This window comes from Dasypus novemcinctus, chromosome 14 (genome assembly GCF_030445035.2).
Source record: "Dasypus novemcinctus isolate mDasNov1 chromosome 14, mDasNov1.1.hap2, whole genome shotgun sequence".
Taxonomy (NCBI): Eukaryota; Metazoa; Chordata; class Mammalia; order Cingulata; family Dasypodidae; genus Dasypus; species Dasypus novemcinctus.
The window spans coordinates 51,341,573-51,413,661 of NC_080686.1; the positions used below are offsets into that span (position 1 = coordinate 51,341,573).

General features: G+C 36.8%; 1 non-coding gene across 1 annotated transcript; it reads right to left on the reverse strand.

Annotated features, from left to right (window-relative positions):
• Positions 1–20,164: 20,164 nt before the first annotated feature.
• LOC111759501 (U1 spliceosomal RNA) lies at positions 20,165–20,328 on the reverse strand. The gene has a single exon (XR_002793468.1). It is a non-coding gene; the product is annotated as a U1 spliceosomal RNA (small nuclear RNA).
• Between the last annotated feature and the right edge of the window lie 51,761 nt (positions 20,329–72,089).

The following is a 72,089-nucleotide window of genomic DNA, read 5'->3' on the forward strand; positions in this document are numbered from 1 at the left end:
TATTTGCTGCGTGTTCCTCTCTGTCCGCCTCTGTTGTTGTCAGCGGCACAGGAATCTGTGTTTCTTTTTGTTGTGTCATCTTGCTGTGTCAGCTCTCTGTGTGTGCGGCACCATTCCTGGGCAGGCTGAACTTTCTTTCGCGCTAGGCAGCTCTCCTTATGGGGTGCACTCCTTGCGCGTGGGGGTCCCCTACGCAGGGAAACCCCTGCATGGCAGGGCACTCCTTGCACGCACCAACACTGCACATGGGCCAGCTCCACACGGGTCAAGGAGGCCTGGGGTTTGAACTGCAGGCCTCCCATGTGGTAGACAGATGCCCTAACCACTGGGCCAAGTGTGCTTCCTGGTGATGCATTCTTAAACCTTACACCAGTAAGGGTTGATACCCATGATATATAAAGAGATCATAGAACTCAACAATAAAGAGCAAGCGATCTAATTTAAAAATTGGCAAAAGACTTAAATAGACATTTCTCTAAAGAGAAAAAAAAATGGCCAAAAAAAGAAAAAAATGTTCAATATCACTATCCGTTAGGGAAATGTAAATCAATATGACTGAGATATCATCTTACTGCAGAATGGCCATTATTAAAAAAGCAGAAAGCTGCTGAAGAGAATTTGGAGAAATAGGAACACTCCTTCACTGTTGGTGGGATTATAAAATGGTGCAGCCTCTGTGGAAGACAGATTGGCAGTTCCTCAAGAAGCTATAGAACTGCCATATAATCCAGCAATTCCTTTACTACAAATATATCCAGAAGGCCTGAAAACTGTAAAATGAACAGACATCTGCACATTGATGTTCATAGCAGTGTTATTCACAACTGCCAAAAGGTGGAAACAACCCAAGTGTCCATCAACCAATGAATGGATAAAGAAAATGTGGTATATACATACACCAGGAATACTATGCTGCAGTAAGAAGGAATGAAATTGGGACACAAATGATAACATGGATGAATCTTGAAGACATTATGCTAAGTGAAATAAGCCAGACACAAAAGGACAATATCACATGGTCTCACTAATATGAACTAAAATGAAGAATAAACACATGGAGTTAAAATCTAGAGTATACATTATTAGGAGAAAAGAGGAGGGCTATGAAGGAGTACTGATGTTCATTGTAGGTAGAAGTTTTAATTAATTTGACTGTAAATGTGTGGAAATGGATAGAGTTGATGGTAACACATCATAGTAAGTAGCAGCTGGTTTATAAATGGGACTGTGGCTGGAAAGGGTAGTCTAGGGACGTAAATGGCAAATGAAAGAAAGCTAGAGAATAATCTAAAGACTGAATAACACAGTGAACCCAGAGGTGGTTGAAAACTGTTTGATAGTATAAATGCAAGAATGTCCCTCTGTGAATTAGAACAGATGTAAGTCACTATTTCAGTGTGGTGGGAATATGGAGAAGTGTGGGAAAAAGTACAGTTAATGTAACCTATGGACTATAGTTAACAGCCATACTGTAATATTCTTGCATCAATGCCAAAGATGTAATGTGTTAATAATAGGGGAGTATGAAAAATATGCAAAATGTATACTATTTTTATAGTTAATGGTAATAGTCTGAACATATTATCTCATAATCTGTAACAAATGTTCCACATTGGTGTGGTGTGTTGGTGAAGGGGTGTTGTATGGGAATTCTACACATGTGCATGATTGTTTTATAAGTTCACAAATCTTGTAATAAAATATATATTTTTTAAAAAGGAAAAAAAAAGAAAGGAGAACAACCAGCAAGGTGGCCACAGAGTAAGGAGCTCCTAGTGTTATCTCCTGCTACAGTGCAGCTAGTAAACACCCAGAGATATCTGATGCTAGCTGAAGCAACTGTTTGGGGCTCCAGGAGACCAGAAGAGCATACTGTCACATCCCTGAATTAATGGAAGGAGAAGACTGTTCATCTGTAGAGAAGACTCATAAGTAAAGTGCTCCATGCCAAGAAGGCTGGTGCCTATCCTCCACTGGAGGCACAAACAGCCTCAGGAGCTGTTCCTTGGCTGGATATGAAAGCTCCACTTCCCAAAAATGGGGGAGGAAGAGATGGTTGGCCACCAACTTTAGCTACTGATCAGTAATTCAGCAGACTAAGGTATAATCCTAAGAACAGCTAAAGTTTGAACCTGTCCAAGTAAGACAGAGTCTGGCAGCTGCCATCTTAACTCTATGCCTGGACAAGGGGAAGCATGGTGGACTGAAAATCACAGTGCTGGTAAGGACCAGCTTCTTTCCATCCAGATCAGATTGCAGCTCTAGCTTAGACCCCAGCCCCACCTCTGGCAGGGAGGAAGCTGGGGGGACCTACCACTGCCCTTCTGGGAAATTACTGGCCAAACCAGAGTCTGGAGATTATCCTACTGTGGTAGCACACACTGGCCCAGGAGTTATTCTGTGGTTGGAATTGGAAACTCTGATTCCCAAAAACAGGGGAGGAGAGACTGTTGGTCACTGATTTCAGCTACTGATGAGTAGACTCAGCTGGCTTAGGTATAACCCTAGGAATAACTAGTATGTGAATCTGTCCAAGCTGGAAAGAGGCCGGTGGCCGTTGTTTTGACTCCACCCCCACCATGAAGGGAAGCTCAGCTGACCAAAAATCACAGTGATGGTAGAAACAGGTTTCTTTCACCTGGATCAGCCTGCAGCCCTAGTCTAGGCTTCAGCCCCACCTCTGGCAGGAAGGAGGCCGGTGGACCCTGCACCAGCCTATCCAGGTAAATGCAGGTGCCTTTGGCTGGCACCTGAATAATTGGACAGACTGAATAATTGGAAGTCTATCAAGGCAAGTGTGATCATCTTGGACCTGCACAGCATAGATTGCTTCCCACACCTGTAGCTCCATCCCTGCCCCAGGCAGAGGAGAAAGAGGCATGAAACTTTATCAGTCTCTCTGGGCAACTACAATCTAGGCCGGTATGATTTGGATTATTCCACACAGCTGTGATTCTTTCCCTACCCCTGGCAAAGAAGAAAGTTGGGAGAAGTTTCGTCAATCCCTGGGGCAATGAGGGCAGCTTGAGCCTCCACAGCCTTATAGCACCAATTACATCTTTGGCTCCTCCTACACAACCAGCAAGGGAAAAAGGGAAGGAAGCCCTAAACTAAAGAGAAAAACTGCATCCAGAATAAATACTGTAGTAAACCAGATGCCAAGACACTAATAAAAAATTACAATCCACACCAAGAAACAGGAAGATATGCCCAATTAAAGGAACAAGGTAAGCCTCCAGATGACAAAAAGGAGTTGGGACAATTAGTCATAGATATTCAAACAAATCATTTTAATAAATTCAATGAGATGGCTAAAGAGATTAAGAGGATTAAGAAGATAGTGAATGAGCACAAAGAAGAATTTGAATGCATACATAGGAAAATAACAGATCTTATGGCAATGAAAGTCTCAATAAATTAAATAAAAAATACATTGGAATCATATAATAGCAGATTTGAGGAGGCAGAAGAAAGGATTGGTGAGCATGAAGAAATGGCCTCTGAAAGTGAACATAAAGAACAGATGAAGAAAAGACTGCAAAAAATTGAACAAGTTCTCAAGGAACTAATTGACAGCAAAAGACATGCAAACATATGTGTCATGGGTGTCCCAGAAGGAGAAGAGAAGAGAAAAGGGACAGAAGGAGTATTTGAAGAAATAGTGGTAGAAAATTTCCCAACCATATTGAAGGACATAGATATCCATGTCCAAGAAGCACAGCATACTCCCATCTGAAAAAAATCCAAAGAGACCAACTCTAAGACACATACTGTCAGAATGCCAAATACCAAAGCAAAGAGAGAATTCTGAGAACAGCAAGAGAAAAGCAACTCACAGCATATAAGGGATACTCAATAAGATCAAATGCTGATTTCTCACCAGAAAACATGGAGGCAAGAAGACAGTGGTATGCTATATTTAAGATACTACAAGAAGAAAACCTCCAGCCAAGAATCTTATATCCAGCAAGATTGTCTTTCAAAAATGAGGGCAAGTTTAGAATATTCACAGATCAACAGAAACTGAGAATTTCTAAGCAAGAGACCAGATTTTCAGGAAATTCTAAAGGGTGTGCTAGAGCCTGAAAAGGTAAGACAGGAGAAAGAGGCCTGGAAGAGAGTCTAGAAATGAAGATTGCATCAATAAAAGTAACTAAAAGTGTAAAAGAGTGATGAAAATATAATATGACAGATAAAACTCAAGTAGGAATTTAAATAATGAATGAAGTAAAGCACTTGTATCCAGTGTGTTAACTCATTTGCTAATTAACTCAATGTTAAAAGAAATTTTTAAAAGGCCTAAATAACTGGATGAATATTCCATGCTCCTTGAATGGAAGACTAAATATCATTAAGATGTCAATTCTACTCAAATTGATATCCAGATTCAATGCAATCCCAGTAAAAAATTTCACCAGCAATTTTTTTAATTGAAAACACAATTATCAAATTTATTTGGAAGGGTAAGTGATCCTGAATAGCCAGAAATATCTTAAAAAGGTAAAGCAAGTCCTCATCTCCAGACTTTAAATATTACCTAGTTATAGTGGTAAAAACAGCATGGTACTGGCATAAAGACAGACACAGAGAGGAGTGGAACCAAATTGATGGGTCAGAAACAGACTCTCACATGTATGGTCAAGTGATTTTTTACTAGTCTTTCAAACCCATACTGGTAGGGCAGAACAGTCCATTCAACAAATGGTGGTGAAAGAACTAGATATCCATAGCCAAAAGAAGAAAAGAGGACCCTTATCACACACCTAATCCAATAATTAACTCAAAATGGATCAAAAACCTAAAAATAAAAACAAGACCCAAAAAGCTTCTAGAAGAACTTGTAGGAAAACATCTTCAAGATCTGGTGGTAGGTGGTGGATTCCTAAAGGAGATAAGAAGAGGACTGAGATGGACTACTGATGTTTAATACATGCAGAAGTTTTAATTAGTTTTACTGTAAAAATGTGGAAATGTGTAGAGTGGATGGTAACACATAGTGAGTAACAGCGAGTTTATTAACGGGGATATGACTAAAATTGGTAGTCTTAGGTATGTTAATGTCACTTGACGGAATGCTAGAGAATAATCTAGAAACTGAATAGCACAGTAAATCTAGAGATGGATGAGAATTGTGGTTAATGGTACAGATGCAAGAGTGTCCTTTGTGAGCTAGAGTAAATGTACATCACTATGGGTGTTGGGAATGTGCAAAAGCATAGGAAAAATACAACTGGAGTGACCTATGGACTGTGGTTAGCAGTAATAATATAATATTCTTGCATCTATGCCAAAGATGTACTGTGTTGATAATGGGGTAGTATGGAGAATGTGTGCCAAATGTACACTATGGATGTGGTAACAATCAGATGATATTATTTTATCTGTTACAAATGTTACACCACATTGTGGTGTGTTGATAGAGGGATGTTGTTTGGGAATTCTGCACATGTGCAAGACTTTTTTATAAGTTTACAATTTCTGTCATAAAAAATGTATTTAAAAATAATAATAGTGTGAATTGAGGGGAAAATACACTAAATGTAAGATAAGGACTATAATTAGTAGTAAGATTTTGACAATATTCTTTCATAATTTGTAACTAAAGTCTCACAACTATGCTAGGTATTGGTGAAGGGTTGATGTATGGGACCCCTGTATGATGTCATGCATGTTTGTTTTGTAAGCTCACAACTATATACTTATTGTTTATGTATGTTCATATATAAATGATATAAAGATAATAATAATATGGTGGGTTGGGGAAAATACTTTGATTAGTAGTAATATTTTGTCAATGCTCTTTAATCAGTACTTAAAAATGTTTAACAACAATTCAAGGTATTGGTGGTAAGGTGTGGTATGAGAGTCCTGTATGATGTTATGTATGTTTGTTTTCTAAGTTCACAACTATTACGATACACATATTGTCTATGTATGTTTATGTATAAGTGATATACTTCAATAAATTTTAAAAAATAAAAAATTTAAAAATATAAAATAAAAACAAAGGAAGGAGCCATGGATGGAGAGAACTTGCATAAGATAGTACCCAGATATAAATTAGAACCCAAGAGATATCAGAGTAGAATAGACAAGAAGTCCCAAGAAAACTGAGATGTCAATTTGATGAAGAGATACAACCTGGCAATCTCCTCTGGCTGTCATCCTGGGGTTTGTCACACTTTTCTGTATTTACCTAATGCAAGCATTGCTCCAAGTAGTAATTCCTTCTCCACAATTTGTATTCTTCACTAGAATCAACCCCATAGTCATCCTTCCTTGCATAATCATTAAGTAATCATCTCTTGACTGAACAAAATGGAGGAGTTTGACTGAACAAAATGGAAGAGAAATTTGTTGACATTAATCATAGTGGATGAAAATGGTTTATGAGCTATACAGAAAGGCATTGATAGCAAAGTTCAGAAAAGAGTGTTTAAGCATGTTTACAGTTGTACTTTCATGAGAGAAGAGCCTTTCTAAAGAATGCTTTAAGTAGATGGTATCCTGACAAATAACTGGGAACAAAGAAGTATGTGCAAAGAGAACCTGTCACTTCTCTTCATTCATTCAGAGTGTGCTAAATGCTTCCTTGGAAACATAGTACTATACTATAGACCAGCCATGTAAAAAAGATTGGGTAAACCGGATATTTAAAATATAAGTAACTGGGAGCAGATGTGACTCAACCAGTTGAGTGCCCATCTCTTACATGGGAGGTCCTGGGTTCAGTTTCCAGTGCCTCCTACAGAAGACAAACAAACAACAAACAGACAATGAGCAGACATCAAGCAAAAATGAGCAGACAGTAAGCAAAAACAATGAGCCAACAATGAGCAAAAGTAACAAGTGGACAACAAGCAAAAAACAAAACAAATAATGAATAAGACAATGAGCAAACAATGAACAAAAACAAGACAAACAAAAAAAAAATGAGTAGGGAGTGGATATGGCTTGAGCAATTGAACCACTGCCTCCCATACAGAAGTCCTGGGTCAGTTCCCAGTGCTTTCTAAAGAAAAAATAAGGAGACAACAAGCAAAAACAACGGCAGACAATGAGAAAACAACAAGCAAACAAACGAGAGAGTCTTGGGGGTGGTAACTAATTTTGACAAATATCTGCCTCCTAGAACTTGAGAAGTTTTATCTGAAATGGAGATTGTATATAAATGTTTTTGGTGCTTTTGAGATCCCTATTTTCACCCTATGTGAGTAAGTGCCTTTTGAAATAGTCTCTCTATGAAATCTGACTTATCTTTTAAGGGATTTTTAGATTCTGAAGCTCAGAACTGCCAAGCTTTACTGTTTTTATTTATTTATTTAAGAATTACATTTGCTAACATTGAATAAATTACCTGAAAAATTTAGAACAACTTCTTCTTTTGCCAAAGAAAGGAATAAAAATGATAAGCTACCAAGAAATTCAGTAATATTATGTTTAAGGTGGATGTATTTTCAGTTAGGTAAAATACAAAGAACTTATTTTTCTTATTTTAGGTAATAATAAAACGCATTTTTTATATTTGATGTGTGCCTATTTTTTCTGTTCCATAGACTCTGATGATAAACACTCTGAGGATTTTTAAATCAATTGCTAAATGCTCATCATTTATATCTCTAATGATTATAATTATCTGTTTAATCAATAATCTTGGCTTGTACACAAAGTCTCCAGAAATTTTCAGATAACAATATTTTTATATAACATTAATTTTCATAAATCAAATCTTATAAAATCTAAGCTAATAACTATATGAAGAGTTGACAAAATATTGGTAGGAAGAAGATGAAGGAGATGAAAAGCTGTGTCTAAAAGGTCTTTCTGAAACAATATTTTTAGATCTGTCTGATATACTGTCCTTTTGTTCTCTGCCATAAAGATCTATTTTATTGCATGATTTCTGACATTATGTGCTTCCACTGAAGTATGTACATTTCACACTTAGATATAAATCAAATTGTTAGGGTTAATCTTGTGACTAAATTCAGCTCTTTTCTCATCTTTTTTTAAAGTAAATTCAAGAGAGTAAAACTATCAAAATCACAGTCTTGGAATAAACTGTAAGGTCACTTGCTACTACTTGCTCCATTTACAGTTGAGAAAATAAAAACCAAGTGTATTCCAATGACCTGTCCTTAGTATCATAGGATTTAAATGTCAGAATGTGGAATGGACCCAAGAACTCCCAGAAAGTCATCCCTCCCTAATCGTTTCCCCTTGCAGTTCGTGTTAGACTAATCTGACTCCCATTGATATGAATGAACTTGTGACACAAGTCCTAGCCACTGAGATTATTTCAGGAATGGGTTCATGTTCCTATACAGACCAAAGAAGATAAACCCCAAGACTATTTACAAATCTATTTAAAAAGAAGCTCTCTCTTTTCATTGAGTAAGATAGACTGGTAGAAAGTTTAAGCATGAAGCTGTTAGCCATGTGAATTGTGATCTAACAACATCTATTGAGCCCATTACAATGTGAAGTGAGATCTAAGTCTGGGTTTTTTAGTTTCAAAAGTCAGTCAATACTTTCATATTCCCCCCCTCCCTCCCTCCCTTTCTCTCTCTCCCTCTCCTTCTCCCTTTTATTTGAATTGTGTCACAGGCAATTGAAATGATCCAAACAAATAAAAAGTTTCCTTTCTAGGTACCTAATTTGATAACAGGAAATGACTATGGCTTGGAATATGGAATATATTTTGGCCCTCAAAATATTGCCTAAGACACCAGAGACAGGACACTTTTATCAGAACATCAAAGTGCTGTAGATTACTAAAATATCTACAACAAACATTTAAGTCTCTCAAATACACTATGGGATATGAGGATTCAAATAGATCATGACACTTTACATTTCAGGAGACAGACAAATTTTTTAAAAAGGATAGGGAAAAAAAGAAAAAACTTCTGAAAGAACAAACCACTTAAAAATTAATTTGACATTGAATGTCAGCATGTGATTTTGTTCAATAATAGATTAAAAAATGGCAAAAGAGAAAAATCAAAACTCTGCCAGGCTGTCTCAGTAGTTTGCTGTTCTGCCTCACCATCTAAGAGGTTTATTTGCTCTAAGAGAAATCTACTGTATGATTTTTTTTAAAAACCCTGACTGTAAATTATAAAAATATGTATCTAGGCATAAATCACCTAACAATTAAATAGAGGCAAAATAGAGTGTCCATCAATTTATTATAATCATTTTGTTGGCTCTGGTCTCTAGCAATCTCATCTATTTATCATTAGCTATTTTAAAGGAGAAATTTCTAGGAAAGAATGGAGTAAAGGGTAATATTCTCTGTTTTCAGTTGATAAAAATAAAAGCTGAGGCTAGACCATTGTTTTGTCTGTAGGAGACATTCAATAATCGTTTGTGCCTGGAGCAGACTGAATCAACCTCAGTAAAACAGCAAAGTAATAAAACAAACATCACCGAAACAGAAAGCCTGATTTTCTTTTTACTGCCTTTCTGAACTGCTTCACCTTTCCATCCTGCTAGTGAGCATTTCTCACTCTGCCAGCACTTTCACACTCTCACACTCTCATCTGTACCTAAAGTTTCTCTTATAAAACTAGGTAATAGAGTCATAAACATTCAAAAAGAGGTTTCTAAACAAACAAAGCTCAAGTTTCAACACAGTTGAACTACTCAAAGAATGAGGGTGAAACAAAGAGGAAGGGGTGCTACACTTCCCACCCTAGCTTCAGAGTTATGGAGCTCACATCTACAGAGAGTCTCCACTGAAAGAGCGTTTGGAAAGAAAGGATTTCTCCTGCTGCTGCTGCAAAAAATTTTTTAAACCATTGCACTCCAAACAAATGCATAGGATATGGCATAGGATAGTACCTCATATGGAATCACCACAATTTAACACAAGAAAAGATATTTATCTAAAGGACTTAATTATAAATGGTAAAATACTGACATTACTGACTTGTTAGAATGTCATCCTTCTCATACTCTCTTGAGCTTAGATTGCTCACTGATAGTTATTTGGAAGACAGAAATCATCTTAAAGCAGCAGAACAATTATAAAAGAAAATAAAAATGTTGACAATGAAGCATTTTATTAAGTTAGAACCAGAAGAAAATACCTGCACACCTTCATTCACTAGTGAATCCCTTGCTCTGCTTTCATTCTGTTGCTAGTAAAAATAACCTTTGAGCTTTTATCCCCTACCTGCACATCTGTAATATATGCTCACACCTGGGGTATTTCCAAAAACATCTCCAGTGAAGTCCCTGTATCTATGAGCAAAAGTGGGGAAAAAAGGATTATGAAGAGAAAACTGTTAGGCATTTGCTATTCCAGCAATGTAAATAGAACAATGTAAACATTTACCATTTCAGTAATGCTTAAAAGAACTCTCTCTCCTTTTACTTTGGTATGTATTGTGACTTTCCAAGAGAAAAAAAATTGGTTCACATCTGTCAGGAAAGGAACCAAACCACTCAAGAATGGAAAAGGACGTATCATTCATGAAAAACAGTAATCATTCTACTTAACTGTAGAATGCCCAGAAGATGCTCCAATATTACAAGGGCAATAATAAGAAGACCTGAAGGCAGTCATTTCCCTGTTGAATAAAGGAGGAAAATATCCTCTACTTCCCTTAGCTTCAGAAGTGCCAAGATACTGTCCTTCTATGGAATATGGGTTTGGCCTCCAAGTAGGAAAAAGAAGTGCCCATTTCAACACCAAACTTCAGTTGACTTTTACTTACCTAGCAGCGAAAATAAAAATATTTCTGTTTGTGATAGTAAAGAGTTATGCTTTTAAATGTGGCAATTTTCAGTGGCAAAAAACTGGATGCTCAGAAGGAAATAGTAATTTTAGTAATCCAGAGAAGCCTATTCCTTATTTTTTTCCAACATCTTAATGTTGCTTGTTGATAAGACCCAGCTGGATTTTGTCCCTCTATAAGAATGTAATTTTTTTTTCAGAGAGGAACTTTTGGATAAAAAATGACAAAGCAGCCTTTCTTGAAGGGATGGTTTCCTTTAAAAACTAGCCATATCTGTGAGCTATTTGATTTCAAGAAAGGATTGCCTGTGCTCAGGCAGTATTTGGAGCTGTCCAAACACAGGGCAGATACACTTTGTGGAAAGAGACAGGCTGGTGAATCTGTTTAATATATTAAGTGCTAAAACCTATACGAAGATATAATATGTAATTCTATTTTATTGCACAGGCAAGGAAAAGAAAAGGTTATTTTAACCACCGGACCTCTTGCAGAATTTATCTGCTGTGATAATATAAATTAAGTGTTCTCCTTGTTTCTCTTCAGTTTCATTTCCTCTCCTGCCAAATGTGTTTCAATGTAACCTTTATTATTCAATGAACTTTCAAAACTATTTGGCAGCCATTTGGTGAGACAATACCTAGGGAGCTCAGCTCTGAACTCTCCAAAGTTCAGGGAAGTAGGAGTGGCAAACATATGCTTGTGCCACAAAGGTCCCTAAATCAGGGACTCCTTTAGAGATTTCAATACCACTTAGGAATGAGGACTTGGCAAGGAAGTCTTCAAGATAAAAATCTCATCTTCTGGTGCTAGTTCAGCTTAAGTAAATTTAGATAATAGTTTGGATTTCCCATGGTAGCAAGCTACCATAGATACCATGGGTGTCAGAATTTAAAAAAACAAAAACTAAAAATATATTCTCAAAAATTGGAGTAGTCAAGTACCCTGTGTGTTAAATGGATTCACAGATCTGCACCCCTGTGCCACCATGCTGATCACACACCCACCCACCCACACACACACACACACACACAGATCCCTTTTTATTTTCAAATACCATCAATTAGCAGCCTGTAGATACTGGACCTAGACACTCCTCAGGGTACTTGAATGAGCCCTAAGAATAAAAGAAACCATAATAATAATTTCAAACATTTCTTGGTCATTTGTTATGTACCAAGAACTGTTCTAAGTGCTTTACATGGGTGATCATTTCTTCTTCACAATAATTCTATGTAGTCATTTTTTTCTTATTATGCCTCCATTTAAAAAATAAGGAGACAAAGGTCTCTTAACTGTATGAAAGTCAGACAGTTGTCAAGGGGCAGAGATATTTGACACCAAAGCCCATTCTCTTAACAAGAGGCATCTTTAGAGACCAAATGAACACTCTGGAGTTAGTCCACAGCCAAGCAACGAATGGGTTTTTTTTAGACACCTGAGGATCCTGGATATGCATAATATTTTAATCATCTCTTCAGATTTCACAGTTAACACTGGTACATAGGAACTCTTGGGACAACAACATGAGCCTTTTTCTTTTGGATGAACTGGTTTAAATAAATCAAGTTTACATTTTATTTGGAATCAAATTGGATTTCTGGGAAGATGGAGGATTAGAGAGGCAGAGGGATCACTTCTCTCCCAGAAGAAATAGCTAGAGGACCGGCAGAGCCTCTCTGGAGGGCTGCTCTGGGGCTCAGGATAATAAGGGAAGGTGAGATAGCCCCCAGAAGGGGGAGGAGTGAAGGAAAGGAGTCTCAGCAGGCTGAAATATCATGTGAGTAAAACTGCAGTAGCAGCAGCTGGTGCCCATCCCTCCTCCATCAAAGCAAAAGCAGTCTGTGGACTGCAGTGGCTGTGGACTGCAGTAGCTGTGAACTGAAGAAGTTGCAGGGGTCCTGTACCTGCAAGAAAGGGGAAAGGGAGGGACATAACATACAGCAAATTCAGATTTTGGTCTGCTGCATTAGAGGGGTCACATACTTTGCAGGTTTGGTGGGGTCATGACATTGCTTGCACTGAGAGCCTGCAGAGAGCTGAAGATATTTTGCCTTCTCAAACACCCTATCTACAGTCTTGGGCTGGTTGCTAAGGAGGCAGAGAGAGGGGGAATACAGCCAGCCAATGGAGGAAAACAGCTTCTTAGAAAGTTAATGAGGCTTGGCAAGCCATGAGGACATTGCTTCTGTACCACTTGCCACAGAGTTCCACTGAATGCATTCCCCCTTAGCACCTGGGTTCAGTGCTGAGCGGCCTGTCAAAGAACGCTATATGCTGGCAGACAAGAAAAGTGCATGAAAAAGGGAAAATAAATAAATAAATAAATAAAAGAGGCAGTCTGGTGCCTTTACTGCTACCCTCTCCAAGGACCTTAGAAACTGTCCTGAACCACATTACAGAGTCTGTAGTCCTGATGTGAGCAGTTAAATAGGTAAAATTCTAAATATCTAGAACAAATTTGAATTGAATCGAATAAAAGTGGTAGCACACAGCTACTTAACAGTAAACCCCTAAGCAAGAGAGAGAAACAGAACATCAGAGTAAATTCAGCATCTAATCAGATGCCTAGACATTAGCAAAAAATTATAAGTCATGCTGAGATAAAGAAAGATATGACTCAAGCAAAGGAGAAAAGCAAAGCTCCAGACAAGACACAGGACTTGAAACAACTAACTAATGAAGTTCATACAAATCTCCTAAATCAAATCACAGAGTTTAAGGACAACATGGCTAAAGAAATAAAAGACATTAAGAAGACACAGGGTGAATATGACAGAGTTGAACTCATTTGTGGTTTCCCTACACATGGCTCTTCTGCCCCTGCAGAATCTATATTTGAATCTATAGTTAGCATTTTACTTGATAGGTGTATGTCCAAGAGACTTAAATCTTTGGTCTGCCCATATGCCAGTTAGGCCCTGAAGCTCAGCAGAGTTGTAATACCTACTCTCCAGTTCATTGGATTCACCCAGGACAACTAACAAGGAGATAATGATGTACAATGACCATCCCAAGGAACAGAAAGAGTCTACAGTAGCAAGCAAGATAGTTCCATCCATCTGCTCCATGGGATCCAAGATGCCTCTCAATTAGAAGTGGAGTGGGCATCACCATCCCACCTTCAAGATTGGGGAATGAACTATGAACTAAAGTAAACTTACTATTTATTATTCTACTATAGACTTATTCTAGCAATGGAAGAATTTTTATCATTGATGTGGAGGCAGTGGCCACCAGAGTTTCTGAGGGGAGGGGAGGGAAAAATAGGTATAATGTGGGGTATTTGGGGGACATTGGAATTGTCCTGCATGACATTGCAATGAGAGATACAAGCCATTATATATTTTGTCATAACTTACAAAATTGCATGGAACAGTATAAACTATAATCTACAATTAATGGGAATGCTTCAATATGTGTTCATCAATTGTAACAAATGTACCACACTAATGAAGGATGTTGTTAATGTGGGAAAGTGTGGGAGGGGTAGGGAGTTGGGCATATAGGAATCGCCTATATTTTTTTATGTAATATTTATGTAATCTAAAGTATCTTTAAAAATAAATAAACAATGTATTTAAAAAAATACATGAATAAAGCATGGATTCTGCTTAGTTTACAAAAGTAAAAGAATGAATACACAGGGTGACTACAAAGAAATATCTGAAACCTTAGATAGAAAAATAATAGAGCTTATGGAAATGAAAGACACAAAAAGTGAGATTAAAAATACAAAAGAGGAACACTACAGAAAATTTGAAATCATGGGTAAAAAAATCAACAATGTAGAGGAAAGAAGAGTTGAAATTGAAAAGAGAGAACAGAAAGAGAAAAGAATGGAAAAAATTGAGCAAGTACTCAGAGTTGAATGATAGGATGAAGCAGACCAACATATGTGTTATGGGAATTCCAAAAGGAGAAGAGAATGGAGAAGGAACAGAAAGAGTATTTGAGTAATAATGGCCAAAAATTTCTCAACTTTCATGAAAGACATAAATATAAGTGTCCAAGAGGCACAGAATAAATTTCAGTTAGAAAAAATTCAAATAGATCTACCTCAAGACACATAATATGCAGAATACCAAATGCCAAAGATAAAGAGAAATTTCTGAAAGCAGCAAGAGAAAAGCAAAACATCACATACAAGAGACATCCAATATCATTTCTCTTCAGAAACCATAGAGGCATGAAGACAGTGATATGATATAATTAAGGTACTGAAAGAGAAAAACTGCAAGCCAAGAATTCTTTATCCAGCAAAACTGTCCTTCAAATGACAGTGAGTTTAGAATATTCACAGGAAAACAGAAACTAAGAGAGTTTGTAAACTAGAATTCAGCTCTGCAGGGAACACTAAAGAGTGTTCTATAGCGAGAAAAGAAAAGAAAAAGAGAAAGGCTTGAAGGAGAATGTAAAATTGAAGACTATTTGGAATCAAATTATCTCTACACAAGCCTGAAGGCAACTGGTTTCATTGCCTCACTCATAATTTAGATTAGTTATAAAGCAATAAATTTTCTAACAACAGAGCTATCTTAATCTAAAACTGATTAAATTAAATATTATACTGAATTAAGTATTTCAATGAAATAAAATTTATGATTAAAAAATATTGACATTTATTCCATATTTTGAATCTAGCTGGGTAAAATTATGTGTTTTTTTCTTCAAATATATTAATACTTTGGGATTATGTTACAAGATAATTGTGATATTTACATAATTATCATAATGTTTTCATCATACCTAAATATAGATGATAATAAGATTGTGGGATATGTTAAAAATATCAGATAGTTCAAACTCTTCCTATAAGCCATCCTAAGTGAAAACTTGTCTTTCCTAAGTGGTATTTCACCAATGTCACTTTTCCAATATCACGTTTGGTAAAGCTTCAGGTGTTTATTTATAAAAAAATTTAGTGCAATAACTTACCAAAATTGCCATTCTTTTAAAAACTTGAAGCTCGAGGATTATAAGCTATTTGAGGAAAATTAGAGAAAAGATGATATTGGAAATGTTCAAAGAATTATCAACAAGTCAGAAATTGTTCACAAATTCTGACCATGGGTAAAAGGAGGAGATAGGGATTACACAAATAATTTCTAACATTCTTCCATTTTAACAATGTTTTCCCTAATATGATTACAGACCTGGAACCTAGAAAACTGCTCCCACTCAATTACAGCTCTAAAATATATGATAATACTGAGCACATCCCCAGAAACACATTCTTCACTGAATAGATTCAGTTCTTATATATGGAACTTTTATGTGTTTGAAGAGACGTTACTCTTTCTATAGTGAGAAATGATTATATAAAAGTGAAACCACTCCTTAGGTTCCTTCCAATCTCTTTAGAACAGATGGAGACATCACTTCCAAAACTTTGCCAGATCACTCATTTTTCCCCTAGAACATAGCAGAAAAGTTAATATGCACTGTGTATTATTATTACACTAATTCCCAAATGTCTGTGTGTTATCTGTGTGCGTGCACACACAAGCCTTGCATGACCCTGAGAAGAATGTATTACCCCATATTAAAGAGGATAGGAAGAACTTAGTATCATCCTATGATCAGTTTTAACAAAAGCAGAGAAAGAGGAAGAATATCATCTGGAGAAATCACTAGACTGATTTCAAGACTTCAGACTTCAGAGCCTTTCCGAACATGGCTTTGAACCCTGTCTGTACCATTTCCCAGATGGGAGGTCCAGGATATAAAAAAAATATTTTAGGAAAGGATGCCCAGAGTTACAGTGGAATTTGAGATGAGCAGGTCAAATAACATCTGTTTCAAATAAATGAGCATAACACCTGGCAGAAAAATTCACTGGGGAGTAAAATCCCTTTAGAAAAATTTCATCAAAATGTCATTTATGAGCTGTTGTCTTCAATTCCTTGGTTCTACACCAAAAGGGATTTATACCAGTATTAGAATAGGCACAGCTTTCTACTCAGATCAAAATTGGATTTTTTTCAATTACACATATATGGAAACTAATATTTTATATGGTTTATGACCATGGCAACTACTCCTTTACTGATAGATGGAAGTATTACAAATGCCAATTTCCTTGTAACGTTTGCCTTTCTAAGATCTAATATACCTCCCATTATTCTTTTCTCAAAAATAAAAAGAAAGGCATGCACTTACCTTTTATTGTTTACCATTTTAGTTGAAAAGATTTCCCCACGAATTCTAGCTGCTCCATACTTTAAGGAATATGCACTAGGAATTACTAGACCTTATCTACTATTCCAAAAACAAATGTTCATTTTTTAAAATTTTATTTGTTCATTTTATTTATTCTGGGTTTGATTTTTGGAATCAAATTGTGCCATTGTCACCACTACTGACAAAAGGTAGAAATGTTGTATATCTTTTCCAGTGGCTGTGAGCTCTCTGAGAATAATGACAGCCTTGACTCATTTCTGTATTCTTAGTACTAGACATAAAAGAACTACTAAATAAGTGTTTCCTAAATGAATAAAGAGCCCTCGCTCTTGAAGCTAATGCAAGGCACCAATGAATTATGAGAAGGTTATTTAACACAAATTATTCTAGGAAACAGAATAAAAGAGCACAAACTAGTGAAAACTCCAAGGTTGAACAGTGTATAGATATGAGTGGTGTGCATGCGTGTGTGTGTGTGTGTATGTGTCCCTCTTTTCCCAAAGGTGACTTTCTTCTGTTGTATGGTGTATTAGCCAAATGGGTACTGATGCAAAGTATCAGAAATCTGTTGGGTTTTATAAAGTGAAAGTTTTGGGGGTAGAAGCTTACAGCTATAGGCCCTGTAGAATCCAACACAAGGTACCGTAAGGGGTACTTTCTCACCCAAAGTCATTTGCCAAATGTTGAGCAAGATGGCAGGTGATGTCTGTCAGGATTCGGCTTTCCTCTTAAGACTACCTGGTCCAGCTTCTACCTGTCTCAGCTCTAGGCTGGAATAAGTCTCATCTCTCTCCCAGGGCTCAGCTGCAGCTGTAGCTGTAGGCTATCAGGCTCATTCTCTTCCCAGGGCCTCTGTGGTGTCTATGGAGCAGTCTCTATTGCTCAGTGTTCTTCTCCTGTGTATTTGCATCCTGGGGCTCTAGCATCAGAACTCAAAACTCTCTCCTCTGCCATGCCATTTTCTCTGTGAGTCCTCACCCACTTGGTCCTGCTGAATCACAATCCCAATCTTAATTTAATCAAGTAAAAGTGAAATCTCTGAATCAAATACAATCTAATACATCCAGAGGAATAGACCAGTTTGCAAACATAATGCAATATCTATTTTCAGAATTCATAAATAAAATCAAACTGCTACATATGGTATCTCTGCCCTTTTCCCTCTTCCATGTAGCCTAAGCAGAAAATCATGTTGAAATCTTAAAGTTTAGTCTTCAGTATCTTTAAAAACTCCACATCTTTGTTTACATTCTCTCAAGGGTCTTCCCTCATGAATACTGTAAGGAAAATAAGTCAAATTCATGTTGAAATTTTAACAATATATAATATTTTATTTACCTCTATAGGAGTAGTATTTTTATTTATCAGGGACTGAAGAAACTCAATTCCTTTTATGTAAGGAAGGGATATCAAAGAGTGAAATATCTGGCACTATGATCAGGTAGCTGCTTGCTCTTTCTCTCCTGATAGAGAATATTCATGGAGGGATAAGTGCAAACACTATTTACTGAGACCCATCAGTATATTAGTATATTGTGTTATATACTCCACATTTATTATCTCTTTTAAATCTCCCAATATCCCTGTGAGGTACATGTTGTTCTGCTTTAAAACTGGGGGAAACACAAAATTGAAGAGACTAAATAGTAGAGTAATTTAAATAAGTGTTTTTGCCTTCCTAGTGTTATTTTGAAAATTAAATGCACAATAAGCAATGCTTTATAAAATACAAGACACATGCAAATATATTTTTTTACTTTTGCTCGATTCCTTTCCTAGAACAGAAATAGAGAAGGAGAGAAAAGAACACATGACCAAATTTGGAGAATTCATGCATATTTATGGTTGTTTAATTTGTTTGTACCCCCAGGAAATCATGTTCTAAAAGGTAATCTATTCATGTAAGTGTAAATCAATTGTAAGAAGGACTTCCGTTAGGTTACTTCAGTTAAGATGTGACCCTGTGGGGTTAACCCTCTTAACTGGAGTCCCTTATAGATAGGATGAATACACGGAGAGAGGAGAGAGGAAGCCACAGAAGAGAGAAGCTGAAGGTAACGAAATCCAGAAGAAAAGGGAGAGACCATCAGACCCTATCATATGCATTACCATGTGACAGAAAAGTCCAGTGTTGCCAGCAGGGGGCTTCAGGAAGAAATCATCACCTTATGTTGCCTTGATTTGGACATTTTGTTCAGTCTCAAAACTGTAAGCTTATAAGCTAATGAATTCCCACTGTTAAAAGTCAACCCATATTGTGGTATCTGCTTTCAGCAGTTTTGGCAGTTTGATATTATTTATGAACTCTAAAAAGAGATATAGATTATGTTTTTAAACTGGTCTGTTCCTCTGGGTGTGATAACCCATTGATTGTATTAGATTCAGCTGAAAGGTCTGATTAAATTATGTTAAGATTAGACCTTTGATTCAACCATATCATTAGAGTGCAACTCAGCATTGAGTCCCAGCCCCGGTGGTGGGCTTCACCAATGAAGATAAAAACAGAGTACGTAAATGCAAGTAGCTTAGGTCAGAATCCCTGATATAACTACCCTTGTGAACTACATGCCCTTGGACAATTACTTAACCTTCCTAGACTTCAGTTTTGTAATGTTAAACGGGGATAACAAAACTGATCATAGGACTCCTCTGAGAAATTAATAAAATTGTGTATAAAGAGAATTTAGCATACAGTAAACATAGAAAAAAGTGCAGATCTTTATTATAAACATATGCCTGTGCTGTTTAAAATAATTTCTTGGCCCTCTAATCTCTGTGCACTTTTTTGACAAAATATTCAATGTAAAAAATAGAAGGAAATTCATTTTTGACTCATTAAAATATTAACAGTTACATATCTTTTTTAGGAATGACCATGGTCAGTAAACACACATACATATATATTAACTCTATGTATAGATATATAGATATATATATAGAGAGAAAGACTCAAAGAGATCATTACCATTATAAATAATAGCTTTGATGGTCAATGAACTCATATATCTGCATAATGCAATGGATTTATAATATCAGCTTTAGATTATAATACGGCTTTTTAAACAATCATGGTGCCGTTTCACAACAAATTACAATTAGTTGCTTCTGTCACAACCAACCTGTTCATTGGAAATAAGTGAGGGGTACTCCTTCTGGGAGGGAAGTAATTTATATATTCCACTCTCATGGCACTTGTCACTTTGAAGTCTTAACTATAATAAAAATTCTTCTTTTTTTTCCAGAGGAGAGCGCCAACACAGTCCCCCACTACCACAAATTATGCAATCGAGTTTCCCACATTTGGGGAAATCACAGTGGTCAGCACATCCGGAGTGCAGTGGATAAGCCTCGCCCTGGGAAAACCACCTTCGTGATCATGGTATCTCCCCTGCCAGGTAAACAGATTTGCCATTTTATGTGCCAAAGTTTGTAGCATAGCATGTTGTTTTGAACATGTCTACAAATCCTCAAATAAGTGGTAATGTACAATTGCCCAGATCATACATCCCACAGCTTCTCAATAACAGAGAGAGACCTTACCCCCATTAAGCTTTCTAGAAGAGTGAGATAACAGTTAAAGTAAACATTTTTAAGCAAAACAGGATACTCAGAGGCTGTGAAAAAACAAGATAAGGCGTATTTTACTACATAAAAATGGAAACAAATTGTATGGCAAATGACACCATTAACAAAATCATTAGAAGAGTGATATGTGGAAAAACATGTAAATCTATATAATAGATGGATTTGTATCTATAACATACAAAGAGTCCTTAAAATGGATTGGATGATAGATAACAGAACATAGGCAAAGGTGCTGAAAAGATAATTTACAGATTTAGGAAAGGGCTCAGATGCAATAATCAGCAAAATGCAAAGTAAAGTAATTTTGATATCACTTTTCCATTTAGATTGGTGAAATATAAAAATGTTATACCCATTGCGAGAGGAAAATAGGGGGAAAGGTGCTCTGATATACTGTGAAAATAGGATTTGTTATAGCCTTGAGTAAAAGAAACCTGGTAATGCCTATTAAAATTAGAAATGCATATAACCTTCCACCCAGCAATGCCATTCTTGGAAATTACCCAATAAAAATTAAAATGCCACTATGTAATATTATAAGAACTATGATGATTATTGTAGCATTGCTTTTAGTAACTAACAATACAAAACAGAACAAAAAAAATTGAAAACAAATTGAAACCTCCTAATGGGAAAATAGTTTAATAAATTCGGAAATCGTCATAACATAGATGATTTAGAGTTATGTCAGTAAGCTGGAGATTATTTTATAATATATATTTTTAAGTGACAAAAACCAAGATTCAGGGAAATGTATTTAGTGTAGAAAAATTTACCTAAAGTAATGCAAACAAAAACTATATATTTGTATATGGCAATATAGCATGGAAAAATAGAGGGAAGGAGACATAATCTATTCACATTGGTTGTCTATAGTAGGGGCTTCTCGTTGTTGTCTATGAAACTTATAACAGGAGGACTTGAACTACTTTAGATATTAAGAATGAAAAATATTTAAAATGTGAAAGAACTCAGTAAAGACGTAGAAACTCTAAAAGGAGTATACAATATAGTCCCAAGAACACACCCAGGAAGCATCAAAATCACATAACCTATAGGGGCAGGATTCCCAAATAAATTTGTAGGCTATGCCAAAAAAAGGAGAATGATCTGGTCAAGCAGCAGGTATGCGCGCACGCACACACATACTCACACTAATCCTTTATTCCTTTCTATAAACTCTGGCGCCAGATGAATCAGTTGCCTGCCTGTACTGGGGCTTAGTTTTTCCTCTGAAATAAGAATGATCAATTGAATTTGATTTCTGTCCCACCACCCCCAGTCTGTGTTGTCATATTCATCTTTCCTTGCTGGACACAAGGCTCTGCAATACAACCTGACAGGAGTGAACTGGTGTTTAATTCTGGACAGCTTTCTATAGCATTAGGATAGACAGGGAGATTATGGAATCTCTTATTCCCACCTGTCTGCAGCTACAAACAACCCCCAAATACAAAACATCATTTTTGGAAGGAGACAAAATATATGTCAGTCTAGTTTACCCCAGGACTAGATGGGGTGTGTAATGAATTATGGGCAATGGAGTATCATTTGCCAGGTGACTTTTTTCCCCATTAAATTCACTGAGGCAGTTTGTTGCCTAAAACAGCCATAAATGTCACAATAAAATGTCCTGGCAGCTTGGAGAGGGTAGCAATTGCTTCATTGTCATACAGTAAGCCTTAACAAATATTTTGAAGCAAGATGATTGCTTCTTCTCTTCAGGTAGTTTTGAAGTATGGATAGAACTATCAACAAAACATGTAGCCAAAGTCAAAATACTACCAGCAAAACCTTGCCCAAATATATAACCTCAAAATGGCAAATATTTTGCAAAGCTATTATTGAAATAACAACATATAGAAAAAGAGGGAAATGTCTTGATAATTCATGCTTTGGTGCATGAAACTAGAAAGAATCAATTCAACTCCTCACAATCTATACCAGTAGAGAAAAACAAGGTGTGAATAATCAAAATCATGAATAACTGCACATCCTTCGAATTTTGGAAGTCTTTTTTTCCCCAAGAGAAAACAGTATTGAAGCAGAATTATATAAGCATGCACCTGTACACACATATACGCACACATATGTTCTTGACAAGGATACTGAGATGTCAGTGGAGGTCAACCTGGAAAGTAAATCTGCCATAAATAATAAATATACATAAGAATTCTAATTTCTTCCCATGAATTTCCTACAAAATCCAGGAAATTCAATTTTAAACAACCTGAAGTAATGTTATTTTTGAGAGGTAACTTTAGTAAAAACTGTAAAGAAGGAAAATAAACCCTAAGTTGTCTACCTTTCAAACTTCCTGAGCAAGGTGTTCCTAAATTTGGTCACTCCTTTTCTTATCATCATGAAGTATCTTTCAGGAAAGGAGAAACAATCTTAAGAAGCCACATTTTTAAGATAAAAACAGTGACAGTCACAAAACATGAGACACATTTCATGTGTGCCTCATATGTAAAGGTATACAGTACTGTTTTTATACAAACATGCACATGTACACGCTATGACTTGCTTCATTACAAAAGTTGCAGGATAAATTACTGAAACACATACTCAGCCACAGTGTGGAGGTAAGATGAGCGTCTTCCCTAGCCACCATGTCTTGAGGGGTGCTTATTTCTCTTATAAAACCCTTGCTCCATTGAGTTCTTACCTTATCTTAATTCTCAAAGCACTGGCATATAATTCACCATCATCTTTTCTACCTCAAATTCTACCATCATCCTGATAATAATTAGGGAATCTGATATATGGTCATCACATTTGCCTGACTGGGCAGGAGGAGAGTTAGGTGCATCAGCCGGGGCTCCGTGTCCTGGAGGGAGGTGGAATTTAACTCCGCTAAACTCAGGGTTCTTGGGGGTCCCACAGTCAAGTCAGATTTCCTTTGGCATTGGCATTGGCATTATTTCTGAGCATTCTGCTTAGAATCCTTTCTTTTATCCTTTGGTAAGCGCATGAGTCTGTGCATAACGTGCTGTGTTTTGTTCATATGTATGGATAAAGCATAAGGAAAATGATTCTCTCCTTTCTTCTCTGTCACTTTTGCATTTATTTTCTCCAGAAAGAAGTATCCATTGTTTGACTCAGATGACGGGAGCTTTCCATTTTCAACCCATATGCTTACAGTGAGGAAGGAAGGAGATGATGGTTTGAATCCAATTTGCAAGGCAGCCTCCTAATCAGGGAAGCATGTTATACGATCTTGTTTTTAAATGTGGAAAAATAAATATTCCTTAAAAGTCCCTGGGAATATTTGCAGAGAAGACACAGCTGCTCTGTGGTTAGTAAATAACTAGCTTTGGGGTTGGGGGAGGGCCCCAGTGGAGGAATGCAAAGAGGAATTGACAACAATGGTGATTGGTAACAAGTTGATATATTGGGGGAATCAAGGAATTATCCTTTAAAAAAAAAACTAATTTAACTCTGAATTCCTATGCATTGGAATGTATTTGCAGAAACCTTAAAAGATAAAAATAGAAAATTATCAGAGTCAAGTTTTTCAAACCAAACTGACAAAAGTGTGTTGTTTTTTTAAAAGAGTAGTTTTTGGTCTCCATAAGGAATATGAAAGCATGAATCCAATACAATATGCAACCATGGAGTAGAGTTTCAAGCTAGCGATTTCTACTGACCTATGGTGTCATTTAAGCCTGGATTTTAATATTGGGAACAGAAACAAAACAATCTGGATAAGAAGCATGGAAAAATCACATAAAACTAGGATCTATGAGTGACAATATATTGGTTATGTACACTAGAAAAAATATTCTTCAGAGAAAAGTGGTAATACAGTACTAGTCAATTTTGGTCTTGGCTTATGGCAAAATTGGGAAAAGAGAAAAGAAACTAATCTCCCCAGGGACCTTCTGACAACTTGACTATAAATGAGTTTTAAGGAACCCTGTGGCCCCATAAAACCAAATCCAAAAACTTAGTTTAAAGCAGTCCTGGGTTGAAAGTCTTCCTGAGCACATAGGAGAGGAAATTATAAATATTTTAAAGTAAGGATTTAAAAGACTTCCTACAAACTCCCACAGAACATGAGTTCATAAACAATTATCAAAAAATACACAAGGACACAAACCTGCATGAATAACTGTGAACAGAAACAACAACATTCAGACTCAGATTTGCAAAGATGGCTAACATTGGAAATAATAGAAATAAAATATAAAGTAAATATTTCAATATTTTAAGAAAATAAAATAAACTGTTACAAGTATTTTGAAGGGAAAACACTACTATTAATGATTGTGAGAAATGAAAGATATAAGTAATAAAGGATAAACTCAAAAGATGGGTTAAACAGCAGATTAATCCAACTACCAAGAGATGAGTAATTAGAAGATAGGACTGAAAAAAATTACCTAGACTGCAACGCTGAAAAATAAGGAGTTGGAAAGTTAGAAAGGAAGGTGAAGAGATAAAATGGAGGATAAAAAGCGGAGGATAAAAGTCAAGATCAGAGGCTCAAAAATCAAGGTCAGAGGTCCTGATAGTTGACAACATAACCTCAGTGAAGGAAGGTAAAGACAGTAGAATAATGTATTCCAAATGCCAAGAGAAAATATCTGAGAATACAAAATTGCACACCCAGTGAGACTATATCTCAATAACGAAGATGAAATAAAGATGTTTTCCAAAAAGATAATACATGACAGAGTTTGCTTCTTACAGAACCCATTAAAATCTTCTAAAAGATTAACTTCAGGTAGAAAAAATAACTCAAATAATATCTAGAGTAACAAAAGCAAGCAGAGTAAATTACAAACATTTGAATAAATTTAAATAAATAAGCATGTGATCATAATAATACATATTTTAGGTGCTTAAGATTATTCTTAAGGGTGGGGAACAAAGCATTTAATTTGAAAAGTGATCAGCTTTTGAAAAATTTCAGGTTTCTTTGTTTAAGATAAGGGAAAAAACATGAAAATAAGGACTCTTATTTTTAAAAGTTAAGTATGTTTACTAAAACTTCACTAAACACTAAAATAATTTCAAGAATAGCCATTTATATTTGGGGGGATTGAAGCTTGATTCAACATTAGAAAAAGCATTAATTTTGCTCCTCACACTAAGAAATTAAGCCAATTAAAGAATTAAAAAATGATTAATGCAGTCAATGGCAACCCTTTTTACCCAAAATATTTTAGGAAACTCACAATAAAAAGAAATATGCTTAACTTATAAGATGATAAATATACCAGATATTTTCTCAAGAGCAAAATATTAATATCATTCTTTTTAAAATTAAGGGAAAAAAAGGATATCTATTATTACTACGATAATTCACCATTTTACTTGCTATCCTATTTGGTTCAAAAATTTTAAAAAACACAAGGAAGATAACAAGGATTAGAAAAGAACAGTTTATTCTACAGCTATAGTTTATTTTACAGCTATAATTACTTATAAATGATATAATTATATACACAAAAGTCTAAGAAAATCAACAAAACTTTATTAGAATTAAGATGAGAGTTTATCAATGTTCCCAGATATAAGATCAATTTACAAAAGTTATATTTTTGCCCACCAGCAATGTACAGAAATTGCAACATTAAAGGTAATATATATATAAGAGCCATAAAAATTAAGGTAACTTTTAACAAACCTATCAAAACATATGCAAGGTATTTATGGATACATCACAAACTTTACTGGGAAATAGTAAAGAAATTCTGAATGAATTTTCAGATAGTATGATCAAATCTCCCTATATTGATAGATTAAATGCAGTTATGATCAAGATCACAATAGGATATTTCAGGGAACTTGACAATTTAATTCTGAAGTAATAAAACTAACAGTCCAGACTGGCTTGCTGGTCTTATATAAACAGCACTCATGCAAGAAGACACAGAGAAGAGAGAGCTTTGTCCTTTTTTATCATGCCATGTGATAGAAAGGCGATACCTCAAAGAACTAAACCCCTGGGGAGAGATGGCCCATTTGCCTGATAGCTTACAGCTGACCTTGGGAAGAGATCTGAGACTGATATAGGAAGTTCTGAGAGAAAAGCCCTATGCCAGCCTGCAGCTGAGATTGGGAAGAAGCTGGGCTCATGAAGCCTCAAGAGAAAAAGCCCACAGGAAAAGTCTGAAACCTGGCAGAGATCACTCTCCATCTTGCTTCAATACATGGCATCTGACTTTGGTGAGAAAGTACCTCTTATGGTACCTTGAGCAGGACTTTTCATGACCTTGGGGCTGTAAGTTTTTACCCCAGATAAATAGCCTTTATAAAAGTCAACAGATTTCTGGTACTTTGCATTGGCACCCCTTTGGTAAACTACTACAGATTGTGGGAAAAATACACCAAATGTAAGCTATAGACTATAGATAGTAATATTATGATGATGTCCTTTATCATATGTAACAAGTGTGTCACAATAACATATGGTGTTGATGGTAGGGTGATGTATGGGAATCCTGTATGGCATGCCTGACTGTTTTGATAACTCACAATTTCTAAAAAATAAAAAAATAAAAAGTATGAGAGACAAAGCAGATCACTATATATTGGTAAAGGGGTCAATTAAAAAACAAGACATAACAATTATAAATAAATACGCACCTAATGACAGAGCCCCAAAATATGTGAAATACTTATTGACAGATTTCAAGGGAGAAATTGACGGTTCTATATTAATAGAATGAGACTTCAATATACCATTTTCAATAATGGATAGAACAGCTAGAAAAAAGATCAATAAGGAATACAAGACTTGAATGATAGTCTAAATCAACTCAACCTAACAGACGTATATAGAAAACTTCAACCAACAGCAGCAGAACACAAGCTATACTTCTCTAGTACACATGGGTCATTCTCCAGGATAGACCACATGTTAGGTCACAAAAACAAATCTCAATAAATTAAAATCATTGAAATCATACAATATATCTTCTCCAGCCACAATGGAATGAAGCTAGAAATCAATAACAGAGAGAGAAATGGAAAATTCACAAATATGTGGAAGTTAAATAACACTTTTTTAAAAAAGATTTATTTATTTATTTATTTCTCTCCCCTCCCCCCCACCCCAGTTGTCTGTTCTCTGTGTCTATTTGCTGCATCTTCTTTGTCTGCTTCTGTTGTTGTCAGTCGCATGGGAATCTGTGCTTCTTTTTGTTGCGTCATCTTGTTGTGTCAGCTCTCCGTGTATGCGGCACCATTCCTGGGCAGGCTGCACTTTCTTTCGTGCTGGGTGGCTCTCCTTATGGGGCACACTCCTCGCACATGAGGCTTCTCTACGCAGGGACACCCCTGCGTGGCACAGTACTCCTTGCGTGCATCAGCACTGTGCATGGGCCAGCTCCACACGGGTCAAGGAGGCCCGGGGTTTGAACCGCGGACCTCCCATGTGGTAGACAGACGCCCTAACCACTAGGCCAAGTCCGCCACCCAAATCACACTTTCTTAACAACTAATTAATCAAAGAAGAAATCACAAGGGAAATTAGGAAATATCTTAGGGTGAATGAAAATGAAATTACAATACCAAAACTTTTGGATGCAGCAAAAACAGTGCTGAATGGGAAATTTATAGCTCTTAATGCTTAAATTAAAAAAGAAGAAAGATCTCAAATAACAGACTTAAACTCATAATGGAAGAATCTAGAAAAAGAAGAGCAATCTAAATGCAAATTGAGCAGGAGGAAGGAAGTAACAAAGATTACAACAGAGATAAATGAAACTGAGAATAAAAATAAAACAATTGAGAGAATCAATGAAACAAAAAGTTTGTTCTTAGAAAAGATCAATAAACTCAACAAATCTGTAGCTAGAGTGACAAAGAAAAAGGGAGAAAAGGCACAAATAAATGAAATCAGAAAATTAAAGAGGGAAACGGACTTTGGCCCAGTGGTTAGGGCGTCCATCTACCATATGGGAGGTCCGCGGTTCAAACTCCGGGCCTCCTTGACCCGTGTGGAGCTGGCCATGCGCAGTGCTGATGCGCGCAAGGAGTGCCGTGCCACCCAAGGGTGTCCCCCGCGTGGGGGAGTCCCCACGCGCAAGGAGTGCGCCGGTGAGGAAAGCCGCCCAGCGTGAAAAGAAAGTGCAGCCTGCCCAGGAATGGCACCGCCCACACTTCCTGTGCCGCTGACAACAACAGAAGCAGAGAAAGAAACAAAAGCAGACAAAGAAACAAGATGCAGCAAATAGACACCAAGAACAGACAACCGGGGGGGGGGGGGGAATTAAATAAATAAATAAATCTTTTAAAAAAAAAGAAATTAAAGAGAACACATTACTACAAACCACAATGAAATAAAAAGGATTTTAAGAAAATACCTGTCCATAACAAAAATTAGAAATTTTCAATGCAATAGAAAATTTACTAGAAATGCACAAATTACCTGCACTGACTCAACAAGAATTATATAATCTTAACTGACAAAAACTCTTCTGAAAAAACTGAAGAGAAGGGACTATTTCCTAACTCATTCTATAAAACTATCATTGCCTTAATCCCAATGCCATATAAAGATAACACCAAAAAGAAAAAAAAAAGATAATTGCAGATTGATATCCCTTATGAATATAGATTCAAAAATGCTCAATTAAATATTAACAACCTAAATCCAATAGCAGTTTAAAAAAGAATTATTCATTATGTTTAAGTCAGAGTTATGGCAGTTATGCAAGGTTGGTTCAACATAAGAAAACCATTGATGCAATACACCACAAGAATAGAGTGAAGGAAAAAAAAGATCATCTCAATTGAGGCAGAAAGGGTATTAGACACAATCCAGCATCACTTCTTGATAATAACTCTTAGAAAACTAGGGATAGGAGGAAATTTCCTCAATACAATGAAGGACATATATGAAAAACCCACAGCTAACACTATACTCAACAGTAGAAAACTAAAAGCTTTCCTTCTCAGATCAGGAACAAAGATAGGATGCCCACTGACACCACTTATTATTCAACACTGTAATGGAATTTCTAGCCAGAGTCATTAGGCAAAAAGAAAAAGAGAAAGAAAGAAAGGTCATTAAATTGGAAAAGAAGAAGTAAAATGTTCCCTATTTGTCAATGACACAATCCTATATAGAGAAAATCCCAAAGAATTCAGAACAAACTTACTAGAATTAATAAACAAATTTAGCAAAGTCGGGGTACAAGACCAACATGTAAAAATCAGAAGTACTTCTGTACATTAGTAATGAACAGTCTGAAAAGGAAATCAAGAAAAAAATTTCATTTACAATGATAACTAAAATAACCAAATATCTTAGAATAAATTTAAGCAAGGATGTAAAGGACTTGTACACAGAAAACTACAAAATATTGCTAAGGAAATCAAGAAAGGCCTAAGTATTTGGAAGGACTTTCCATGTTCATAAATTAGAGGACTAAATATTCTTAAGATACAAATTCTACTCAAAGCAATTTATAGATTCTGTAATCCCAATCAAAACTCCAACAGACTTATTTGCAGAAGTGGAAAAGCCATATATCAAATTTATATGAAAGGCCATGGGGCCTAAAATAGCCTAAAACATCTTCAAAAAGAGGACCAAAGTTGTAGAACTCACACTTCCCAACTTTGAAACTTATTGCAAAGTGACAGTAATCAAAACAGGCACGATATTGACACAAGAACAGGCAAAGAGACAAATGGAACCAAATTGAGAGTTCAGAAATAAACTCATACATCTATGGCCAATTGATTTTTGAGAGGGGATCCAAGTCCGCTCCAAGGGAAAAAATAGTCTCTTTCCTACCACAGACAGCGCTGTGAAAACTGGATACCGATCTGCAAAAGAATGAAGGTAAACTACTCCCTCATACCATATGCATAATTAACTCATTAGGCATCAAAGACTTAAATATAAGTACCAAAACTATGAAAATCCTGGAATAAAACATAGGAAACATCTTCAGGAGCTTATATTAGGCAAGGGTTTCTTAGATTTTACCTAAAAAACATGATCATCAAATGAAAAACTTGATAACTTATCTTCATAAAAATTTAAAAATTATGGGCATTAAAGGACTTCATCATGAAAATGAAAAGACAACCTACAGAAAGGGAAAAACTATTTGGAAATAACATATCTGATGAGGTTTTAAAATTCAGAATATATAAAGAAATCCTATGATTCAACAACAAAAAGACAAACTACCAGATTTTTTTAAATGGGTAAAAGATTTAAATAGACATTTCTTCAAATATGGGTACAAATGCCCCCAAAAGTGCCTTTAGGGAAATGCAAATCAAAATGTTATGAGATATCTTTTCACACCCACTATAATGACTACTTTTAAAGAAAGAGAAAATAACAAGTGTTGGAGAGGAGGTGGAGAAATAGGAATACTCTGTCTCTGTTGGTGGGAATGTAAAATCATTCAGCTGAATGAGGGGTGGGGGTTATTATATGGGAATTCTGTATTTTCTGCATGATTTTCATTAATCTCTAATTTAAAAAAGCAATTGCAAGAGAATTTTTATCACCTTGAAGTAGAGAAGTATTTATAAAGATCTCAAGTGCAACTATGAAAAAAACAGATAAACTCTACATCTTTAAACATTTTTCCTTCATTGAAAGAAACCCAAATAGAGCAACTAAAATAGACAAGGAAGGACTCTCTCCTATTGATATCAGAAGTGAAAATCTGTAGCACATAAGATATTCTATCTCATTAGTTACCAAGAACCATTTCACACTGACCAGCTTGGTGCAAACTAAAAAGTCTGTCACTATCAAGCACAGGTAGGGATATCAGTGTTCACTTCCCTGTGCTATTAGGCTGTGTGCCTGCTGTGCTAACACAACATTGTTGTGCTCATTGCCCTTAACTTCCTATTAGAATCAGCCTTGTAGAACTGCAAGTATAACACTGCAGTTGGGGAAAAGGAGGAGCAAGATGGTGGCTGAGTGAGCTTACCTGATGGTCTCTCCTGCAATGAAGCGGCTGGGCAGCTTTGGAGGTTCTCTGGGACCAGGCTGTTTCGGGATTTTTGCAGTGCAGGAAGTGTCTGGACATCAATTTGGTGGGAAGGTAATGGAGAGGATTAGTCTATAAGATATAATTGAAATTCTATTGCACAGAGGTGAGAGCTGCGAGCGGGTCACTCCCTCCTTGGGGGGGGTGGAGCCGCGGAACCGGCTCTGCGGTACTCGGGAATTCTCGAGCCCTGGGCGGGCTGTTAGGGGGTTGACAGGACGGGACACCTTTGCAGACCGATTTGGGGAGACAAACGGGGTTTTGTTGCGAAGTGAGGAATTTTTGATTGTGGACACAAGTAATAGTGCTTCCACCTGGAGCCCCACCCCCACAAGCCCGGCTGCTGATCTGCAGCGGAATTAGATTGCTGGCAATAAAGGGACGTAATTGGGAGGTTGTTACAGGGTGTGGCAAGGGAGGGGGACACATCTGGAAGCCGAATGGGGAATATTTTGCGAAGCTTGGGAATTCCGGTTTTGGACTCTGATGTCAGCGTTTCCGGCTGGAGCCCCACCCACGGGCCTGGCTTCTGATCTGTGTCATTAAATTGGATGCAGTGTAGAGGCACCCGTAGGTAGCCGTTCTGGGGGCTTACAGAGTGGGAGCTGTCCTGAAGCTAAATTGATGATACATCCACAGAATAGACCCCAGTGAGTGAGTGAATTGCAGGGTTCAGACCTAAGATAGAGTTTGCGGATCTGATTTCCCCCATTGGGCTAGCACCCAGCTGCAGGGATCCCTGAAGGCTGTGTTACACTGTGGTGCTCCCAGGCTCCCTGTTGACCAGATTTGAGGTTGCCAGGTCTGAGTCCCCTAAACCCTGGTGGCCCACACCCCAGAGACTCACACCTCTTGAGTCTTCAATATCTCAGATTTTCCATCCCTGAATCCATCACGCCCTGAGGTCCATCTGAGGTCCTTGAATGCCCTAACCCTCAACGTTTGTGTTTTTTCTTTTTTGTTTCATTTTGTTTTGTTTTTATTTTCATTTTATCTTATTTTTTACTTTTTTTAATGTACTAATTGCTAACATTGCATTATCCCCTAGTTTTTTTCTCCCAGTGTATCCCCCAAAGTCTTTTTTTTTTCAGTTATTTAGGGTTGTTTTTTTTTTGTTGGTGTTGCAGTTGTGGTTGGTGTATATCTTTTTTTTCTTTCCCCTACCTGTTCCCCACCCTTTACCCACCCCCTTTTTTCTTTCTTCCTTTCTTCTCTTTTTTTTTTTTGTTTTTTCTCTCTCTCTTGTCCCTCATTTTCTTCTTATTTTATTTTATCTTAATTACACAATAGGTGCTGTAGGGAACACCTCACATTTGCTGGGTTTTCTCATCCTCCACTGCCTCATTTCTGTGTGAATTGATTTTGGCTACCTACGCTATCCCCTTTCCCCTACATCTTGATATCCTCCATCATCTACTATCTCTCCTATATTCCACCTGCCTTTCTTTGATCCACAAAATGTCTAACTCTTAATTTCTAATACCTTTGTTTTGTTTACTGTCTGTTATCCACTCTTGAAACTACTACCTTTCTTTTCTCTTTCCCTCTCTCACGAAAATACTAGCTTTTTAATTCATACAATATTCCTCCCATATTCAGTCGACTACCTCATTATAGGTACTATACCTACTGCTATAACTCTACACAACTTACATGAATCTAATATCCATCCTCCCAGATCTCATATTGTTGCTCTGTTAACATTTATCACCAATACTACTTTACACTTTTTTCTTGCTTACACAATTGCCTTTCCCCAGCCCTAATACTTTCCTTTAAAGTGAACTCAACCAGCAATAAGAAATTAGAATAAGAAGAACAAAGTGACAAAGAGAAGATATGACACTTACGCAAAAACAACAGCTAATGAATCCCCAAGACTAGACAAAGAAGCTAAAGAATTGATTAAACCCGTCAAGAAAAAATGATGATCAGACAGCAACAAAAATCTACAAACCAAACCAGTAATCAGGAAAACATGGCTGAATCCAATGAACAAACTAAAAATCAGGAAGGGGAGCAGAATTTTGCACAAGAAATGCAAGATCTCAGAACATTTATCACTGACAAATTTAATGAAGTAAAGGAAGAGGTTAACAACATTAAGACAACACTTGGAGGGGAAATTGCAGACATACGCAAAAAGATAACAGATATGATGGGAATGAACACCACAGTTCAAGAAATCAAAAATACACTTGCAGCAAATATCAGCAGACTAGAAGAGGCAGAGCAGAGAATTAGTGATGTGGAAGACAGTACATCGGAAATCAAACAGATAGTAGAATTGGTCGATAAAAAGATAGAAAAAATCCAACTAGGACTTAGGGACCTGAATGATAATGCAAAACGCTCAAACATACGTATTATAGGCATCCCAGAAGGAGAAGAGAAGGGAAAGGGGTCAGAAGGAGTGTTGCAGGAAATAATGGCTGAAAACTTCCCAAATCTACTGAAAAAGACAGATGTACATATCCAAGAAGCACAGCGCACTCCAATTGTCATAAACCCCAACAGGCCCACCCCAGGACATATACTTGTCAAATTATCCAATGCTCAAGACAAAGAGAAAATTCTAAAAGCAGCAAGAGAAAAGAAAACCATCACATACAAGGGAAGCTTCATAAGGTTGAGTGCTGATTTCTCATCTGAAACCATGGAGGCAAGAAGGCAGTGGTATGATATAGTCAAGGTACTAAAGGAAAAAAATTTCCAACTAAGAATACTCTATCCAGCTAAACTAGCATTCAAAAATGATGGGGAGTTCAAAATATTCACAGATAAACAAACTGAAAGAGTATGCCAACAAGAAACCTTCCCTTCAAGAAATTCTAAAGGGAGTCCTGCAGGAAGAAATGAAAAAAACAGGACAGGCAGAGTTGGAGGAGAGTGTAAGAGCAACAAAAAAGACAAAAAGAGAAGGGGGGGAAGCAAACAAAATATGACAAACACAATCAATATATGGCTAACACAAATAATTCCTTGAAAGTAATAACACTGAATGTCAACGGATTAAACACACCTATCAAAAGATTCAGACTGGGACATTGGATAAGGAAATATGACCCATCTATATGCTGTCTACAAGAGACACATCTTAGACCCAGAGACTCATGGAGGTTGAAAGTGAATGGCTGGAAAACAATCATACAAGCAAACAATAACCAAAAAAAGGCAGGAGTAGCTGTATTAATATCAGACAAAATAGACTTTAAATGCGAAACAATTGTGAGAGACAAAGATGGATACTACATTTTAGTAAAAAGGAAAATCTGTTAAGAAGATCGAACAATCATAAATATTTATGCTCCTAACAAGGGCGCCTCTAAATATGTGAGGCAAATGCTGGAAAAACTAAGTGAAAGAATAGATGCATCTACAGTTATAGTGGGGGATTTTAATATACCACTATCAACTCTGGACAGAACATCTCAAAAGAGAATCACTAAAGAAACAAAACATTTGAACAGTATATTAGAGGAGCTGGATCTAACAGACATATATAGATCATTATACCCAAACACAGCAGGATATACATTTTTCTCAAGCACACATGGATCATTCTCCAAGATAGACCATATGCTAGGCCACAAAGAAAGGCTTAATGAATTCAGAAAGATTGAAATCATACAAAATAATATCTCTGACCACAGTGGAGTGAAGCTTGAAATTTGCAAGGGTCAGAGGCCCAGATTTCACACCACGATTTGGAAATTAAACAGCACATTCTTAGGAAAATAGTGGCTCAAAGAGGAAATCTCAAAAGAAATCAATGACTACCTTGAAACAAATGACAATGATAACACAACATACCAAAATTTATGGGATGCAGCAAAAGCAGTACTGAGAGTGAAATTTATAGCCGTAAATTCATATATCAAAAAAGAAGAAAGAGCAAAAATTGAAAAACTAACTGCACATTTGGAGAAATTAGAAAAAAAATAATAAAGTAATCCAACAGGAAGAAGAAGGAAGGAAATAACAAAGATAAGAGCAGAACTAAATGAAATAGAAAATAAGAAAGCACTTGAAAAGATAAACAAGACCAAGAGCTGGTTTTTTGAGATCAACAAAATTGACAAACCTTTAGCGAGACTCACAAAGAAAAAAAGAGAGAAGATGCAAATACACAAAATAAGAAATGAGAAAGGATATATCACCACTGACCCCACAGAAATAAAGACTATCACAAGAGGATACTTTGAAAAACTATAGTCCAACAAAAATGACAATTCATAGGAAATGGAAAAATTCCTAGAAACACATAAGCAGCCCATATTGAAGAAAGAAGAAATTGATGATCTCAACAAACCAATCACAAATAAAGAGATAGAATCTGTCATTAAAAACCTCCCTACTAAGAAGAGCCCAGGGCCAGATGGCTTCATAGGTGAATTCTACAAAACATTCTGGAAAGAACTAACACCAATCCTGCTGAAACTCTTCCAAAAAATTGAAACAGAAGGAACATTGCCTAACTCCTTCTATGATGCCAACATTATCCTAGTACCAAAGTCAAATAAAGACACCACAAGAAAGGAAAATTACAGACCAATTTCTCTAATGAACCTAGACGCAAAAATACTTAACAAAATACTTGCTAATCGTATTCAACAACACATTAAATGAATTATACACCATGACCAAGTGGGATTCATTCCAGGTATGCAAGGATGGTTCGACATAAGAAAATCAATCAATGTAATACACCACATGAACAGATTGAAGGAAAAAAATCATATGATTATATCTATAGATGCAGAAAAAACATTTGACAAAATACAGCACCCTTTCTTGATAAAAACACTCCAAAAGATTGGAATACAAAGAAATTTTTTGAACATGATAAAAAGTATATATGAAAAACCTACAGCCCACATTGTTTACAATGGATAAATCCTAAAAGCCTTCCCTCTAAAGTCAGGAATAAGACAAGGATGCCCATTGTCTCCCCTTCTGTTTAACATTGTCTTAAAAGTACTTGCTTGAGCACTGAGGCAAGAACCAGATATAAAAGGCATTCAAATTGGAAAGGAAGAAGTCAAAATTTCATTACTTGCAGATGACATGATCCTATACATAGAACACCCTGAGAGATCTACAACAAAGCTTCTAGAACTCATAAATGAGTTTAGTAAAGTCACAGGTTATAAGATCAATGTGCAAAAATCAGTAGCATTTTTGTACACCAATAATGAGCAAGATCAGGAGGAAATCAAGAAACAAATACCATTTACAATAGTAAATAAAAAAATCAAATATTTAGGAATAAATTTAACTAAAGATGTAAAAACTTATACACTGAGAACTATACAAGACTGTTCAAGGAAATCAAAGAAGACCTAAATAAATGGAAGAATATTCCTTGTTCATGGATAGGAAGACTAAATATTATTAAGATGTCTATCCTACCAAAACTGATCTACACATTCAATGCAATCCCAATAAAAATCAACACAGCCTTCTTTAAGGAACTAGAAAAACTAACTATGAAATTTATTTGGAAAGGAAAGAGGCCCCGAATAGCCAAAGACATATTGAAAAAGAAAAACAAAATAGGAAGAATCACACTTCCTGACTTCAAAACATACTACAAAGCTACAGTAGTGAAAACAGCATGGTATTGGCATAAGGAGAGACACACAGACCAATGGAATCCAATTGAAAGTTCTGATATAGAACCTCATATATATAACTCTATAATATTCGATAAAGCCACCAAACCCTCTCTACTGGGAGAGAATGGCCTATTCAACAAATGGTGCCAGGAGAACTGGATATCCATATGTAGAAGAATGAAAGAGGATTACCATCTCACACCTTATACAAAGATCAACTCGAGATGGATCAAAGACCTAAATATAAGAGCTAAGACCATAAAGACCTTGGGAAGCAGTGTAGGGAAACATCTACAGGACCTTGTAATAGGAAATGGATTCATGAATATCACACCAAAAGCACAAGCAGCAAAAGAACTAATAGATAAATGGGACTTCCTCAAAATTAAAGCCTTCTGCACCTCAAAGGAGCTTGTCAAGAAAGTAAAAAGGGAACCCACACAATGGGAGAAAATATTTGGCAACCATATACCTGATAAGAGACTTATAACTTGCACATATAAAGAACTCACATATCTTGAAAATGAAAAGATAAACAACCCATTTAAAAAATGGGAAAAAGATTTAAACAGACACTTCTCCATAGAAGAAATACAAATGGCTAAAAAGCACATGAAAAAATGCTCCAAATCTCTAGCTATCAGGGAAATGCAAATCAAAACTACAATGAGACAGCATCTTACTCCCATAAGATTGGCAGCTATGAAAAAAAAAGAAGAATACAAATGCTGGAGAGGATGTGAAGAAAGGGGAACACTCATCCACTGCTGGTGGGAATGCAGAAGGATCCAACCATTCTGGAGGACAGTTTGGCGGTTTCTCAAAAAACTAACCATAGATTTGCCATATGACCCAGCAATACCACTGCTGGGTATATACCCAGCAGAACTGAACACAAGGACACAAACCAATATAGGTACACCAATGTTCATAGCAGCATTGTTCACTATCGCCAAAAGTTGGAATCAACCCAAATGCCCATCAACAGATGAGTGGATCAATAAAATGTGGTATATACATACAATGGAATACTACTCGGCTGTAAGAAAAAATACACTACAAACACACGTGATAACATGGATGAATCTTGAGAACCTTATGTTTAGTGAAGCAACCCAGGCATTGAAGGACAAATACTACATGACCTCAATGATATGAAATAAGCAAGCAGCCTCAGAGACCTAGAGACTGGAAGATAGGCTTACAGGAAATCGGGGGGTGGAGGAAGGATGTGAGCCAACGTCTGTAGGGGTGGAATCTATGATGAGCTGGCGGTAAGTATGAGCACAAACAAGAGATAAAATGGGGGCAAGGGGTTGCCTTTGGGTGGGGCTTTGTGGGTTTGAGCGGGGCTGGGGATGGGCGGATGGGTAATATTGCCCAAAAATTGGAGGGAGGGAGGGGCAACATATGAACATAGGAGAGTATCAGGTGTTGGTTGAGAGTAAAATGCTGAGAAAATCGTATCAAAATATAATTAGGAGGGTTACCTGTTTAGGATGCTCGGAGGGGATGCTGATGCGGGACGGACTCCTGGGGAATGTCTGAATGCTCATTTTGCCAGAGTAGGTTGTACCATTGGGTAGAGACCCAAGTAGTGAGAGTGGGGGTGGGCCCACATCGTGGGGACGACTAATGCCATCAAATAGAGGGAACTGTATCTTTCGAGAGAAAGGGTGGCTCCCAGGGCATTAGGGCAGTTGAGCAAGTCAGGCCTTGAACACTGTTGCAAGTATCTCTGGATGTGGCTCCTCAGGAAATGGAGGTTGGCTGTCACTGTGGGCCCCAAGGGGAGGGGAAAATGGATGTTGAATGGATGGAACCAAGGTAAATGTGGGGGTAAGAGAGGAGTTTCACGAGAGTACACAAGGATGGATATAAAACATGTAATATTACCCCATAAACATATAGGGGACAACAGACTAATAATGTAAACCATAATGTAAAACATAGGATAACTAAAAATTTAGAAAACTGTATATCCTAAATTATGGACCACAATGTAAGCACAGATGTCACCTTGTTTGAAAGCTATCAGAGTCTGTATATCAGTTGGGAAAAGTGGACATGGTGGACGATGGGTATGGGGAAAGGCAGGAAGAGATGAGAAGTGGAGGCGTCTTTGGGACATGGAGCTGCCCTGGATGGTGCTTCAGAGGTAATCACCAGACATTGTAAATCCTCACAGGGCCCACTGGATGGAATGGAGGAGAGTATGGGCCATGATGTGAACCATTGTCTATGAGGTGCAGAGGTGCCCAAAGATGTACTTACCAAATCCAATGGATGTGTCATGATGATGGGAACGAGTGTTGTTGGGGGGGAGAGGGGGGGTGGGGGGGTGGGGTTGAATGGGACCTCACATATATATTTTTAATGTAATATTATTACAAAGTCAATAAAAAATAAATAAATAAATAAATAAATAAATATGATATGAATAAGTTATAAGAATATCGCTGTGGAAGGGAAAATATTTTATGGTGGATGTGTGGGAGTACTGTATATTGTATATATGAATTACTGTGATCTAGGGCTCTTGTGAAAAGAAGCTCAATAATTAGGAGAAAAGAAAAGAAAAAGATAGGATGTAGAATTTTTCCAAATCAATACGTATTCTATATCTAACCTTTAAACCCATCGCTATATTCCATTTTACTAGTAAGGGATCCTGACATTATATTGGGCTTCACTGTTCAGGAAGTTTTGGATCACAGAGTGGTTCAACAATGGCAGTGGAGGAATACTGGTATAGGATGTTATTGACAGGTGATATATGGTTGACAGGGAGTTATACAGGGCATATGTCCAGGGTGCATGGTAATGTTTGGATATACTCATAGTGGCAACAATTAAAAACTACAGCTGGGGGGGTACTGGGTTCCTGGCTGGGGGTGCTCTGTCGTGGTCCCTAGGGGAGCAGTGGCAGTCCCCCAGGTGCAACGGTAAGGACCAGGAAGGAATGAGGGTACAATAGTGAGCCCCTGATACTAATGACTATGCTTGTGAGCCTATATGCCTGAAATAAGAACAAGACCTAGAGCAGCACTGTGCCTAGGAGTTTCCTCCTGACAGCCTTCATGTTACTCAAATGTGGCCAGTCTTGAAGCCAAACTCAGCATGTAAATGCAATGCCTTCCCCCCAGCATGGGACATGACACCCAGGGATGAGCCTCCCTTGCACCGAGGGATCGCTACCAAGTACCAACTGATGATGCAACTAGAAAATGACCTTGAATTAAAGGTTCAATGTGGACCAGCAGAATATCCCTGTCTACATATAATAACAGGAGTTAAAAATGCTGTTTGACCTAAATTAAGGGGGAAATGGAAAGGACAAATGAGTTTATATGGCTATGAGTCTCTAAAAAAGAGTCTGGAGGATATCAGAAGGATTGCCCTTATGCACACCTGAGCAGAGTCTCAGAGACAGATAAAGTAGATACAACCCCAGGTATTGGTCCTTTTGAGGGTTAAAGAGACCCACAGGTTCTATGGTCATGGCAGATGGGGTTCACTGTCATGTCAATTGGCCCTTCTTTGGAGCTGGTGTTTCTGCGTGATGGAGCTGGACACAGATGGGATCTCTTTTCACAAGGCTTTCATGCTACCTTACTGGAATTGTAGTTGGTGCTGGGGTTTAAGATATATCTAGGGGATTTGAATCTCTGGACTGACAATGTGATAGCCAGGCCCTGAGCCTCAAAAGACTTCAACTCCTACACTCTGATTTATTGGACTTACCCCACTCAGCTAACATGGAGTTGAAGAATGTCAACCACCACACCATGGAGCCTAGAGTGCCTACAACTGAAAGCAGTAGGATTGCATCCAGTATCCATGTGGAATCTAAGCCTCCTCTTGACATAGAGGTGCAATGGACACAACCAATCCAAGGTCCACAGAGAAAATGTGGCATTGGTGTGGGAAAAGTGGCCACCGTGGCTGATGGTGGGGAATGAGAGGAAGAGATGAGATGTGGAGGCATTTTCGGGACTTGTTGTCCTGGGTGGTGCTTCAGGGACAATTACTGGACATTGTAGATCCTCCCAGGGCCTACTGGATGGAACGTGGGAGAGCATGGGCTATGATGTGGACCACTGACCATGAGGTGCAGCGATGCCCAGAGATATACTTACCAAATGCAATGGATATGTCATGGTGATGGGAGAGAGTGTTGCTGGGGGGGGAGTGGTGGGGTGGGGGTGGTGGGGTTGAATGGGACCTCATATTTTTTTAATGTAATATTTTTACAAAATGAATAAAAAAAATTAAAACAAAAAAAAACAACAAAAAAAAAAACAAGAAAAAACACTGCAGTTATACAGAAAAAGAAGGAGACTGAGGCAAGAATTCCTCCCTTCCAAGTCACTATATCCTTCTATTTAAACTCAAGGCCAAAACACACAAGTTGACCCATTCCATAGATCAATCCTCTTTTGAGTTCCAGGGTCCTTGCCTTCATCTTTCCCCTCTAGGAATAGAGATGGGAATAGCTATTGCTAAACCCAGAGTAGTTCGTTATCCTTTGCTGGTTTCTCTATGATGCTACCCAGAGTGAATTATCCCTTTTTTTTAACTTTATGTTCTCAAATTACTCTGCTTGATTACCATTCATTTCTGTTATGGTTGAATTGTGTCTCCCAAAAAGTCATGTTCAAGTCCTAACCCCTATTCCTGTGAAGCGAATGTGACCTTATTTAGAAACAGAATCTTTGTAAGTGTGATTAATTAAAATGAAACCAAACTGGATTAAGGTGGGCTCGAATCCAATATGTCTGATGCCTTTATTAGATGGGAAGAGGGGAGAGAAAACATAAACAGACACCAGGGGGAAGGTCATGTGAAAATGGAGGGGGCAGAGTGAAGTATCTACATACCAAGGAATACCAAACACCAACAAACACCAGAAGCCAAAAGAGGCAAGGAAGGACCCTCTCCTATTGGTTTCAGAAGGAGCTAAATTTCTGTTGTTTTAAATCATTGTATTGGGGGGAAAAATTAGTGAGTATTGTGCAAACCTAAAAGTAAAATATCATGCAGGAAACTTTGTTCATCAGCAAACCCATGCCTTGTTAGTCAACACTTTTCATATTTCAGGAGGAATGATGAGAATTAGAACCCTGGGCACATTGCGGGATGTTTTGTAGCAATTAAGAACAGATAAGGCCTTTTCATGAAGATGGCATTGAAAGCGAAGAAGGAAGCACCTGCCCCTCCCAAAACCAAAGCCAAAGCAAAAGCTTTGAAAGCCAAGAAAGCAGTACTGAAAGGCGTCCACAGCCACACAAAAAAGACATCCGCACGTCACCCAACTTCCAGTGGCCTAAGATGCTGCATCTCAGGAGACAGCCCAAATATCCTCAGAAAAGTGCCCCCAGGAGAAACAAGCTTGACTACTATGCCATCATCAAGTTCGCCCTGACCACTGAGTCAGCCATGAAGAAGATTGAAGAAAGCAACACACTTTTCATTGTAGATGTCAAGGCCAACAAGCACCAGATCAAGCAAGCTGTAAAGAAGCTCTATGACATTGATATGGCCAAGGTCAACACCTGATCAGGCCTGATGGAAATAAGGAGGCATATGTTCAACTGACTCCTGACTATGATGCTTTGGATGTTGCCAAAAAAATTGGGATCATCTAAACTGAGTCCAGCTGGCTAATTCTAAATATATTAAGTTTTGTGATCATAAAAACAAAAACAAAAACAAAAACAGATAAGGTGCATTCTTGGGAGTATTGTGTTCCTTTCTGGGAAAACTGGCCCCTTTTTGGGGACTGATGTATAAATTTTGGAATCCACTGCCTGGGGAGTGTTGTGTCCCTTCCTGAGAGGCTGGCCATTCCCTTGGGAATTGACACCGTACTCAAAAGTTGGCATCTTCATTGATTACAATCAAGTTTATTGATTATGATCTCAATAAAAGGGATAGTCCCTCATCAGGTCAGTTAAGTCCCACCCTGGGAGAGGGTGCTCTGCACAGGTGTTGTTTTTAATCAAGATTCTGATATTGGCTGCTGATTCAGGGCTTCCCAGCCATGAGCTAGGCGTTGGTGAGTTTGTATGTTAGGACGTTCTATTTTTCTGTCATTCTGTGACTCTGTTTCAATATTGATTTAGTCTTTTGACTAATTATATTTTTAGCAGTTTGATATGGTTATGAATTCCAAAAATAGATATTGGAATATGTTTGTCATCTGGTCTGTACCTGGGCATGATTAAGTTATGAATAGGGCTTTGATTCAGCCACATCATTAGGGCATTGAGTCCCCACCCCTTGGTGGATGGGGACTCACAGATAAAAGGCATGGCAAAGGACAGAGTTGAGGGTTTTTGATGCTGAAGCCTTAAGCTGGAGCCCCAGGAAGTAAGCACACAGAGGAAAGAGAAGCAAGCCCCAGGAAGAAAGGAACCTTGAACCTAGGAAGAAACAAGCCCTGGGAAGAGAGGAACCCTGAACACAGAGAGAAGCAAGACCCTGGAAGGGAGGAACCCAGGAAGCCTGCACCCTCACAGACGTCAGCAGCTATCTTGTTCCAAGATGTGAAAATTTACTTTGATGAGGGAAGTAACATATGTTTTATGGCCTGGTATCTGTAAGCTTCTACCCCAAATAAATACCCTTTGTAACAGCTAGCAGATTTCTGGTATTTTGCATCTGCACCCCTTTGGCTGACTAACTCAGAATTTGGTACTGAAGAGTGGGGAAGTGCTTTTGCAATTACCAAAATGCTGGAATGGTTTTGGAAATGGGTAAGGGGTATATTTTGGAGGAATTGTGAGATGCTTGGAAGAAAAGACCTACAGTGCTTTGAAGAGACTGATGATAGCAATATGGATACTGAAGACTTCTTATGATGCCTTGGAAGTAAATGATGAAACCGTTATTTGAAACTGAAGGAAAGGCAATCCATATTTTAAAGTAGCAGAGAACTCAGCAAAATTAACTCCTGGTGTTTTATGGAAGGCAGAATTTGAAAATGGCAAGCCTGGGTATTTAGCTGAAGAAATTTCCAAAGTAAACCCAGTGAATGTGGTTTGGCTTCTGCTTGCAGCTTATAGCAAAATGCTAGATGAGAGAAACATACTGAGTACTAAACTGTCTGGCACAAAGAAAACAGAAACTGATTCTGGAAATTCTAAACCTCAGGAAATCAAGTTCCCAGAAGAAAGTGCCGCATTGGAGGACTTAACTAAACTTGGAACTTGTAAATCAGGATTGAAGATGCAGTTATGTTGGAAAGTCTTACTGTCTGATGGCTTGGACCCCTGCTTCTTGCATGGTAAACCAACAAGGTTTTTGAGAGAGCTTCATGAACAAAAGCACTGTCAGCCTGGAATAAAAGGAACATGTAAAGGAGTATTTGAAGGGGAAACAGCTTTAAGAGGAAAACCATGGAAGCTGAGATCTGGAATTAGAACATCACCTTTGGCCAAGAGAAGAACCTTACCAATGTGTACAGAGAGGGTGAATTTGCCCTAGCAGTTGAAGAGGCTTCCTGTTCAATGTTCTGGGAGAGTTTTGCTGCCTTAGGGTACAGAGAGGGTAGAGTACATTCCCCAAGGATTATGGTTAAGGTCAGCACCCCACAGGTCTGAGAGGGGTGGATGCGTCCCCCAAAAGTTAGGGAAGACCAGGTATTCAAGTTGTTGCTCTGAGACGGTTAAGCCTGTATGCCAAGGTTAGGAAAGGCCGAGTGGTCAACTCATTGCTCTGAGTGGGTTGAGCCTGTTTGCCAAAGGTTAGGGGAAATGTTGTCTTCATATCACTGTACTAGCAGGGGTTAAGACTCTAACCCAAAGATTGGGTAAGGTTTGACAATCACCCCAATGCTCTTGGGGGGTGAGGTCTTGAGCTTGGTCAATGCCCAGATGCTTGATGAGGGTAGAACCAAGAAAATGGTCATTGGGCAAGCATGTGGAAAGTGTGGGGTGCCCATGAAGCACCACGGGGAAGAAACCATCAACTTGAGAATGACGCTCAGACTGAAATCAAATGGAGGATGCCCTGCAGGTTTATTAAACTGTAAAGGACCTGTGACTCAGTTTTCCCTTACAATTTCTCCTTATTGTAATGAAAATATTTATCCTTTGTCTATTTGTGTATTGAAAACAGGTCAATTGTTTTGTAAGTTTCAGAGGTCTATAGCAGACAGGACTTTGACCCAAGACAAACTGTATTTCTTTAAATAGATTGTTATATGATTTAGTACTTGCATTATTATGATTTAAAGTTTTTTTTTTTAATATTATAATGTCTTTTTGGAATTCAGAGGATGGAGTGTAGCAGTTTGATATGGTTATGAATTCCAAAAATAGATATTGGAATATGTTTGTAATCTGGTCTGTACCTGGGTATGATTAAGTTATGATTAGGGCTTTGATTTGGCCGCATCATTAGGGCATAGAGTCCCCACCCCTTGGTGGATAAGGACTCACAGATAAAAGGCATGGCAAAGGACAGAGATGAAGGGTTTTGATGTTGGAGCTTTGTTGTTGGAGTTTGATGCTGAAGCCTTAAGCTGGAGCCCCAGGAAGTAAGCACACAGAGGAAAGAGAAGCAAGCCCCAGGAAGAGAGGAACCCAGAGCCTAGGAAGAAACAAGCTCTGGGAAGAGAGGAACCCTGAACACAGAGAGAAGCAAGACCCTGGAAGGGAGGAACCCAGGAAGCCTGCACCCTCACAGATGTCAGCAGCCATCTTGTTCTAACATGTGAAAATTTACTTTGATGAGAAGAGTAACATATGCTTTATGGCCTGGTATCTGTAAGCTCCTACCCTAAATAAATACCCTTTATAACAGCTAGCAGATTTCTGGTATTTTGCTTCAACCCCCTTTTGCCTGACTATACAATATTATTCTTATTTCTCATTCTAATTGTCAGTATAGATTTATTAAACAGATATGCATATATATATATATATATGTATATATATTTATATTGCATCCAATCAGGATTCTGGCCAGAGGTGGGCCAGATAATTTGGTGTGTCCCCAGTTTGGTTAGCTTATGAATGCATGTATGCATACCATGAGAGATTGGGATATAGCAGTTGGACCCTTGTTTGTAGATAATCCTTTGCTTATTTTATATTCTCCCAATTAACAGAAGTTTAATAAAATAAATAAATATGTCTTTGCATTGCTTTCTTATGTTTGAGTTAATTAAGTCATCATATCAATCTGTATACATTTATATATATAGCAAAGTATTAGCAAAGCATTTTATATAGCAGAACAGTCACCTAGTTTTTGGTAATTTCTATGGCAGTCCTAGGAAACTAAGACAATTTCCTACTTGGAACCTGTCATATACATGTAGCAATGAGAACTATTATATACATTCATGTGAGTGTATATTGAACAAAATCCTTAAGATAAAACAAATGGACAATATTCATACATTCCCTCGGTTATTCTGTTCCTAGGTTCATCCTTAGAGAAACTCACCAAAAATGCACTTGTGCAGCAATATTTATATCAGAAAAAATCTGGAACAACCCAGGGGGAGCTGGTGGGCTAGAAATACTGTCAAGAAACAATTTTGAAATTAAGTCTGCATTTCTCTTCCAATCTCTAAAATCCTCAGTTATGGCTTTTAAGAACTCCAACTGAATGGATTAGGAGACTCCCTACAATGTTGAGATCCATTCCCTTTGCTAGTCATAGATGCAAGAAACTGATTATAGATGCAAATCTCATTTCAAAATACCCTTACACGAAAAAGCATGCCAATGCTTGACCAAACAATGGGACATAATAACCTAGACAAGTTGATACATGAAATCAACCATCATATGCAGTAAACCTATAGAGAAAAGAATAAGAATGATTAACACAGGAGAGTGGCTAGTGCCTGGAGAAAGATGAAGCTTTAAAGTTTGTGGTAATTTTCTGTTTCTTAAATTTGGCAGTAGGTATGTATGTAGGTGTTGATTTTATTTTTGTTCTTTAGACTGTCCATATCTGTTGTTATTCAAATTTTTAATGATTTCTGAACATTACAAAAGGAAGAAATGGAAAGAAAGAAAGCAAATAATAAGGCAGCTTGCTGAAGGTTAAGTCTAGCATTTTCAATTTCCCTCAAATTAGTACAATGCCTGATATATAGTAGGTAATCAATTAATTTATATTGAAAGAGAATGAGAGAATGTATATGTAAAAGTATTGTCTGGGAAATAGTCTCAGTTAAAAAAATTTGGAATCATTTTACCATTGAATTAAAGGGCTGAGTGAAAGAGACCTTTCATATGGAGTGCAAGAAGTTCAGTATGGGAATTAGAAGCACATATCTTGGTCCTAAATGGTCTGACTACTAAAAGTTAAACATCTCTTTGTATCAATCTCTTACCTGAAAACTGGGATTATAATGATTCCTGCCTTATAGTTTATGAAAAATAAATGAGTACGTATTTTTAAAGATCTTAGAAGTGTGACCAGAAGTGATTTATGTGTTTATTACCTATGCATCCTAGGATCTGCTTATATCTTTGGTTCTATTTTCTAAACCAGGCATAATGGTTTATCATTCTTGAGATTCTCAAAAACAACAAAAGGTTTATAGAACAATATAAACTTAGTAAAGTCTCAGGTAGCCTGCCAATTTAATTAACTTGTTTTACACTCAACATTCCTTATCAGACTAATGACTAGAAGAATTATATAGTAGATCACATAGATACTTTTGTTTATTATTAAGAAGGGATTGAATACTTTTCTCTAAATATAGTCAAGGAAATTTCAATAAATACCCAGGTAATAGAAGTTCACCAACAGAACCTATTGTCATTCACTCTATTTCATTTTTCTCAATCCTTAATGATCATAGCCTAATAAAAAATCAAAGTAGACAATGAAAGAGCTCACCTTAGTCAAAGTTAGGAAGACAAAAAAATGGTTCCATTCCACAAGATCTAAAACATCCATGTTAAAGATGATGATATCAGGGTTAAATACAAGGTCATCAATAAGGGGTATAAGCAATTCCCAAATTTCATGTCCTATGTGCCCATATTTCAGGACTTTTAGTACTCTTTGTAAACTGGGAGAAGTGTCATCTAACTTACATATCTCTTCCTCCCACTCCAAAAAAAATGTCTTTGGGAGGGCAGTTCTCCTAATCTTTAATAATTTCAAGAAAAATTTGTTCAATACTCCAGAAATACATAATTCTGGTGAGAAATGTATAAAATAAATAACAATAATATTAAGAAAAGCTAATATTTATTGAGCATTTACTATATGTGAGGCACTATATAAAGCAGTTTACATGGATCATTTCATTTACTGTTCAAAATAGCCATATTACTTTCCCTATTTCAATGATAAAAACATAAAGGCCACCAATCTAGAAGATGGGAGGACCAGGACTTAAACCTAATTGGAATGACTATCAAGCCAACCACTGGGAGAGATGGAATCGAGTAAATATTTAACCACATCATGCTCACCTTCTAGGGAACCAAATTATTACCAAAGGATCACAGCACAACATTCCATATAACCTTGGGATCTCAATGGTTATTTTTGAGAGGCCAAGGTGGAAGCCTGCCCTTAACTCTGATATGTACACATACACAAAAAGGATTTTTTTCCTGTCTAAAGAAATATACATTTTTACCATTAAACATGTAATGTTATTTTAAAAATCAACAATAAAGTTCTTTATTCTAAAGATTGCATTAAATAAAAAAAGAAACCGTAATCATTGCAAGGCATACCATTTAGAATTTATGGAATTTAGATAAGTACTTCCTTATATAGCATAGTATCTATCAATTGAAGTTCTGGCTATCCTCTTGGTAGCCAGGCTAGAATTCAGCAGACAAAGCCCATTTAGACCAAGATATCATAGACATAGTTACTTGACATTTGGAGAACTCTCCAGATGACTAGATGAATGTCCTTTTTTGGTGCCAGGGTTCACCTGGTTATTTTAATAGAATAGAGGACATTTAAAAAAAAAAAAGAGAGAATTGCACATAGATAAAAAGCCCTCAGTCAAGAGAAGACTATAGAAATAGCCACTTTATAAGGCTAACTGGCAAGTGGATTAACCATAGTTCCTATTTTTTATATGCTCTGTGGAGTAATAGGAGACTGGTGGAAGAAAACTGAATTATCAGCACACAAAATATTACAGATGTGAAGATTGATCAAATTACCTTTACCACATTCTTGCCAATAGAATATGCTCTTGTCTTGGAAGAGACATAAGACAAAGTTAGCTCAATTTCAATCAGTTATCTAGGCTGGGAGAAAGGGGAGATATTAGAATAAAGTGCTCTTACAGAAGGCTAGTTGGGACTAAGATGAGGGGAATGAATATAGGGTATCACATGAAAAGAAGCAGAATCCAACAGAAGTATAGCCCACTACCATCAATCCAGCATTGAGGAGCATGCTGGATTCAAACCAAGGCGAGAAGATCGTCTATATCCATCAAGCACTGAGGAGCCGCGGTGTCTTAATGGTTTTTCTCGTCCTGTGAAATTTGCTGCCTGTGACTGCTACCTGTAGATATTCGAGGAAGCAGAAAGGATCTTCACACATCCTCCAAGATTTTGATGAGTCAAAAACTGCCCTGTGTGGTCACCTTGTCCCCTTTTAAAAAAATCTAAAACAGACATTAGAGTCCTTGACATCCAGAGTGGCAATGAAGGATGATAAAGTATTTGGCTCCATATATTGGTGGGACCTAACAGTGATTAAAAAACACTACCATCATCCTCTGCAATGCCCCTTTGGCAGTTTGATATTATTAATAAATTCCCAAAAGAAATACCGATTATGTTTGTAAACTGGTCTGTTCCTCTGGGCATGATACCCTTTGATTGTATTTAATTCAAAGGTTTCACTTTTACTTGATAAAATTAAGATTAAGGCTTTGATTTGGCCACATCAGTGGGACATTAAGTCCCTGTTTCCTTGGTGGGTGACACTCACACAGAAAATGACACACAGAGAGTTTTGATGCTAGAGCCCCAGGGAGAGAGCCAAGCTGTTCACCTGATAGTTTACGGCTGGCCCTGTGGAGAGAGCAGAATCACTGAGCCCAGAAAGAGACAAGGCCTGGGAAGAAAGATGAGTCCTATGCCCACCTACAGCTGAGGTCAGAACAAGTTGGGACCATGGAGCCTTCAGATGAAGAAAGCTGAATCCTCGCAGAGAAGGGTGCTGCCTTGCTCTAGGCACAAGGTAACAGACTTTGGTGAAGGAAATAACTTACTCTTTTTGGCTTTGTGACTGTAAGCTTCTCCCCCAAATAAATACCTTTTATAAAAACCAACAGATTTCTGGTACTTTGCATCAGCACCTCTTGGATGACTAATACAGCTCTTCTCAAAAGGCCTATTTGAAGGTTTCATAGTATCTGATTACTCCACAGCATCAGGGCAGGGGCACATAAGGCAGTATCCCATGCCTGAAGTAACTTTAACCTTTTTTTTCCCTCTGTATTGGAAGACTTTACTGTCATGCTTCGTCAAAAATCCAGTGGTTTAAAATTTAGAATATAATTTTTCTCATGAATTGGGAAATATCACCTTCAAGGTAATTCAATATGTCATTTACATGGAGAGAGTCATTTGTCCTGGGAAGAATTATTGACTAGCAGTCTATTAATAACACAGTGTATAATAAAATTTCAGTGGTTTTATGTTAAAAAAGAATGGCATCTCTACTGAAGGAGTCAAAACAATGGTAGTAGCTACTGGGAGGGGGAGGTCCCCAGACCACGTCTTGCTGGCCATTAAGAAGAGAAAGAATAACAAAAACAAGTTCATATGTTATTAAAAAAAGACACTAAAAAGGTTTAATTTAATATAATAACAATTACCATTTAAAACAGAATAAAAATAAAGTCAAAAGTTTTTAAAAATAAGAATTGAAATTAAGAGCTGCAGAAGTGTAAATAACTGGAAACCATTATATAATCAATAAAATAAATGAAATAAAACTAATATTGAAATTTACAAATAAGCAAATTGGAAATAAAATTAATAATAATTAAGTCCAAAAAATAAGAATGAAATAATTTACAACCGTTCGGTGTGAAGGAATCAGATTTTTAAAGAATAACATGCTATTCCCTGAGATAGAGCCATTATTTTTTATTTTACTTTCTGTTACTGTATCCCTTAGCCTGGTTATAGTCATCTTTAAATGGGGTTTTTCATTGAAGAGGAAAGAAATAAATGACACTACAACAAAATATTACTCCCGTACCTCCATCAATAACATTGTTAAGTAGAATTTGCACCAAAGACAAAGAACCTCTGCTGTTCTGTATTTTGTAGAGGTAACCACTGGAGCAGAAGAACATAAGCAACATTACCAAAATCTCCTTATTTTGACCCAGACTTGGATATTCCAGATTTGGGTTTTATTTCCTCTTCTCCAGTTATCGATAAGGGGTAGTTTACATGTCAGCAATATATTATTAAGAAATTCTAACAAGGAGCAAAAAACATTTTCCTCAAAATCTCCATGATGTTTGTCAGCCACCATCTGCTGCTGCCACATAGATGGCCTGATTTCTGTTTTCTCATCACTCTCCAGGTCCTCTGTCATAGAGACCAAAGGAAGGAGGTGTGGTTGAGGGACATGAGAGTTCGTAGGGGAAAAAAATGGTAATGAATGTAAGTCAAGTAACAGTGTTTTGCCCAAAGGTTATTGTGAACAAAACATCAGCCCTGAGACATGGTAGCATTTTTCCGTCTTCTTCCACCTCAACAAAATAAGCTGTAAAATTAAATATGCAGAGCCAGTCAAAACATCTTAGCTTAGCAGTCTTGTGAATTCAGGCAAAAATGACAATTTGCATGGAGTTCCATTTCAAGAATAATAAATCCGGGCCATGAATTATCCATGTAACTTTTCTATAATCCAAAATTTTTCAACATTTATATGTATATAATCTTTATAATGGTCAAGGTGGAATCATAGGAAAACTTACTAAGCGTATTCTGTTGGTCAAAGTATATAAAACCAGCCTCCGAGCTGGTGTAACTAGAAGCAACTCTAGTTTTTTTCTTTTTTTTTTTTAATAATAATATAATTCTTTCATTTAAAGAAAAGAAGTATTAATACATGAAATTTTAATATAAAAATCTGATAGGAAACTACCTTTCTTTCTGAACTTATCCATCTGTGTCATATGTTGATCAAATAATTTCAACTCTGCATCTTGACTTTAACCAATCAACTAGTATTCATTCAATACCTATATATATATTCATGCACCACAGTTGCAGAAACAAAAGTTATCCAAGACCTATTTCCTCTATCTGAAAGGAAATACAATCTTGATGATGAAACAAGACTAACCATTGGAAAATAATATATGAGGAAGTACTTGCTTATTTAATCAATCTTTATCTAAAAGTTTGAAAACTAGAGACCCACAGGCCCAACCTCTCTTGAAGCCATGTTTTATTTGGCTATTGTTATTTTTTTGTTGTTTTTAAATTTGAGCCACTGTTTTAGAATTATTTGATTACACATTAAATGGAGATATCAAACTTCTCTGAAAAATAAAAATATTCAGAAGCACTTTGTGTCTCTTCATGGCAACAGTGACTTAGAGCTAAATAATAGCAGCTCCTACAGACACAGTCAGAGTCCCCACCACTCCCTATTGCTTCTAGCTACCTGCTTTGCTCATTTCCTTACCTACCTGGCTCTGAAGACTTTTATGTTTGTAATCCTCATTTCCAATGCATTTCCAATCCTGACTTCCACAGAAGTTGTTGACTGCTTTCATGTTCAATTAAATGCTCACACAGAGCACTAATCTCTGGGGATTCAGTTTCTGTAAACTCAGAAATTTCCAAATCACAAAATTCTGGTTTCTCTGTGTCCAGAAGTTCAGTTCTCAGCTTATTCCTTTTCCTCTCACATTTTATTTTATGCTGCAAGGAGAAACAAGGCTGGACTTTCCACGCTTAAGTTGGAAACCTACTCAGAAAAATATCCAAGTTTATAGCTTTCAAGTTCTGTCTTCCATCTGACATTTAACTCAATTTTGCCAAGTTCTCCACCATTTTAAACAAGATTGACATTCCTCCAGCTCTTAATAACACATTCATCATTTCTATCTATGACCTCATTGGCAGTACTTGTAGTATTTGTATTTCTACCAATGGCCTCTTCAAAGCAATCTAGGCCCTTTCTATCAAGCGCCTCACAATTCTTCCAGCCCCTACCCATTACCTAATCCAAATGCCATCTCCACATTTTTGATATTTGCAATAGCAGCACCCCACTATTCTGGTACTAAAATCTATTTTTTAGTTTCTAGGCCTCTCAAGCAAATACCATTACATGGGTCAGGTAGCATGATGGAGATTTATTTGCTATGATTTTGAGGCTACTAGAAAGTCCAAGTCAAGGCATCATCAATGTGAGTTTTCTCCAAAGACTGCAGCATTCTAGGGCTGGCTGCTGGCAATTCTTGCTCCTTAGCTTTTTACATGGGAGTGCATATGATGATCTCTTCCTTGCCTCTCCTTTTATCTTCCGTTTCACTGATTTCAGCTTCTTACTTTCCCTAGCTTTCTTTCTATATCTGACTTTCATTTTCCTTTTAAATGACTCAAGTAATAGGATTAAGACCCATCCTGATTGGGCTGGGCCATAACTTAACTGATGTAGTCTCAATAAAAGGTCCTACTTAAAATGGGTTCCTACCCACAAGGATGGATTAAATCTAAGAACATGTTTTTCTGGGGTACATACAGCCTTAAAACTCCACAGACTCCAAGCGTATAATGTGAAGAAAACAACTTGTAGGATAACCAGACATTGTGATTTGCTCAAAACAATTCCAGTTTCCGCATGTTTTTGTTTTCCAAATGTAATTATTAACAGAACTTCCTTTTATGTTCCTAGGTGTCCTGGTGTAGATAATAAAATATAATCATCTCATTCACTATTCAAGGAATATTGAGTTAACAAAATAAAATAGTTTTACTTAATGTAAACCTTCTCCAAATCTTCATCTATTTATTTCCTATTCCTAGAGCTAAATTTGGCTCCCTCTCTTCCTCCTTCCTTCTTTTTTTTCTTTCCTTCTTTCCTGTTTTTCCGCCTAATCTATATTTTCCAATTTCAGTATTTGACTGTCTTTTAGCAGCCAGGTCCTTTTTGTATTGTCACAGGCCTCATCACTCTTTGTAATAATAAAGACTGATGATTTTCTCACAGAGCATTTAAGTCAAACACCCCAATCTTATGGATATTATGATTCATTAAGAGAAGAATATAGAATGCAATATTTCTTAAGCTTGTTTTGACTATTTAGATTTTTTGTTCAGAAATATCTCATGGGGACTAACATTTCTTGGAACACATTTTGGGAAGCCCTGCTTTATTAGCTTGCATTTATTTACTGGTTTGCCTAATTTACTCAAAACAAAATTCAGATAATAAAAGGTATATTACTTCTGCTCTACCTTTTACTGTCAAAATAGTTTTATATGTTCTTTGTAATAAGAACTGAGACATCTACAGTGGAGTAAACCTACATGCAAAGAGATGAAGAAGAAATGCTAACACTTAGATTTACCTTCCACTTAAAGTTTCAGATTCAGAATTTGATACCAATTCATTCCAGGGGCTAAGGGAAGACCACACAGCTTTTCCAGCCTGTGTTCTGTCCAGAGTTTTAATGAGAGATAAAAGTGAATTGAAACACACACTCAGTGATATCTCCTTCTTCTTTATTCACAAAATAATTAACTTGTGATGACCAGCTACATCTTGACTTGTTTCCTCTTAACTTGCTCCCTCCTTTGCTTTCTGCCTGGCTAAACATTCCAGCCTGTATTCAGGTTGTTTGATCTTTTATAAGAATTTGTTGGCTTTCTAATAGCATTCATATAACTCAGCTGGGAGAGACTGAGAAGAGTAAGAAGTAGAGGGACCAGCTGAAAAACTATAGAAGAATGAGTGCAACTCACCTTCCCTTCCTCCCAAGCCCAGACTGGGCAAATAATAGATACTAGTATGCTACTATTCTTTTAATATAACCCTTCAAGATAAAGATGATTAAACTTAGTTTCTAATATGTCAACTATGAAATTATTCAATGTACTTGAAGGTTTATCAAGAAATATGCATCATTGTCTGAAGGTAAAAAAGAAAAATTGTGAACGTGCAGTTAAACATCAGGAATTGGCAAATCATGATGCCTGTAGAGTACTTGAACTCCTTGTATCATATTTTCGGCCTGCTTTGTTATTCATGTTGCTCAGTTTGCTCTTGGGTTTAGACTTTGTGATGGTATCCATCAGAAGGATCCATAACCCTGGCTCAACTACTTCTATTAATGACAGCTTCCTGCAAGCTTCTAAACCAAACAGCTTTTATTCTCCCTCAGGCTCCCCTCCCCGCCTGCTCCCCAGCACTTTAACAGAACAAAGCTTTGCTGAGTAGCTCAAAGCTGGGGTCTGATCCTTTGGTTCTAATGAGACCAAGTAATAGTTACCACTCTTGATGACCTTTGCTATATTTCTCTGACACTTTACAGATTATTCTAACACCTTTCTATTAGTCTCAATGCCAGTGATGTCAACATATGAACTTACAAGTATCACTGAAAAGATACAATTTTTGGAAAATGTGCTCAGTAAATGATTTTTGTTGAAATTCTCAGGTTCCAGAATCTTAGGGCAGATAATTAAAATGTTTTTGTTTTTTCAACTAGCTATCATTTAATTGATACAGAAATTTTAATATTATCTTTAAGTATTATGCAATACCTGTTTCTAACTGATCATAAAAGAGCATGTTCTTCTATTGAAGAACTTAACTTTATATATGAATTTTATTAATCAATTAGGTTTATAATTATTTGTAGTATATTGCTGAGTATTCTTAAAGTTACTGCTTTATATTGGATAACATTGTTTCCTTTAAAATGTAATTTTTGTGATTACATTCCATTTATAGGATTTTAAAGTCATGATGTGAAGTTTTCCTCAAAAGTAAATATATTTAAGCAAGTAAACTATCAAAAAACAGTTTTAAATAATACTTAAAGAGTTTTGAAAATAGAAGGAACATGCAAACATGACAACTAGGCATATGCAAAAAAGGCAAATATGACAATCATTGAAGTTGGACACATATGATGGATGACATTTGGAAAATACTGTACCAGCTTCCTGATACTCCCTGTCCTCTATACACACCTTGATGTTTCTCATTACTGCATTTGCTCATTGTGTTCTCGATTGCTATAATAGCCTTCTCTCGTAATAAATCTCTTCCCAGAATGTTATTCCTAGCCACCAAATTTCATCCCTTTCATGAAACCCATTACTTTGCCACTGAATAGGTAACTCCCTCTTTACAGCCCATATGTCAGGTTTGCATATTTCCTAAAATGTTTTGCTTCCAGAATTATATTTCTCCTACCCAAATACAAGATTGTAAAATCTTTAGGAAAGGAATTAAATCTTACTCTTCTTTGCACCCCTACCATAGAACCTAGGGTTATATCTACCAGTTAATATGAGTTCAATAAATCGACATCAAATAAATTTCTCTTAAATTTCCAGCATTCTTTTACTGAACAGCTTGAATATAAAAATGAACTACTGGAATTACATTTATGGCTACAAATTGCAGACTGCAGCAGTTAGAAATAATCTATTGATTCTACAAACTTGGATTGGAAGGAAATTACCACAGTGTAGTTAATTTAAAAATAAACATGCATGAAAATAAATTCAGCACTGAGATAAATGGAACTAGGTTTAAGCAAAAATGAAGGAGAACCCTGTACTTACAAAGGGAAAAATACATTTCACAGTCTTATCTAATAGGATTGGTACTAAGAATTAATTCCTAATGAAAACTCATTCTTAGAATACCTTCTCACAAAGTCCTATCTTTATATTGCTTTTTTAAAAAAAGTAACATACTGACTATGGAAATGTAATGATGAAAATGTGTTAAAGTAAGTGAATGTATAGATCCCTGAATAGGCTATGATGTACCCAAGGGTAAGGACCATATCAGGTTGGTTCCCATCAATTCTCTGAGAACATATCACAGTGCCCTGCACAGTGTACATACTTACATTTGTTAACCAAAGAATAAATAAGGCATAGGATATACTTGAGGAATGGCTTTGGGAAGAAAATTCCACCAGACTGGAATAATTCAAACAATGGAGCCTCAAATCCAAGCAACCCAACTCCTGCAATTAAAGATGAAAATGCCCAAGAATGCTGTGGATATCTGCTTGCTGTACATCTACCTCAACACCCAGCAGATTAACAACATTTCAAACTTTTATACTCCCCTGAATGATATGAATTACAGGTAACAATGGCCATTATTTGAACAATCTGTGCACAACGACAAGAGCATAATGACTCGGGCACAGCTGCTGTTAGACTGCAAGCACAGTGCTTTCCTATTCTGTTTCCATTTATCCACCTTCCCTACCATGGCCTCAATCTACATTCACATAAGGGTGTTCCTCAACCATCCAAAGACTCAAGCCCCTGCCTGGCCTTGTCCAGCCAAAGTAGTCCCAACTTTAGGCCATAGGCTTTTAACAACAATTGAGGTAAAATTCATATAACATAAAATTAACCATTAACCATTTAAAAGTATACCAACCAGTGACATTCAGCACATTCACAATGCTGCCCAACAAACACCACTATCTAGTTCCAAGACATTTTCATCACACCTAAAGGAAACCCCACATCCATGAAGCAGTTGCTCCTCATTACCTGTTCCCTGTAAGCCTAAGAGACTGCTTCTTGTCTCTTTAGATTTATCATTTTGGAAGTTTCATATAAATGGGAACATACAATATGTGCTTTTTCATGTCTGGCTTCTACTCTTTCAGGGAAGCACAGTGTTCCTTACTCATTTTCTTGCCCCATTTGGCTGTAATCTTCACAATAAGAAGAGCCATGCTATTTTTTTTTTTTTTAAGATTTATTTTATTTATTTCTCTCCCCTTCCCCCCTCCCCCACCCCACCCCAGTTGTCTGTTCTCTGTGCCCATTTGCTGTGTGTTCTTCTTTTTGTCCACTTCTGTTGTTAGCGGCATGGGAATCTGTTTCTTTTTGTTGCATCATCTTGCTGTGTCAGCTCTCCGTGTGTGCGGTGCCATTCTTGGGCAGGTTGAACTTTCTTTTGCGCTGGGTGGCTCTCCTTGTGGGGTGCACACCTTGCGCTTGGAGCTCCCCTATGCGGGGGACACCCCTGCATGGCACGGCACTCCTTGTGCGCATCAGCACTGCGCGTTGGCCAGCTCCACACGGGTCAAGGAGGCCCGAGGTTTGAACCGTGGACCTCCCATGTGGTAGACAGAAGCCCTATCCACTGGGCCAAGTCCGCTTCCCTTATTATTATTTTTTTAAATTTTACCAGGGTATGCACAGTACTTTTTACAGTGCCAAGGGCATTCTCTCATTTACTCATTAATTTATACACATCTACTCATTTACTCATTAATTTATACACATCTACTGTGTGTTGAGTATTGTGCTAGGTTCTCAATAAAAGGATGTGAGCAAAATAAATGTGGTCCTTACCTACCAGGAGCTCACAATCTAATTGGTGATATATGCATTTATGAAACAGCAATGAATATACAATGAGTTTTCTTCCAATTTTGTTCACTTTTTGTTACATATCATAGTTAAGAATCATAAACAGTCAAAGAAATACCTTAAGCTGAATGATTTTGCCCCAGCCTCTACCAACAGATAGGTGATTGAGCTATGACCACTTTTCCCATATTGGTCTCATTCCTTATTCTCTGTTATTCACTTGTACTGTAAAGGAGCATTGAAAAGAGACTATAAATGATAGTCGTAATTCTATGCCCCATCATTCCTCAACTGCAGATCCTGATAACAATCACTCTATAGACTTAGAGTAAAACAGTTTCTTAACCAAACATGAGGCAAGAGAGAACCTTAGGAACTCCATTCACACCATAGAAGGCTCTGCCCTAAATCTAATATATACTATCCACAGACATACCCTATTGGACTATGTTTCCAATGACCTGCAGTCTTCTAAATCCAAACAGTATTTTGTGGTCAGTCTATATAATAAACAAGCAGTTTTCGAAGTGTAGTCCAAGGACCCCTAGGGATCCATGAAACCCCTTTTATGTCAAAACAATTTTCATAAAAACATTAATATAGTGTTTGCCTTTTGCACTCTGCTGAGTGGAGATTTCAAGAGACTACACAATGTGTAAAGACATCATCATTCTGAAATAATCATTCTGACAGCTAATGGAATGTGTACTTGTGTATTCTTGTGCTGTAAAATTTTCTCCATTTTAATTTCTGTCATTATAAATAGCAGGAGATATAACCCCTCTAAGAAGAGTTCTTTGGTGTCCTCAATAATTTTTAGGAGTGGAAATGTATCCTAATACCAACAAGTTAGAGAACTGCTGAATTAGACCAATATCTTGGTTTTCTACTTAGAGTATCTTTAACGCCAATTCACTTGACCAAGCCCATGATTGCCTACCTAATGACGGCCCATCCTATTCTTTCTAGTTTAATTGCTCTATTAGGCACATGGGGAGTTCAGTTTTACGTTCTTATGAAGCACACTAAACTCCCCCATATGCCTAAATAGCAGCAATTTGAACAGTTACAAATAGATGGTACAATCAGTGCCATCATTGCCTAAAGAACCCTTTCTATATCACCTGCTTGAAGCACTATATTTCCAAAGTATTTAGCATATAATCTGTCACAGAAAGGAAGGAAGTCTGTACTATGCCAAAATTTTCACTCCCCTTGGCAGTAGAATATTTTACTCTTCATCCTGTGAGATGGATATTGAGATGCAGGGGGTGGTGTAGGCAATGAGGCAAGTGATGCATAGTGGCCATGGGATGTGCCTTCCAGATCCCCAACTGCAGGGAGCATAATTGACCAATAGCCCTAACTGCTATGCTTTAAAATTCATCACCAAGTTCATGCTGAGACCATGCTTTCCACAGGCCACTCCCAGTCAGTGATTATGGCAGTGATACTAAGGCAGGCCCACTTTTTTGAGAGACCTGGGACTCCTCTGATGACCAATTTTGGCTCGGGGAACTCTCCCCTCCTCCTGCACAGATGGAAAGCTCTAATTAACTTTCGTTAGAACCACACTTCACAACTTCCACCTAAACTACCCTTCTTCTCTCATTCTTTCTTTTCTCTCTCTGACCTTCCCTCCCTCTCTCCTTCCTCTTTCACTTCTCTTTCCTTCACTGTGAATCAAACCTGTATTCTGGTCTGATAGCTCTTCCGGCTTCTCCTGACTCCCTGCCCATTTCCTCTCCGAGCTGTATTCACTAATAAATGTCTTGCATTTTAATCCCATCTTGGTGTTTGCTTCTCAGAGAACATGGACTACTGCCTCAGTTCTCTAGTTTGGTCATTTTGCCTAGCGTTAGTTCTACCTCATTCCGATCCCCAACCCTTACCTGCAGACTCTGAAGAGGGGCTGGTATACTTTCCAACATTTTCTATGTTTTCTAAAAGTGAGATTTACTAATCATTGTATGTGTTACAATTGTTAATACTTACTATCATCTTAATAAGTGTTTATCAAAATAAATTTAATTTTTAGCAATGAGAAAAGGAAGGACAATTGTACCCTTAAACTCATTAACTTTCTTTTTGTTATCTCTTGCAAAATGATTTCCCTGAATCACATTCCCAGGACCTCAGGACCTCAAATCTTGAAATTCTCTTGCTAAACCTGCTTCCATACCCACTTTTTAGGTATCCTCTTTCCTATAGATTCTTTCTTTTTCTTTTTTTTCCCAGAGAAAGCCTTTTATAGGGATGTTATTTTGATCACCTTTACCATAGACAACAGAAGAAGATCCAGAACGTCTACAGGAGGAAAGATTTAGAAATATCAGTGGAATTGAAAGATCTAGAGTCTTATTTTGACTTTAGCAAACACATTAGTTTTACTTAGTTTGCATGGCTTTTGGTGGTTTTAGAGGGAAATTTTACAGTGGAGATTACAAGGGGCCCAAGCTATCCCCTTGGCCATGGCAATGATGCAAAGCATATTCTCATTACAAATAGCTTACACCCAAACTGGCAAAGCAAATGGTGGTGGGGAGGGCTGGGCTTTATATTTCTGTTACTTTCAAAATGAAGGTACTTGTTGGTTGGATCTTTTTCTTATTTTAATGGGTTTGAATTTTCTCTTTTCAGGAGCATTTGAAAAAAGGTAGATGCTGCATGGATAAGTAGAAAGATAATAAAATCCCTCTGTTTGGCTCTTCATGTGGTTCCAAATTAGTTCTTGGCCATTCAATCATAAAATAAACACTCCATAAGAATTTTAAAAGTTAAAAATAATTGGTACATTCAGTGTTGTCTTAATGTTTATGGATGTATTTCAGATAAACCAAAAACTTAAACAAAACAAAACTAAAATATCACCTCAAAGTCAACTACAATCAAACAAGGTCCTTGCTGCTAACCTCCTATAGCACTTTCACACACATATGCGCATGCAACCAAGCTAACACAGAATAGAAGGGAAATCATGATACCAGGTTTTCTGATGACAACATGAGTAATATCTAAAACATTTTTTCCCCAGGCATTCTACTAATAGATCATTTATTTTGACCCTCTTTCCTTCATTTTATTTACAAAGTTAAGAAGAGAAAAGAGACTGGACATAGCAGCCCAGTGTTTCTGAACAGACTTGATTTAGAAGTCTTCTGGGTCACATATGCTTCCCCAGGTTCCTCCTGCACGCTGATATTAACTATATGGAATAAATGGATAAGGTATTAGCAGGCACTTATATTTTCTAACAGACAGTATTTCAAAGTAGGTCATTCATTAAACCTCTTCAATTGAGAAATCATCTGATAAAAGAAAAGGAGACTGGAACTAAGACACTGCTGAAAAAAATTGCACTGATTCTCTCATGTGAAGAATACATATTTGAATATTCCAGTGAGCTGTCTACATTTTCAATTTAGTCTAGAAACTCAGCATAACCATCACCTTTCCCCATTCCCTCTTTTTCATCTTTTGTACTTAAAATCTGTCTTCATTCTCTCCATTACAAATGTAAATTGGCAATATATTAAGAGTTTAGTAGTGCAGCAGATCTTAGCCAACATGAAAAACTCTGTGATAACAAAATGACCTTTATATTTAGTGGTAATAAAAGGGTTTAAAGTCCACTACTGTTTCCTTTCAACTTTTTGATCAGAGGAAATATTGTAGGCTGATTTGTTCTAAATATATATTTTGCTGAACATGACTGAGAGTACAAAAAGCAGTTAAATTACTTTTCTACACTTGTCCTTTTCCCATAATGTTTCACATTTAAGAGATAGCTATTACCTATACTTTGATCTGTCTGAAATAGCTATACATAATAGAGGCACGAAACCTCCAATATAGAAGTATCCAGTGGAGATAAAACTGAGCACCAGTTAACAAAATCTATTCCTACTCCTATTCAACCTTTACAACCCAGCCCAGTGTCACTCTCTTTGTGAAACTGCCCTCAATATCTTGGACCACATTAGCAATTCTTTCAAACTTCTCTTATAACATAGCATTGTTGGATTGCATTTTATTTGTTTTTACATCTGTCATCTTGTCATTTAGACTGTAAAGTATTGAGTCTACTGAATTATTCTTAACTGCCAAATGGGTTGTTCTATATACTTACGACGATGTAAGAAAATTTCATATATTCCTTATTCATTTTATTTCTCTACATTTTCCTTTGGAGTTTGTAAAAGAGTGTTATATGATTTTTTAAAACTGGAAAACCTCTATAATAGTCATTAAAATTAAATTACTAAATAACAGCAAAAGTGTGTGCTAGTTTAATTGGCATCATTTTTATTATTTAGTAGTCCTTATTCAATGATGTGTAGAAAGTTAATGAATTAATGCTATCATCCAATTGCTATCAGATAAAGATTCTCTCTAAACACTGCACTAGATAATAAAGAAGGGCAAAAGGATTTTATGCACCTGTTGAAGACAGGTAAACTGAGGTTAAAGGCAAGAGCCTGGGGCTCATGAAAAGATTCTGTAACACAAGAAAAAGGGAATACTTTTCAGAAGATACAGAGGAAATAAATTATAGTGATAATAATGTACTATAGAAAACTTAAAGATTTTAGAAATCATCTGATTTATAGTTTCAATACAATTTTAAAAAATAAACCTAAGAAATGCGAAGTAAAATGGATGGTAGAAAACGAATGGAACTACAATTTGGAATTACAAGAGACTGATAATCAGATTTAGAGAAAGTTTGTGAGGAAACAATGTGATAATAGAATTAAGATATGCCTGGAAAGACTCCAAAAATCTATCAGGAAAGTAAAAAACAAACAATAACAATTACTTCAGAATTCAAACTAGATTTTTTTCCCTTTACTCTCTCTAGTGACACATTTATGGCAACTGTTCATCTCAAAATTTAAGACTGCCTGTGGTCCAGCTAGTAATGGATTTAACTGACCTTATGGATAACAGTTCATAGAAGGAACATCTTGGAAAGCCTAGACAGGTGAAAAAAAAACTATATATAAACTACACCTAATGGAAATGGAACCCTTGACTCTGAGGAAGCAGAACTGAAGAATGGAACTAGTGGCTGAGTCTATGGGTCAGAATGAGTCCCTGCAACAAGACATTTAGTTAGCTGAATCAATTATTTATCCTTTTGTTTTGTTTTGTTTTTTCCCATTAGGACTCTATTTTGTCATTGAAGTACCACTTCTGAAAGAAATTTAAACAATGCAACTTAACAAAACCATTTAAATTAATTAGGAGGAAAAAAAAACATGATTCAGATAGTCATCTCAAGGATTGTGAGATCCAGGTCTAAAAGAATTTCAGCATTGTATCTATTTAACATTGAGTTGAATAAAAATAGACACAACAATTTTTAGAAACCATACAATATGATGCTCAAAGAAATTCTTAACTCAGAATGAACATTTTAAAAATATTTTATGCAATAATTAATTTGAAAATCACTATCAATGTTACCAAAAAATGGGAAGTCAAATGGAAGAGATGGGAAAATGAAACCTTACTAATTCTAAGGTTATTTAACAGAGGCAAACTTACTTTTATTAATGACTTTCATAATCAATGAACAGGCATTACATGGGAAGCAGTATATAGGCTACAGCAGGAAGATAGAGTCTCACAGTCAGAAACAAAATTCTGAGTTCCAAACCTTTTCTATCAGAATTAGTCCCACAATATTGGCCAAAAGAAATTTTTGAGGGTGTTTCTTTTTCTTTAAGACGAGGATTGTAATTTCTCAAGTAAATGTTATCATGATGTTAAATGAGAGGATGTGGATGATCATCAGAAGCTTTCCAGGACTTTGAAGACATACAAATTTCAGGGGTTATAGCACTGAACAGTGGGAAGCTAATACTATCGTCTAAAAATAAGTAGTTGAAAAGGAAAGAGAGGAAATATACACAATTCATTATTGTTTGGAATAGAAAACAGGTAGATTAGGAATCAAGGACTAAATGCATTATTTAAAATTATAATTATAAGGACAATAACATAAATCTTCCAAAATATCAGAAAAACTTTGAAAAATCTATATGCCAAATTACAAAGCAGCAACTTCCATTAAGAAAAAATTACAGAAAATGAAATTAAATTTAGGCAGATGTACATAGCGAAGATTTTATTTAACGTTTTTCAGTCCATATTGGATCTAGTGAACAAAAATCAAGTGAGGAATACTGAAGCCCTGAATAGTATAATTACCAAGTTTCATGATGAGGATATAGATATGGCTGTGCATATAGATATCACAGATATATAAATATACATATTTTATAAATACAGAATGTAAGTATTATATACATGTATATAAAATACTCTATGTAGGTAAATATACGTGCAGGTATGTGTGTATACTTTTCAAATGTCCATGGCAAATTGACAAAAATTGGCTATAATTAAGCCACTAAAAATATTTTAATGCATTTTAAAAAGTACAACTAATTTTCAGGAAACTTTATCTAATACAATAAAATCAGAAATTAATAAAAAATCAGAAAACTGGAAAATATTATACCTTTTAGATGCCCAACACCTGTAGAGGAGGGATGTATATGTTTTGAAGTACTCTTTAAACATTTTCTTGGATCATAGAGAAAATAGAATCCAAATGTGACCTTCTAAAAATCTAAAAAATCCATAATAAACAATTACCTAACCAGCCCAATTAGATGCAATCAAATAAAATATCAACGAACCAGAGAGTAGGTGTTGCAACTCTGCTGAGGCTTAAGGCCCAGCTGGTACATGGGCGGTCCAAAGATTCAGGTCTCCTTAGCATACACCAACCCCAGCACCAACCACAGTTTCAGTAAGAGTGAAAGAAGAGGCATGTGTAGAGAGGTCACATCTGAGTCCAACTGCATCACACTCAGGAGCACAAATTCCAAAGTAGGGCCCACTGTAAGACCCTGGACTCCAGAGCCATCTTTCAGCTAACAGGGAGGTGAGGATGGTCGACCACCACATGAGGGAACCAAGAGAGTCTATAACTGCAAGTAGGAGAATCCCATCCACCAGCCTTGTGGGATCTAAGCCCCCTCTCGATTTAGAGGTGGAATGGATATTGCATTCCCAAGGTGCTCAGGATGGAGGAATAAAATATGGATTAGAGTGGACTTACTGGTATTCTACAATAGAACTATTGTGACTCTAGCAATGGAAGAAATTACATCATTGATGTGGAGACCATGGCCACGGGAGTTGCTGAGGGCAGGGAGAGGGAAGAAGTATGATATGGGGTGTTTTCAGGACTTGGAGTTGTCCCAAATGATATTGCAGGGACAGATGCAGGACATTATATATTCTGCCATAACCCACTGAATGGACTGGGAGAGAGTGTAAACCACAATGTAAACTATAATCCATGCTGTGTAGCAGTGTTCCAAAATGTGTTCATCAAATGCAATGAATGTGCCCCACTGATGAAAGAGGTTGTTAATGTGGGAGGAGTGGGGGTGGGGTGGGGAGTGGGGTTATATGGAAACCTGTTGTATTTTTTAATGAAAAACATATTGTGTGATCTATGCATCTTTTTTAAAAAAAGGTAAAAAATAAATGTAAAAAAAATCAAATAAATATAGGAAAGTACATAACTTTGAGTCTTTAGATCGGTAAACAAGAATAAAACTATTAACCATCCAAATCAAAATAAAAGAGAAAGCAGGAAGAAAGATCAATAAATATTTAAAAATACATAAATAAGTCCAAAATAATAATTTCAAAACAAGAATAAAACCAATGGATTAAAAAGGATACAAGAAAGTGTACCATCTCCAATACCACTTTTCTCTCAGAGACATGCTCCAAATCCTGAATACAATGCCACCCTTGAAAAGAAAGCAATCTGGCAAATCAAAGGTAAACAGATCAAAGAAATAATGGGCTCTTTGCCTTTATGACATTAGCCTATTATTACTGAGAGTATTCTTGGGATGCTACTGATAAATACATCTTTGCTTTATTTTTTATTGAGTCAGCCAGCCTAACAAAAGCCTGACACTGTATTCTACAATAGGAATCAACTTAAAGATAATCACATGAAAAATAATGGCACAAACACCTGTATATCATTCAAGCCTAGGTGGTGAATAAAAGTGTTTGGACATTACTGCCCTTTTCTAATAGTCTTTTTTATAAAATATATTTTTTTGTTTTTTTAAAGATACTTAGAATACATAAAAAATAGAGGGGATTCCATATGCCCCACTCCCTACCCCTCCCACATTTTCCCACATTAACAGCATCCTTCATAAGTGTTACATTTTATTACAATTAATGAATACATTTTGGAGGATTGCCACTAACCATGGATTATAGTTTACATTGTAGTTTATACTCTCTTCTGCACAATTTTGTAGGTTAAGATAAGATAAATAATGGCCTGTATCTGTCATTGCAATGTCATTCAGAACAATTCCCAAATCCGAAAAATACCCCTATATTACATCTGTTTTTCCCTCTCCCTGCCCTCAGAACCTCCAGTGGCCACTGCCTCCACATCAGTGATAGAAGTTCTTCCACTGCCAGAATCACAATAAGTCTATAGTAGAATGCCAATAAGTCTACTTTAGTCTATAGTTCATTCCCCAATCCTTAGGATTCTAGGATGGTGATGCCCACTCCACCTCTATTTGAGAGGGGTCTTCGAGCTCATAGGGCAGATGGATGGAATTCTCTTGCTTGCAGTTGTAGACTCTCTCAGTTCCTTGGGTTGGTTCATTGTCTATCATCAGCTCCTTGTTAGTGCCCTGAGTGAATCCAATGAACTGCAGAGTAGGTGCTACAAATTCATTGAGATTCAGGGCCCAGCTGGTATAAAGCCAGCCCAAGGATTTAAGTCCCTCAGATGTACAGCTATCAACTCTAGTACTAATTATAAGTTCAAATAGAAGGGTCAGAAAAGCCAAGTGTACGGATAGCACAACTGAGTCCAACTCTGTCACAATGGTGAGGATAAATTCCAAATTAGATTCCCAAAGAAAGTGATGGTTACTCTATCCATCCTCTGCCCACCCAGTGCCACATACACACAAACCTTGCTTTAATATGAATTTAAACATCATGTGCAAATGTCTACTGCAGGATCTTTCTCCTTGTAATATGGGACGATTATATACTGCAATTTTACTTACCCCCAGATAATAATGCCAGAATTAATTATCTAATGTTCTATTTATAAAATTGTTCTTATTCCATATCTATGGGGAAAAAGCAAAATAAAGCAAAACACAGGAATTACATGTAAATGCAAATGTGACTATTAACCCTTATCTGCATTTGATTCCTGTTAATGGAACAACTGCAATAGCACAATCACCCTCCTATCATCAATCATACTAATTCCTGAATGGTAAAAAAAGTGACCGTCACATTATTATAAAAATCACATTAAAGCATATGAATTATAAGATAATAGAAACATTCTGAATATAAACACAACCAAATACTTATTAGAAAATGAGTTTGCTTTAACAAAATGTTATAATATAGTGTGACTCATTAAATAAAAGTGAAATGTATACTACTAATTATCTAGTAATTATATAGTGAAATATCTTTTGTATAGTTTTTACATTAAACAGAAATAAATATATTTTAGGAAAACGTATTAATTTAAATCATTGACCAACATATTAATCATTAGCTATTATTTTTCCTGTGTAAGTGGTAGAAATTGGAAATTTTCGTTCCTATAACCAGTAACCTGAAGAAGCAATACACTGATATCTTTCCTAAACAATATTTTATTGTACAAAAGAAAGGTGATCATCTTTGTCTTAATGACAAAAGCAGTAAGGCTTCATAAGACATTTTTTAAGCTGCTGTTTATTGCGTACTCAGTAGCTGTGCAATATTTGGCATGCTACTTGACTTCTCTGAACCTTATTTTTATTAATTAAAATAGAATAAAATCCCTGAGAGTTTTTACAAGAAGTCCATCAGATAATATATACAATCATAATCATTTGCTAAATGGAGTGTAATTTATAATTTGCAAAACCATGTTATAAGATAGACCAATTCCACTTAGACGATAAACTGTACAAGCACATACAATGTAGTCTCTCAATGTGGTAGATTAAAACAAAGATGCTGTGTAGACAAGTAGAACTAAGCCTGAGAAAAGTAACTCATCCTAAGTTTTTACCTCTTCTTAGAAATTTTTCCTTTGCATATATTTTTTAAAGTAGCTCAAAGTGGCAGTTTCTCATCTAACATTTTATACGTACATATTAAAATAGCGATACCAACATTTTTTCTTTATCTTATTCATTTTATTATGCTAATTCCACCTAAAAACCCACACCAAATACACAGTAACAGGTAAATGTAGTTCAACTATATAAACTAAGAAAATATATTTCAAAGCAAAGTGCCAAATAGTACAAAAGGAGTGACACAAACCAATCTGTGGCACCCCATGCTTCCTCTTTTTTTTATATTTGCCATATTTCTGAGTTCAGTCACACTTGTGTTTTTCTCTTTTAAATATAAAATCTTCTATTATTTTAAGCCATTTGTTGCTAAATGAAGCCAGTTGTGGGGATGCGTATCCAACCAATTTATTCATTAAATCTTTTGTGAAGGAACTCAATAAAAGGTTGCATTAGCAAGCTCTTTAATTTCGATAGAATTTAGTGCAAATCAATATTAGAGAATGCATAATTACTAAATATTTTTAAAATAATAGATTCATTTATTAAGATAACCCCCGGTCCCCTTGTTAACTTTTATATCATTGTCATTGTCTAATATATTAGGAAGGAAAAAATCATACCTAGCTCTGCTGCTTTTGACAATTGTTGATGGGATCCTCACATAGTTCTGAATTTGAATGAATTTGGGTATGCATATAAAGAGTTTTAGCAATAAATTGTTTAGAAGAAAGATGGGTACACAAAGAGAAAAATGGGAGCAACATGCTGATGCTTGGCAAAAATTCTGGTAACTAGCAAGCTGTTTTAACAGGATCAAATGGGAAATGTACCAAAAGAGTACTCACTGAAAGATAACAGGCAATTTAAAATCCTTTGAATTAAAATTGCAATTGAATTGAATTCCAATATGGCTAAAATGATATACAGTACTATATGGGCATTATCTATGAAAGATGAGACTTTTCATTAGTGCTTTAGTAAGCAAGATTTCTGGTCATAAAAGAATTTCTTTTAAAAGTACAAAATGCAGTAGGCTGAATTATTTTAAGAGTTTTATATATCTAGAAATGCAGTTTCTTTGGTTTTGAATTTTTTTAATCTTAGATATTTTAGAGAAAAAATGTATAGAAAGACTAAAATATTGACTACTAGTCAACCCCTATTTCCCTTAGTTATTTCATTAATTGTTGGTGACAACCAAAATGCAATGGACAGCTATTTCTTGATCTATAGTTTCAATGCAGTTTAAACAGTAGTCTACATGGAAGTCTTTCTTGTTATGTCTCTTCCTGCCAAGAGAATCAGCCTAAAAGTAATTACTAATTTTATCACTGCCCTGGGATAGGCAGCCTTCTGTTGTTGTACAGCGAGGTGGTGATTCAATAGTCATTAAACACATGCACATGCACACATACATATGCATAAAACATTATATATGTACCCACCAAAACTAGTAGCCTGTATGGGGGAGAAAAACAAGATTCATCATATAGGAAAGTAGTCAATAACTAGATTTGAATGTTTATGCAATCTGACACTATAGTATTTCCACGGAGTAAAATATATAAATGTCATCACAAATGTATTTTGTACTTATTAAGACCTACCAGGCTTGACCATAGATAACATACAAAGTACTCTGTGAATCCTAACCTCATCCACATCTCTAGCAACACCAATCTCCTGATCAATGCTTTTTATTTTCCATAAATGAAAAGTTACTATGAATAAAACTGCTATTGGAGATTTAACAGTAAGAAGAAAAATATAATGGAATTTAGTACTTTCTGCATGATTTTCTGTAAACCTACAATTGCTCTAATAAAAAAGAGAACAATATAAAGAATTACTCTGCAGACATTCTAAACAAGCATGAATTTCCTTATGATTCTGTTCAGTAAAATTTATTATCTTTAATTTCTTCAATAATTCTTAAGACATTTATACTTTACAGAGTATTGCACAAAATTACACATATGTAAAGACTATAAATCAAAAAGTAAAATTAATTAGATCCAGCAATGTACCACTGAACAGATAGCCTCTGAAGTATATATGATAATGAAGGTACAAAAACAGACTTGTGAATCTCAAACCAGCAAGATGGCAGTAGAGTAAGATGCTCCTAGAGTCAGCTCCTGCTCCAGGGCAGTCAGTAAACACCCAGAGTTATTTGGAGCTAGCTGAAGCACCTGTTTGTGTGCTCCAGAAGACCATAAGAGCATCCTGCAATATCCTTGAAAGAATGGAAGGAGATTGCCCATCTGCAGAGAAGATTCCTAAGTAGAGCGCCCATCCTCCACTGGAGGCACAAGCTGCCTTGGGAGATGTTCCGCGACTGGAATTGAAAGCTCCACTTCCCAAAAATGGGGAAGAAAGAGATGGTTGGGCACCAACTTCAGCTACTGATGAGCAAATTCAACAGGCTAAAGTATCATCCTGAGAACAGCTAAAGTTTGAGCCTGTCCAAGCCAGAAAGAGGCCAGTAGCCACCATCTTAACTCTGTGCCTGACATGAGGGGAAGTGGAGTGGATTGAAAATCACAGTGCTGGTGAGGACTGGCTTCTTCCCATCCAAGTCAGATTGCAGCTCTAGCCTAGGCCCCAGCCCCACCTCTGGCATGGAGGAAGCTGGGGGGACCTACACCAGGCTCTCCGGAAAGTTACCAGCCAAGATGTGGAGGCCAGTGATTATCCTACTTTGGCAGCACAAACTGCCCCAACAGCTATTCTGTGGCTGGAACTGGAAGCTCCATTTCCCAAAAGCAGGGGAGGAGGACATGGTTGGCCATAGATTTCAGCTACTGATTGGTGGGTTAGGCTGGGCTGAGTATAACCCTAAAGCAGCTAAAGTTTGAATTTGTCCTGTTTGGAAAGAGGCTGGTAGACAACATTTTGACTCTGCCCCCAGCATGAGGGAAAGTCAGGCTGCCCCAAATCACAGTGATGGTATGAAATGGTTCCTTTCACCCTGACCAGCCTGCAGCCACAGGCTAGGCATCAACCCCACCTCTGGCAGGAAAGAGGCTGGCAGGCCCTGCACCAGCCTACCCAGGTAACTGCAGGTACATTTGGCTGTCACAGACTGAATAATTGGAAGTATGCCAGGGCAATTATGTTTATCTAGAACCCACACTGCATAGATTGCTGCCCTCACCTGCAACTCCCTGCCTATCCCAGGCAGGGGAGAAAGGGACATGAAACTTCATTAGTCTCTCTT